The 64848-nt window shown below is 45.5% G+C and overlaps 3 protein-coding genes and 1 long non-coding RNA gene across 4 annotated transcripts; 2 read left to right on the plus strand and 2 right to left on the minus strand.

The window, feature by feature from the left end:
• Positions 1-454: 454 nt before the first annotated feature.
• On the minus strand, positions 455-1351 carry LOC132655216 (uncharacterized). Its single transcript, XR_009592926.1, has 2 exons — positions 1108-1351; positions 455-949 (listed from the first exon to the last, which is right to left on the minus strand). It is a non-coding gene; the product is annotated as an uncharacterized LOC132655216 (long non-coding RNA).
• Positions 1352-3828: 2477 nt separating this feature from the next.
• LOC110561803 (zinc finger protein 564-like) lies at positions 3829-17119 on the plus strand. The gene is made up of 4 exons (XM_060387351.1): positions 3829-3961; positions 10458-10584; positions 10709-10769; positions 13005-17119. Exons 1-4 carry the CDS (start codon positions 3959-3961, stop codon positions 14104-14106), a joined length of 1293 nt encoding a protein of 430 aa, XP_060243334.1. The 5' UTR covers positions 3829-3958; the 3' UTR covers positions 14107-17119.
• Positions 17120-17122: 3 nt separating this feature from the next.
• LOC132655215 (uncharacterized) lies at positions 17123-25033 on the plus strand. Its single transcript, XM_060387352.1, has 2 exons — positions 17123-17251; positions 22231-25033. Exon 2 carries the CDS (start codon positions 22232-22234, stop codon positions 23249-23251), a length of 1020 nt encoding a protein of 339 aa, XP_060243335.1. The 5' UTR covers positions 17123-17251; position 22231; the 3' UTR covers positions 23252-25033.
• A 14860-nt stretch (positions 25034-39893) lies between these two features.
• Positions 39894-57203, minus strand: LOC110558734 (cytochrome P450 4F3). The gene is made up of 13 exons (XM_021653823.2): positions 57067-57203; positions 56578-56776; positions 53703-53847; positions 52411-52464; positions 52196-52323; positions 48114-48235; positions 44583-44847; positions 43635-43701; positions 43299-43428; positions 41042-41175; positions 40891-40955; positions 40455-40537; positions 39894-40136 (listed from the first exon to the last, which is right to left on the minus strand). Exons 2-13 carry the CDS (start codon positions 56773-56775, stop codon positions 39962-39964), a joined length of 1566 nt encoding a protein of 521 aa, XP_021509498.1. The 5' UTR covers position 56776; positions 57067-57203; the 3' UTR covers positions 39894-39961.
• Between the last annotated feature and the right edge of the window lie 7645 nt (positions 57204-64848).

Consider the following 64848-nt stretch of genomic DNA (forward strand, 5'->3'; position numbering starts at 1 on the left):
CTGGGAAATAAGGAAGTTGACTATTCTGTGAGCCTTACGATGTAAGCATTTCTTAGGTATGTAAGTGAGCCTGTAAAAAATAAACTCGCTTCAGTCTTTGCTGAAGTCCTGCTAACGTTTTCTCACCTTGTCTTTTCTTTTCAATCCTCACTCCTCTCTTGCAGCCTCACAGCACAGGTACCTGGCTGGGCGGCTCGGTCACGTCAACTGATAGTGGCCCCAGCAGGAAATAGCATAAAGAACTCCAACCCCTTTCCCGCTAACCTTCTTTTCCTCCTACCTGGTGTTGGGGGGAGGGGTTGGAAGGGAGGTAGAAGTGTTTAAGAACCCTAAGTAAAGTAGGTTTGTTTTAAAAAAAAAAAAATATCAAGGCTAAAACTGCCACCCCTCCCCCCATCAATCACCAATTAAGAAAATGCCTTACAGGCTGGATACAGCCAGATCTTACAGAGGATTTTTCTTTTTTTTTTTTTTTAATTCTTTTTCTTCACAATTTATTCATTATATGTCATTATATATCCAGATTGAAGATCCCTCCCTCAACTCTCATCCTCTGTCCCTCTTCCCCCCACCCCTTCCCCTAGTCCACTGAAAGGGGAGTTCTCCCCTATTGCCATCTACCCATAGCTTGTTAAGTCTCATCAGGGTACTGCCTCTTCCTCTGTGGCTTGGCAATCCACATCACCAGGGGTGAATGATCAGAGAGCAGTCAACTGAGTTCATGGTAGAGAGAGTCCCTGCTCCCCTCACTCAGAGATCCACATGGAGCTGCCAATTGGCCACATCTGAGCAGGAGTCCTAGGTCTTCTCCATGCATAGTCCTCCGCTGGTGCATCAGTCTCTGCAGGATCCCTGGGCTCAGATCTTTTAGTTTTGTTGGTTTCCTTGTGGGACTACTGTCCCCTCCATGTCCCTCTATTTCCATCCCTTTCTTCCTCCATAAGATTCCCTGCGAAGGAATTTTCTTAATTGAGGTTCCCTCCTCTCAGAGGACTCGAGCCAGCACAACTAGCATCCTTCTCCTCATCAACTCATCCCAGCCAAAAGCCCATAGCCCTTAGAGACACAATACAGTCCTTCCTGCTCCCTGTATGGGCCTCCATCTACCTCCTCTCACCAGCTCCTCTGTGTGTCTCTTCCACTCCTCCCCCTCCACTTCCTGAGCAATCTCTGAGTTTCACTCTGTAACCAAATCATGTGTCCAGTCTCCTAGCGATCATTGCCCGGACCGGCGGGACCTAGTTATTCGTGGGGGCGAAGGGGGTCAATCCTGGAAAAGATGGGCAAGAGAGAGAGAGAGAGAGAGAGAGAGAGAGAGAGAGAGAGAGAGAGAGAAAGGACACAAGCAGACGGTTGCCGGTCAAGTGTCAGCTTTATTGAGCTTTGGTATTTCTTTTAAAGCACGGCTCTGGCAGGGCGGGGGAGAGGGGCGAGAAACGGGGAGTAGTAGTGGAAAAATACCAAGGCCCTTGGTGGGGAGGTGGGAAGTTCCCAAGGCTAAGAAGGTGGGTTAAAGAGTTACAAGGCCCAAAGATAACATCTGTGGTCAGGGATGTGTCCCAAAGCAAACAGTTTTGGGAACAATGGGTCGTAAGAAACTATGGCCTGCTGATGTCTGGTGCTTATTTGGCGGGCCAGGCTCTTAGGGAGGGTCCCAGGGCTTAGTTCCCAACAGATCATTTTTCAGAAGTTTCTCTAGAAGAACATGATGGCAAATGCCGGATCCTCCATAGCCTATCAAGTTAAAGCTCTCCTCTTTCTACATGAAGTCAGCCCAACCTATGGCCCCTTAGATCCTAGAGACAACCCTCTGCATTGTTCTACTTCGAGAGGAAGAGGCCTTGGGGAGAATACATCACCCCCATCTGTTTACCTGTCAGCATGGTGTGGAATGAGGGTTGTACACCTAAAAGCCCCAGGTGGACTTAGAGGCAGAAGGCAGTAAAGTTGTCTTGATTGATGATGCCTGTGGGAGCTTCTGATAAGAGGAGCTGCAAAGGAAAACCTCCTGGTTTGTACCTCTTCCAGACTGTAGGGGAACTGGTAGACTCTTCCAGCCCTAAGTTTCCTCCTTTTCCACCGTATAAAATTCCAAGACAACACACACACACTTGTAAGGTCTCGAACTCAGGACAAATGGCTGAAGTGCATGTAATATAAGCAGTCTCCACTCCTCAGAGAGACTGCTGCCCTTCAGATATTCTTATAACAGGCCCCAGACCTTAGCACAACTGACTCCATGGTAGGAGTGCCATTTTGGCTATAAATCACAGCCTGTAAGGGCCATCTGTCAAAACTAACAAAGGGCTAATCCATCAAAGCCTGAGAAAGTCTCTAAATGTACAAACCTTGCTTTGGGCTTCTATAGTGTCGTTTCTGGCTAATTGGTCTTGCTAACTGAAGCATATCATCCCTGGACATGTTTTGTTTTGCTTTGTTGTGCTTAAAAGCTAACCCTGAGAAAGGTTCAGGGTTACACCAGGGTCCCAAACACCCTATCAAACAGGGAACTTTATCTAGCAATACTGTGTTAAGTCCAGGGAGAGCCTAACTGCCAGAGAGGCACTGAGGGAAACTCGGAAATGGACCAATACAAAAGCAAGAGGTTTATTCAGACCATCGTGCAATGGGGCCTCCTTGAAAGTCAGCAAGGAACAGCACTGGGAGCAAAAGCCTTGGGTTTTTAAATGAAAAGGCATGGGGAGGCGTGGGGTTGCAAGCTTGTCAGTACAGAATTGGTTCACTTTAGGCACCCAAGTCCCCGGACATCTAAAGGATATCTGATCTTTAAGTTACACCAGGGATGTCTTATGACGTGCAGATTCGGTCTTAGTTGGGGAGGGGGGTGACCATCACATCCTGTGACTTCTCCGAAAAGTAAAGAGCTGTCTGGTGAGGGAGTTGTGACCTTTTGGACTGGTTGCCAGGAAACCCTATCTTGTACTGCCCGTTTGGACGTTCCTTGGCAATAGGGAGGAGCAATCTTTTGCAACAGAGAGAAGACCTCGGGCACTGCCGGCCTAGTTTAATTTTTTACAGCAGGGTGGATCTTGTCCCAATTCATCCGCTTCTTCTTTTGTCTGCGTCCTTCTGCTTTCTGGAAAAGTACTGAGAGAACTTAGTTTAGCATGGGGTATAACATTCTTATAAAGAGACCTGTAAAGTTAACTTGTTCCTCTCAGCTGCTACAAACAAAACAAAACAAAACACGGGATATCTCCAGTAGGCCACAGACTAAGTATACAGTGACCTTGGTAATGATAACCACATGGGGGGACGGGGAGGATGGTCCTCCAAAACTTTGAATCCCTTCGAAGCTCTGGCCACAGCCCGGACCTTGCTAAGTCTGCCCCTGGATAAGGACACAGAACTAGAGTTTTCTTTGTGCTCGCATCAGGGCCTCTGAGAAAGCCTTACAGTGGCCTGGCCCCCAACAGCTCTCATGGTAGCCCTGGCTGGCCTTGAACTCCTAATCCTACTTCCACCTCCCGGTGCTGAGTTCCCCTGGTGCAATCCAATTTTCCGCGAATAAATCTGGCTTTTCTTGTGTCCTTTTTGGAGACAAGTTCTCCGGCAGCCAGGCTGATCTTTCACCATTCAGCCGAAAACAGCCCTCAATTCCAAATCCTCCCGCCTCTTACAGCCAGGTACGCAGGCCCAATCAGGTCTGAGCCAGCTGGAATGCCTGGGGAAGCAAGCAGCCAGGCCTGGGCACGGGTTTCCGGACTGTGCAGGAGGCGATAGGTCGCTGTCGCTGTCCATCAGCGAGCAGGGCCCCAGAGCCAATCGGGGTTGCGTGCAGCGGAGTCGTCCAATCAGTGGCGGACAGCCGCTCTTCCGCAGGGCGCCGGCGGGGTAGGCCGCCCTTTGGCAGCGGGTAGGCCTCCCTTTGGCGGCTCGGCAGCAAACACGGTCAGTGGCGAAACCCGGCCGAGTGCGGGCTGGATGAGAGCGCGCCATGGTGAGTGCTGTGCGGAGGCGCGGATGGGAAGCACAGGGCGTAGGAGGCGCAGGCTCTGCGCAGTCGGCAGCCCGGAAATTCCGGCAACTTGCCCAAAGCTTGCAAACCAACTTCGGGGCCCCTTCCCATCCTGTATGTGTGTGCTCAGGGTTCAGGTAGAAAGGGGCCTCACCGAGTTAATTGCTCTTGGGGCGCTTTCTGGATGTAGTGGGATTTATCTTGTGCGCCTGGCCCTTTGGACGATCCCTTGTTGCTAGTCGACTGACCCTTTGGGAATGCTTAGCCATTAGAGCCGCTTGACCCTGTGACCTTGAGTGTCGGTTGCCTCTTGGGTTTCTGGGAACAGGAGAGGATATAAAAGCCAGCAGAGGCTGGGAGTGATTGATAGGGCTGGAGAAGAGAAGGCAGCTGGTGTACATACAAAACACCCATACATATAAAATTTGTTAAAGAAAAAAAGCACATTGGAAAAAAGCAAATTTGGAGAAGGAGGGGGCACCCTTGGGATGTAAAGTAAATAAACTCGTCAAAACAACAAAAACAGGGGGAAAAAAAACTTATTTCCAGTAAGCCAGGCATGGTTCTGTGTCTCTGCGACCCCAATCTTTGGGAAGCAGAGGCCCGAGAATCAAGTTCAAGGGCAGCCTGGGCTACATGAGACCTTGTCCCCGAAACAGGGAAAAGGCAAGTTATTCATGGCCTATGCCTGTGATCTCACTACTAGGGAAGTAGAAGCAAGAGGATCAGGAGTTCAAGGCCACCCTTTGGCTGCTTAGGAACTATGAGACCAGCCTGACCTACCTTGAAATTGTTTCAGCAACAACAGTAACAACAAAATAAGGAAATAAAATGAGTAAGTTGTCACCTTATTTGGAAGGAGTGCAGGAATAGCAGGGGTCAGCTAGACAATGAGATCACGCGTGCACCGTGTGTACTCACAGAGGCCAAAAGAGGACATTGGGTCCCCTGGAAGTGGAGTTTCTCCTGGTTGTGAGCCACCACGTGGGTACTGGGAACCAAACCCAAGTCCTCTGAAAGAACAAGTGCTCCTAACTGCTGAGCCATGTCCTGACCCCTCCCCCCCATTACACTGATTTGTTATGTGGGGTATCACAGTGGCAAGCACCTTCATCTCCGAGCCTGCTCACCAACCTCCCCTGGCTCACTGTCATGACTTTCCAGTGGGGTTTCAGGTACCACTGAGGCCAGGTCAGAAATTCATCTGCCTCCAGAATAAGGGGTCCTCTGTTAACTGGCCACTTTCCTGTGTGGATTTGTTCTGTAGAATCTTGCTATCATGAAAGTGTTTTAGTCAGGCAAGTGAGAATTTGTTGTCCTAGTCAGGCACTGTGTGTGGCACATGCCTGTAATTCCAGCATTCTAGAAGCGGGAGATAGAAGGATTGGGAGTGTAAGGCCAGCCTGGGCTATATACATAGTATGTTCTAGGACAGCTTGGATTATATAATGAAACCTTGTCTCTAAAATTAAAATTCTAATTCATGGTATGATATAAGATTTTGGTTTTATTGGCTGGACTGGAAGAATATTAAGGACTGGAATGAACAGGGGCCTCTTACAGCTCAGGCTGGCCTTGGGCCTTCATGCTATCAAAATTACCTCTACTGATAATCAATTTTAGTATATTATTTCTTTCTAGGAATTGGTTAATTACAACCAAGTTATTAAATATTTCTTTGTGGTCCCTTTAATTTCCACTAGCTCATTTTCACTGAGTTGTCTTTTGTCATTGGTGATTTCTAGATTGTCTTATTTCTGTGCATTTTATTTATTTTTTGTGCATATATTTTTTAGGTATATATATATATATAATATATACATGTATTAGGTATATTTTTAGATATGTATACTAGATATGTATGTATATATGTGTATTTTTAGGTTTTGTGTGTGTGTGTGTGTGTGCGCGCCATGGAGTGCATGTGGAGATCAGAAGACATTCAGAAGTCAGCTCTCACTTTCTGCTGTGGGTCCCAGGGATTGAACCTGGGTCATCAGGCTTGGCTGCATGCCCCGACCCACGGGACCTAGTAATTCGTGGGGTCTGAGAAGAACCAAGCCTGAAAGAAAAATGGGCGAGAGACAAGGAACGAGACCAGGCAATGAGTTGTCGAGGTCTGTTTATTGCTCGCTGGAGCTATACTTTTATATTTTTGAAATAAGGAAGCGACTACCCTCCCAAGCGGGAAAAGGGGGCAAATTATCTCTTGCATAAGTGGCATATTCCGTGGCTCTTCCTGGGATTGATAAAATCAGTCAGGGCAGGGGTGGTTTTGCAACTTCTCGGGAAGTCCCCTCCTGGTGGTTGAAGTTGATTATATACCCAGGCATCAGTAATTTTCCAGTTACCAGAACTAGATCCCTGGGGCTCTTGGTCCCCGGCAGCTGCAAATGCTATTACCTGCTGAGCCTTGTCTCATTTTTTAGTTTGACTAGTTGAATTTCATTTCTCCAGTCATCCTGTTTTTGCAACTGTCATGGTCTTTTTCTAGTTTATAGAGTTTGAGAGTATTTTAAAGATTTATTTTACTTTTAATTTTCTGTGTGTTTGTACATGAGTGCGTTGCCTGGGAATGCCAGAAGAGAGCACTGGATACCCTGGAGCTGGAGTCAAAGTGCTGTGATCTACCCAGTCTGGATGCTGGGAACTGGCTTGGGTCCTCTGGAAGAACAGCCAGTGCTTTCAGGAGGGGAGTGTTAGCCAGCTGCTGCCACCCACTCTACTCCTGTGTGAGTCCATACTCTGCTTAGAAACAGACCCGTAAGGGTTTGTGGCAATTTCTTGGACAGATCAGCTGTGTTAGCATTGTTTGATCCCAGTATTCCTTGTAGCTTGAATCTTGAAGACAAGATTCTGCAGTTAGTCTGCAGTTAGGCTGGGTGCTCCGCCCTCCTTTCAGATAGTCAGGACATGTGTCTCCCAACATTTAACATTTTTAAGGGAGAAGGGGTTTACATCAACTCAGTTCGTTTACAATTCCTCATACTGGGGGGTCACAGCTACGGGCTATTGAAGAGCTGCTAGACTCTGAAATGATTGGCTTTTATTTATAGCTGTATGCTGTGTGTGTGCAGGTGTCCTTGGAGGCTAGATGAGGGCATTGAATCCTCTGGAACTGGAGTCACGGTGGCTGTGAGCTGCCTAGGATGGATGCTGGGGACTGTACTTCAGTCCTCCGCCAGAGGAACAGGTTTTCTTCATCAGGAGCCCCCTCTCTTTCCCCACATTTATTCTTGTTTTGAAGTATTCATATAATTTTGAGATCAAGTGTGTTCAGGGTAGTATGTTCAATGGATAGGGACTATTTGTATAATTTTGAACTGACATTTGAATATAAGTTAAAGCATGATACTTGAATACAATTTATACATTGTGAAATAATTAACGTACATGATTTCACATACAATTTTCCATGGTGACAATAGTTACAGCCTAATCCCATATTGGTTGTCTAGAGTCTTAATACATTGTTATTTATTAATAAGTGCATTTGTTGGGGGAGGGGTTATGCCATGCCATTGGTGTGGAGGTCAGAGAACAACCTGCAGGAGTCAGTTCTCTCCTACCCTGTGGCTTCTAGGGCTTGAACTCGGGTCAGCAGACTTGCAGCATCACCTGTACCCGCTGAGCCAGCTCACCAGGTCCCCTTTCCTGAGTAAGCTGTCTCTAGTTCTCTTTCTAAGCATGTGTCCCTGGTGCAATCCTTTGCCTTGGGACAAGAGCATAGAATGGAGAACCTGCTGATCTGTGTCCCTGCACTAGGCTGAAAGGTCTGTCTCTTGTCCAGATATTAGCCTGGAGCCTGAACCTGATTTCCCTTGTGTACCAGACGCCCTCTCACCACTCTTCCAACCTCTGTGCCGCATTTCTCTCCACCTCTCGCCTCCCCATGGCCACTGCCAGAATTTTGTCTGCCTGCACTTGGTTTTCTCTCAAACTCTGGGTCAATTTTAAGTTCTGGTACTAAATGAGAGTAGGAATCTAAAAGGAAACCTTGGTTTTCCCTGGGAGCAGTGGGATTGCTTGGGATGTGCCCCACTGACGTGTATTTCTTAGCCAGTTGCTTGATTTTTGTTGCTTTACAACTTTTAAATTTTGTGTGAGAGAGAACAATGTTCAGGAGTCTGTTCTGTCCTTCCACGGTGTCGGCAGCATCTTGGCCCAGTGAGCCGTCTCCTACCACCTGGTTACTGTGGCTCAGGGTCAACACCTGAAACCATGCAAATAGAAACACCGTGAAACTGCACGGGCCAGGGCTTTCATTGCCGAGAGGATGGTTGATGGCTGTAGCCAGCGCTTGTTTTGCTTTTCTGCCACTGGGGCGGGGACCAAAGGTCTCTTCCATGTTGACATGTGCCATTCAGCTACATCCAAACCCTCTTTTGCCTTTGAGACACAGTTCTAAATTGTTCATGCTCAAGTCGACAATGCCCAGGTTGTCCTTGAACTTGTCATCCTCTTGCCTCAGCTAGGATGACAGGCTGTGCCGCCACGCCTGGCTTCTACTTCTGACCGTCTCTGTTGATTGTGTGCGGTTTTTTTAAGATTGTGTATGTGTGTGTGGTTGTTTTGTCTGCATGTGTGTGTGCACCGTATATATGCAGTGCCCACAAAGGTCAGAAGAGGGCATCGATCCTGTGGAAATGGACTTACAGATTGTCATGAGCCACTGTGTGGGTGCTGGGAACTGAGCCTGGGGTGGCTGCCAAAGCATTTATCCAGCCCCAGTAATGTTTCTTTTATTGACGATGATTACTGTTGGGTGTGGGGTGCACAAGTGCCATGGCACACAGGAACATGAAAGAATAACTTACACCATGGGTTTCAGGGTTCAAACTCGGGTCATTGGATTTTCACAGCAAGCACTTTCACCTTGCAAACCATCTGACCAGGTGCCTGGTGTGGTTCTCCCACTAAAGCTGGTAGGATCCCTTTCTAAATCCAGATCCTAGATGCTCTCAGAGGATGAACACTGAACTGGCTGCTTGGGGACAGTCTTGGGAAATCTTATTAATCCCTTCAGCTCTCCAGTAGCATTGTATTAGGTGAATGCTGCAGACCGGGTGGGAGACATTAAGAGCCAGGTGGGTGGCTCAGTGGGTAAAGGTGCTTGCTCCCAAGCCTTTCAGTCTCAGTCTGATCCCTGAGATCACAAGGACAGAGCTGTTTCCTGTGAGCTGTCCTCTTGTAAGCAACCTGTGCTTACTTACAGACTCAAGGTCACTTGGAATGGTCTTGAGGAATTCAACCAACCTGGTTGGAAGGGGTCACTGCAAGCTTGAGGCAGTGACCTCAAGATTGAGGCTGTGTTTTATTGAGGGTCATCAGACTTTCTGTACCTTGGCTTTCAGGAGAAACACCAAGTGGCCTGAATGCTTCACTGACTGAGGGAGTGTGTCTGTCTTTGAGGAACTAGAAGGCACGTTGACCAGGAGCCATCGACTAGAACCTGAAAAAAATCTGTGATACGTTTTTCTCAAGGCAGCTAGGCCAGACCCACTCCACAGTTCCCTGTCTCCTCTGACCACTGCTTATGTGTCACAAATACATACTACACACAAAAATTTTTTTAATGTTTAGAGTGGTCTAACTGCACACACTGCCTGTGCTCTCCAGTGAATGGCTGCTCCTTCTGTGTGTCTGTCCTAGCCAGCTTTAACTGTCAAGTTGACACAGCCTAGAGATATCTAAGAGGGCGTCTCAATTGAGGGACTGCCCAGATCAGGCTGGCGTGTGCTCGTGTCTGTGAGCGATTGTCTTGATTGTTAATTGCCCTAGGATGGCCCAGCGCACATAAAAAAGCTAGCTGAGTGTTAGCTTTCAAGTGAGGCAGCAGTGGGCCTCCGTGGCTTCTGCTCCAAATTCCTGCTGTAGTCCATGGCCTGGTTTCCTTCAGTGATGGACTGTGACCTGGAAGAGTAAGCTGAATAAGCTCTTTGTTGCTTCTCTGCTGGTATGAAGAGGCATGAGCAAGGCAACTTAGTGGAGCCCATGACCATCGTTGTATGGTGCAGGCAAGCAGCCTGGAGTAGTAGCTACTGCCTGAAGGATGAGGCAGAGCAGACTAGGAATGGCATGGGCTTTTCCAGTGATAGCCATGGACTCCCCCTCTGACACTGTAAGCAAGCCCCCAGATACATGCTTTCCTAGCGACTCACCTCCAACAAAGCCACGCCTCCCAATCTTTCCTGTGAGGTCCCACCAACTGGGAACCAAACGCTGAAGTAGAGGAGCCGTTGTGGACCATTTTCCCTCAGACCACCACACATTCTTTCCTCGCCGAAGCTGCTTTGGGTCAGTTTTTAGAACACTATTTGTTGCACGGAATCACAGTTGCAGTGTGGGAGAGAGTGTAGACAGCAAGTCTGATTCCAAAGTCCTGGAACTGCTTGGAGTCGGCCTTGCCCCCGAAGCCTGGTGTCAGTGCGATAGATATCCAAGGGTCTCCTTACTTGGAATAACATGACTGTTTCAGGACTTGGTGACCTTTGAGGATGTGGCTCTGCACTTCACCCAGGAAGAGTGGGCATTGCTGGATGCTTCCCAGAAGATTCTCTACAGAGATGTGATGCTGGAGACTTGCAGGAATCTGACTTCTGTAGGTAAGTCGGATGTCCTGCTTCACTCGCTGTTGCTAAGTGCTGATGTGGCAGCCCACATCTAATGATCACTTCTTTTTTTTTTTTTTTCTTGTTCATTGATGTTTTGTTTTTGTTTATATTTTAGGCATAAAACGGGAATGTTGGGATTTGGAAGCTTATTACAGAAATCTAGAGAGAAATCTGAGGTAATGGATACCCACAAAGAAATAGCTGTGTCCCTCAAGAGAATCACTGGATGTCAGGGAAATGTTAAAAAACAGCACAAATGCAAGCTGCTGCTGCTTTTTATTCTTTTTCTTCTTCTTCCTCCTCCTTCTCCTCCTCCTTCTTCTTCTCCTCTCTGTCTGAAAATGAGTGAGTTGTATTGTACTATAGATATTTGAGGTCTGCAGAATAGTTTCTATAAAGCCAGTATTAAGATATTCCAGGAAAATTCCTACCAGGATGTAAAGTTGGTTGGTTAGTTAGTTAGTTACAATTTTAAAAGTCATTCCAGCTGGGGTCAGGGTACTGTGCAAGCCTGGTAACCCAGGTTTGATGCGTGACACCTACGTAAAGATGGTGCAGGAGCAATTTCACAAAGTTGTCCTGTGACGTCCACATGGACTCTTGACACGGGCCCAATTTACAGCACACACATGTACATGAGTAATAAAATAAGTGTAAAAGAGCATTTTCAAGATAGTCCAGATAAATACTGCTTCAATACTAGCCATGGGGCTAGAGAGAGATGGCTCATTGGTGAAGGGTACTTGCTGCTCTTAAAGAGTACCCAAGTTTGCTCCCCAGCACCCACATCAAGCAGCTCACAACTGCCCACAGCTCGAGTTCCAGGGCGCCCAGCTTTTGTGGCTTTTTGTGTGTATTGATGATTATTAATATTTTATATTGATTATCTTTTAAACAGTGGTTATTCCTAAACCAGCTATATAGCCAAATCACCACACAGACACTAGGATTTACTTAATTAACCTAGAGCACAATACTGGGCAATATTTACTCCATCCTAAACCTTCATGCCCACATAGCTTCCTCCCATTCAAATTTCCCACATTATACTTGCTTTTTAGTCATATCTTAGGTCCGGTTCATCTCTTCTAGTGTTTCCAGATCCTCTCCTCTCAGATCTCTCTTTCCACCACTCCTTTATCCTCCCCTCCGGACCAGGATGCCCCCCCCATCCTCTCCATTGTTTAGCATTGGCTGGTTGTTTTTATTGTCAATACAGAGAACAAATGGTAGCACATTTATACAAATTTGAGACAGGTGGTGCTTATAATAAACATCACAATGCAATGTCCGGGTTGAAACTAGGTAGTGGGGTAGAGAGAAATCAGCATTTGAATGAAAAGGGTAAATTGTATGCATTCCACAAGAACATTATACCAACGTGTGTGCATGTGACTTTTGTGTACATGCACAGATACACATGCACACTGACTTACTTTTTAATTACTGTAAAGAGACACATTCCTTGCCAAATCTCACAAGAATGGTCTCTGGCCCAATTGCTAATATTGTTTTGTCTGAAACTTTGAGCTGGTCCTCTGTAGTAGTCCACTTTCTCTCAGCTGTCTTCTGATCTCTTACTAAGATGGCCCATAAGCTGTAAGCTCTGCTTTCTCCATCCAAAGTCTCAAAAAGCAGCAAGGGCCTGTCATGGCAATGACTGATCCCTGGTCATCTTCTGCCCTCATATTTATTGCCATGAAAAGACACCATGATCAAAAGCAAGTGACTAAACAAGAAAGCATTTCCTTGGGGCCATGCATCAGTTTCAGAGGGTGAGGTTTCAAAGCCCGTACCCCTTCCCCAGTAACACGCCTCCAACAATGCCACAGTAAGGCCTTCCTAAGCAGTGTACCAACTAGTGACCAAGCATTCAAACTACCACATTCACATCATTTGAGAAAATAACTAAGTCTTTAAAAGTAATAATAGTAGCTATGGTCCAGACATCTTACAGACGCTTGACTCTACTCATGTCAAACTTCTCATCAGTACCATGCCCTGCATGGCTTGGCCTTGGAACTCTGGCTGGGGCCACAGGGAGTGAGGAAAGGGCAAACACATGGAAAGGAGAGCTGGAGTCTGGCGGGCCACATGCACTTGCTGGAGAGGCAGCAGCTAGGCAACAGCCAGAATGTAATAAACACTTGTACTTACTTGCCAAACAGACTGGCAACATTTGCATTCAAACTGGAGGAAGTCTTTGCTATTCTATTAGTCTGAGACATAGCCATGCCTGTGTCGGCAATATACAGTCACTCAGGATTTTATCTCCTCTTCACACATTCACTCTTTGCTTCCTTGCTTGCCCACACTTCAAATTGTGAATGTTCCCAATGTAAACTTAATATCTACTAATATAAAATCATTAGAAAGCAAACTCTTAAGATTGTATTTCTCAATTTTTACAGACTTAAAGTTGTAAAGATAAACTGTGAACCTACCGACAATGGCCAATGTAGAGAAGCTGTTACCCGAAATCAAGTTAGTGTCACAAACAAGAAAATGCTTGAACCAAAGCTTCCTTCATGTGACATCATCAGTCAATCATCCCTGAAGAGGCATAAACACAAACCGTGCGACTATCGGAAATACGTAAAGAAATACTATGAATGTGAAAAATGTGGTAAGGCCTTTACGTGCCCCAGCTCCCTTAAAAAACATAAGAAAGTCCACACTGGAGAGAAGCCATACAAATGTGAGTATTGTGAGAGAGCCTTCAGTTACCGGTACTGTGTTGAAAGGCATATGCTTACTCACAGTGCAGACAGGCATAAATGCATGGTGTGTAAAAAAACATTTCCTAATTCTGTTGCCCTTAGGGAACATAAAACATTTCACTCTGGAGAGATCCCTGAATGTAAGGAATGTGGGAGAATGTTCTGGACTTCCAGTTCTCTAGATATGCATAAAAGGCTTCATACAGCAGAAAAACTCTATGAATGTAAAGACTGTGGGAAAGCCTTCATGAGTTACTGTTCCTTTAAACTCCATCAAAGGACTCACACTGGGGAGAAGCCTTATGAGTGTAAGCAGTGTGGGAAAACCTTCAGACATTCCAGCCATGTGCAAGCACATAAGAGAATTCATACTGGAGAGAAACCTTATGAATGTATGCAGTGTGGAAAGACATTCACTTCCGGCCACTGTGCAAGAAGACATTTAGGGACACACAGTGGAGCCTGGCCTTACAAATGTGAGGTGTGTGGGAAAGCTTTTCCCTATGTCTATTCCCTTCGAAACCACAAAAAATGCCACGCCAAAGAAAAACTTTATAAATGTAAACAGTGTGGCAAAACCTTTAAATATGCTGCTTCCTTGCGAAACCATGAGACCACTCACACCGGAGAGAAGCCCTATGAGTGTAAGGAGTGTGGGAAAGCCTTCAGTTGTTCCAGTTACATTCAGAATCACATGAGAACACACAATGGACAGCCCTATGTATGCAAAGAATGTGGTAAGATGTTCTCATATTCCAAAAGTCTTCGAAGACACATGAATATCCACAATTAATGGGAGATGGATAGTTTTAAGTGTAAACTATATAGATCTCCATACATTACAGCTCCTTATTTAAAAAAAAAAAAAAATCACAGTGGAAAATGAGCCTAGAATGCGGTATGCGTGCCAAAGTCTCAGTACGTGCCACAGTTTGATGTGCCAAAACCCTGCAGGCTGAAAGATCATTGGTAAGCACTTCAGCACTGAGGATCTCCTGACGATGAACACTCAGAACTTGGGAAAGCTTTTGACCGTCCTTGCTAGCACACACGGGAAGACACAGTGAAGAGAAAATTGTTTTGCTGTTAGCAGTATGGAGAAAATTTTGTCTCTCCTACTTTACCTTGAACTTCAGTAGTATGGGAAAGTCTTAAATAACATATAGCCTTATGACATTTACAAACCTCCATAGATCCAATCTTTAAATGGAAGAAATACTTGGTCTCTTGCAAAGTTAGCAAATGTTTTCAGATCCATGAAGTGAGTCCCCAAATTTTGTAAACCTAAGAAGTACAAAACCTGTTGTTCTGGAGCCTGCCAGTAAAGTCGAACAGTACCTGAATGGGGAGTGAGTATTGAAAGAAAGAAAGCAAGACACAAGATCAGCTTGAGAAGGACTGTCAGCGAATACTGCAGCCCCGAGTTTACTCAGCAGCTCCTTTTTATAGGCAAAGCAAAACAGGTCACATCAACACAAGGAAGGGGTTCATGGAGCCATCAAACTTCTTAAACCACTTCCCTGTAGCAGATATGGTCCAAGGTCACAGAACAAGGTAAAGGAACTTGGCAAAACACCTTGCTTATCTCTGTTCCAGGGTGAAAACATGTTTTTCGCTGAAAATAGTGTATTAGCTTGCCAAACAAGCAGCTTACCACAGGCGCCTCCCTTTTTTATTTTCTAGGAAAGACCATAGCTTAAGAGCTATGGAGCAGAAGATTGTGCTTGCCGCTCTTGAAAGATATATTCTTACTTGTACTGGTAATGAATTCCATCATTCATGCCCTCTCTTAGGTTGAATATTCCTCGGTGAGATCTTACTCAGTGAGATCTTTGTGTCTACCAGCCACTGCTAGGGTAGATGCTGGAGTTTAATCTTATGCAGATCAGCTTTAACATTCCAGAAGGCCTAATAAGAGTAACAAGCCAAGTCCTGTAACAGTCCATAAAAGTGACATTAAAAAGAAGGATTACTCTAAAAGAGGTCCTGAATGGATTTCCTTGCTGAGGGATGAAGTTCTGTAGCACCCCATGACATTGTTGGGGTGCCTGGGCTGGCCCCTCTTTCCATTTCCCTTCATTAAAGGGTCTCCTGTGGCATCTTTTTAGAGCTACATTCAGTAGCCCAATGCTTTCCTCTTACGTATTGGGCATAGACCAGGTTCCTTTTGATTCCCTTCTTACTAGCATTAGGACAATTCTTTTTCTATGGCAAATTTTCCATTTGCCATAACCACTTCCTGGAGGTCCCAGTACTCTATTCTTTGAGCCTTTCACTGAAATAATACCTCTTTAATAGGCTTCCCTTGTAGAGCAGCAGCCATAGCCACTTCTTGAGTATAAGACAGCCCAATGTCAGAACATAACATAATACAGTCAGAAGTATTTCCTTTCTTCCTAAAGGGTCTCAAAACTGCTTGGCAAGCACTGCTAACATTTTCATAGGCCAATTGTTTTACTAATAATAATCCAGAGTCTTCATCACCTATAAGTAGGCTTGCTGTTTGCATGAATCTACAAAGTCTTGAAATAATTCATCAGGTCCCTGACAGATTTTAGACAAATCCTCCACCTGTCTGTTTGCACAAGTTTATTCCAGGCCCTTCTGGCAGCAGCATTTACTTGAGCATAAATGGCCACATCGAAATCCAACTGCTGTCAGTTTCTCTGTGATTCCTTCTCCAGCAAGCATGTTATAAGTTTTAGGAACTCCTTTAGCTCAATTGATTTTACCTGTAGTTTGACACTGCTCAGCAAATTCAAACTTCCATAATATATTATCTCCTCCAGATAAACATGCTCTTGCCAATTGCTTCCAGTTCCCTGGGCAGAGGGCCTCACAGACAAGGACTCTTAACAGCTTGAGTAAAGGGTGCTGTAGGACCATTTTGGGCACATGCAGTTTTTAATTGCTTAAAAGGTATAGGAGCATTGCCACGTCCGTCTCGCCAGCTGCGCAGGCTGCAACAGCCCTGTGACAAGCTTGGTGAAACCTGTAGGAGCATGAAGTTCTCCAAGGGGATGGATAAGGCTCTGAAGCCTGGACATTTGTTTAGGCGAAGACTCGGGCCTCCTGGGATGAGGAAATGGCTGGGGTAACTCGGATGGCTTGGTTTCACTTTTGAATTTCTGCTTTGTCTCATAGCGATTGCACACACTTCTTGGAAAGAAATGGGGGCATCTTTGAAAGCCCTGCTTTCCCAGAAATTATGTCTCAATAGAGGAAATTCAATTCATTGAGACTGGGCTTGAATCAACTCTTAGAAATGCTATATGTAACAATTCTGATAATATTTTCAAGTAATCAGTTGCAAAATAATTCTAGTTTACCACTAAATTTAGCTTTACTTTATCTTCCCAGGATAGGAACGTATTCTGTTCCAAGTAGCTGATGCAGTTAGTGAACCTTATGATAGTACATGGAGTAAAAGGAACAGGGGATGGAAAGCAGAGGCAGATGTCTGTAAAAGTTATGAAGCCTGAAAAGAACATTTTGAGAACGTTTGGAATCAAAGGCAAGATTAGCATAAGAATGTCTATACTGAGCCTAACGATCTGGAACTTGTCCCTGCTATGGTCTTGATCAGGGGTTAAGCAAGGTTAATTGATCACGCTTGTTATGATAATATCAGCCTTTTTTAGTTGAACCTTTGACCTTTTTATGGTCTTTTTTTAGAAGTTATGTTTGATGACTATCTGTACTACGTGGCCACCTATCTTGGCACTCTTACAAATTCCTCTTAATGGTTTTTTTCTGACTGTATAAATTGACTACTAAAACAGTAAAGTTTTGCAGCAGCATAAGAACTCACTGAGTCTGTGTTGTGTTGCGCCGAATCCTTCCCTCCTGAGATCTTCCAAGGACCCTGAGTCAGACTTTGCCCTGACCTCCCGGGCCGGTCGGTGGCAGGTGGCGCCCGAACAGGGACTTGAAGACAGGTAAGCACAAAAAGGCAATCAGGGAAGGATCGGATCCTGCCGCAGGGTGCTGCAGACCCGCCACAGATAAGCTTGTGGTTAAGGGCAGGGAATCAAGAATATCATGGGGATTTCTGGCTCAAAGGGCAAGCGTATGTTCCTGTCCATTCTGAGGCATATGCTCTCAGAAAAGGGGTTACGAATTTCAGATGAAACTGCTTCTCAGTTTTATGAGTATATGTTGAGGGCAGCACCTTGGTATCCCCTGGAAGGTTCCCTGACTCTACCAGATTGGAAAAGGTTAGGTAAAGATTTGAAAAAGTATGCTGTTGATCATCCTGAGGAACCAATACCTAGGCAAATGTTTCCTATCTGGTTACAGATCAGAGATGCATTAACAAAAAAATCTGATTTAGAATTATTAACAGAGGAAATATGCTCTAATTTTGAGAAACAACCTTTAATTTTGACTGAGAAAGATTGTAAATATGGAGCTACAATAAAGCCGCCTATTAAAGAGCCTCTAGGTCTAGAATTGGGAGATTCTGATGATTTGTTTGATGAAGAGCAAGCTTATAAGGATGAGATGTATCCAGAGGACAGAGATCATGACTTTTTTACAGCCATGGCTGCTTCGCCTAAAGCATCTCCATTTGCTCCTCCTGTTCCTAAACTAAGGAGAAAGCCTCATCCTCCAATTGGTTTTCAAGCCGTATTACAGGAAGCTAAGCAAACTGGAGATATAACATTTGGCTTCCCAGTTATTAATGCAGGGCAGGATGATGATAAACCAAAATGGGAGCCTTTATCTCTAAAAACTTTGAAAGAATTACAAGCGGCAGTTAAGACTGCTGGACCATCGGCTCTTTTTACTCTTCAGGTATTGGACCTGATTGCAAGTCAATGGTTAACTCCTAGTGACTGGCATCAGACGGCTAAGTCAGTACTGTCTCCCGGAGATTATGTATTGTGGAGAACGGATTATGAGGATAGATGCAGAAGATCTATGGCTACTACCTTGGCACCATTAGGGAAAAAAGGAAAAACAGCTAACCTGGATATGTTATTAGGAACTGAAATATATATTACTCCCGAAAGCCAGACTAAACTATCCAAGGAAGTTCTTAAGGAGGTTATGGCCAATGCTGTTTCGGCATGGAGAGCTATTCCTCCTGCTGAAGGATCAGGTACTGTGCTGGCAGGAATTAAACAAACGTTGGAAGAACCATATCAGGCCTTTATAGCTAGGCTTGAAGAAGCTATTAATAGGATGTTGCCTCCTAGTGAAGGGACTTCCCTCCTTTTAAAACAACTGGCATGGGAAAATGCAAATGCTCTGTGTAAAGACTTGATTAGGCCCATTAGGAAAACGGGGAACCTTCGGGATTATATCAAGGCTTGTGCTGATGCCACACCAGCAGTAATACAAGGAATGGCATATGCAGCTGCCATGCATCGAACCCCTATTTCTAAATTTATCAAGGCCACCTATGGGGGTGGAAAGAATGAAAGGAGTTTTACCTGCTATAATTGCGGGAAACCAGGTCATAGGAAAAACGCTTGCCCTAAAGATGACCAGAATAAGGGAACAAAAAAAGGAACTACAGCCCCAAAAATATGTCCTAGATGTGAAAAAGGAAAACATTGAAAAAATGAATGTAAATCCAAGTTCCACAAAGATGGAACTCCTCTGACTGAAAAGGAATCAAAAAACTAGGAGAGGGGCAACCTCTTAGCCCCACTCCAAGAGAGGAAAAAAAGAACTCTTTAATAGATAAGAGTTTACTTAATCCAGATGCTCCTTGTTTTAATATAAGAAATTTACCCCGTGCGACACCAGGAAGTGCAGGGCTAGACTTAATAGCTCAAAAAGACTACATGATCTCATCCTTAGATGGGGTGAATGTTTTGGATACAAGTGTTAAAGGAGAGCTTCCTATGGGAATCTTTGGACTTATAATAGAAAGAAGTTCTAATTTTAACAAGGGAATAGAAATAATCCCTGGAATTGTGGACTCTGATACTAAAGAGACCATTAAGGTACTTTACAAAGCTAATAAAGAAACAATTATAATAAAAAAAGGTCAAAGAATAGCTCAAATAATCCTGATACCTTATTATTATACTCCTAATCCAAATTTAATGAAAAAAAGAACTGAACAATTGGGATCCTCAGATGTGGTAGCTTGGACTCAGGGAATCACTTCTGATAGGCCTTTCCTGACCATATTAGTACAAGGAAAAGCTATTAAGGGACTCCTGGATACTGGTGCTGACAAAACTTGCATAGCAGGCAAAGACTGGCCATCTACGTGGCCTGTCACTAAAACAGTCTACCTTAATAGGACTGGAAATGGCTTCCAATGTGGCAAAAAGCACAGAATTTATTCCTTGGGCATTTGAAAATAATCAGGGACATATTCAGCCTTATGTGATACCTTCTCTACCTTTTACTTTATGGGGAAGAGATTTGATGCAAAATTTAAATTTAAGCCTAACTACTGTTCCTATTGATGAACAATATTTTCCTTAGGGGCCATTGATGAAAACTTATATGCAGACAAAATACCTTAAAAAGGTAAAAATCCTGTTTGGCAAAATCAATGGCCCCTTACTAAAGAAAAAATTAGGGCCATTCAAAAAATAGTTAAAGAACAATTAAATAAAAAACATTTAAAGGAAAGCAATAGTCCATGAAATACTCCAATCTTTGTGGTTAAGAAGAAATCTGGAAAATGGAGATTATTGCAAGACCTAAGGGCAGTTAATGCGGTCATAGAAGACATGGGAGCATTACAATTAGGATTACCATCTCCGGTAGCAATCCCAAAAGAATGTCATCTTATAGTAATTGACTTGCAAGATTGCTTCTTTACAATAAAACTGCATCCTGAAGATTGCAAAAAATTTGCTTTTACTATCCCTTCTATTAATCACAGGGAACCCTGCAAACGCTATGAATGGCAAGTACTTCCACAAGGAATGAAAAATAGTCCTACTTTATGCCAAAAATTTGTAAATATGGCAGTAAGCCCTATTAAAAAAAATATATGAATGCATATATTATTCATTATATGGACGATATACTAATGGGGCATAAAGATAAAGAAATAGTAAAAAAAATACTTGTGGACTTGATAAAGTCTTTGGAAGATTTTGGACTGATCATTGCCCCTGATAAGATTCAAAAGGAAAGGCCAATTAGATATTTAGGGCATGAAATTCATGATCAGCATTTAGCATCCCAACATATACAGATTAGGAGAGATAATTTATGTACATTAAATGATTTTCAAAAACTGCTAGGAAATATTAATTGGATTAGGCCATACTTAAAAATTACCACAGGAGAGTTAAGTCCTCTCTTTAATTTGTTACATGGTGACTCATATCCTAAATCAAAAAGAGTCCTAAGTAAGGAAGCTATAGAGGCTTTGCAATTAGTAGAGAAAAAATTAAATGGAGCAAGATTGCACCAAATAACTTATACCTTGCCTTGGTCTCTTCTCATTATTAAAACATCTTATACTCCAACAGGATGTTTATGGCAGTCTGGGATATTGGAATGGTTACATTTACCCCATACTCAAGCAAAAATTTTAACATCTTATGCTGATTTGGTAGCTCAATTAATTATAAAAGGAAAAAATAGATCAAAAGAAATTTTTAAAAAAGACATGCAAGAAATAATAGTTCCATATTCCAAAACTCAATTTGAGTACTTGTTACAGGAAAATGAGAATTGGGGATTAGCTCTAACAGGATATGCAGGACAAATTAAATATCATTTGCCAAAACATCCAGTATTAAAATTTGTTAAAGAGACTAAAATACTGTTCCCCGAGAAATGCTCCATAACGCCCTTGGAAACAGCTTTTACTATTTTTACTGATGGGTCAAATAATGGTACTACAGCTGTCTGGGTAGAAGAAAAACCACCTATAGTTTCTCATACTGATAAGACACTGCTCAGCAGACTAAACTAGTTGCGGTTACTTTGGCTTTTCAACATTTTCCACAAAGGTTTAACCTTTATACAGATTCTAAATATATAGTCAGCCTGTTTCCTACTATTGAAACAGCTTTAATAACGGGCACTACAAAAATTAAGAAACAATTGAGCAATATGCAACATTTAATTCATAAAAAAAAAGAAAAATTTTTTATAGGACACATCCGGGGACACATGTCTTTACCTGGACCTTTAACTTATGGTAACTATATGGCAGATTATTTTACAAGACCTGTCCAAATTAATAATGTATTGGAAGCTAAACAAAATCATGCCTTACATCATCAAAATGCTAATGCTTTAAGGTACCAATTTAAAATTACCAGGAAACAGGCTAGACAAATTGTAAAAAATTGTAATACATGTCCACCTGCTAGACAGGTACAAAAGATGGGAGTTAATCCTAGAGGATTAAAACCAGGACATTTATGGCAAATGGATGTAACACATTGTCCTCAATTTGAAAAACTCTGTTTTATTCATGTATGTGTGGATACTTACTCACATGCAATCACTGCCTCAGCGAGGACTGGAGAAGCGGTAAAAGATGTCTTACAGCATTTAATTATGTCTTTTAATCTATTGGAAAAACCAATAAAAATTAAAACAGACAATGGACCTGCCTATTGTTCAAAAGCTTTTAAGCAATATTGTAAAACTTGGGGAATATTGCATGTAACGGGTATCCCCCATAATCCTCAAGGGCAGGCTATAATAGAAAGAGCTCATCAAGATTTAAAAGGACAAATACACAAGTTGAGGAAAGCTCATAAATACTTCTCTCCGCATCATCTTTTAAGTCATGCATTATTCACATTAAATCGTGAATGTTAATGACCAAGGAATATCTAAAATGGAATTGCATTGAAATCCTAAAATGGAAACTGTAAAACCTTTAGTAAAATAAAAAGATTTATTAACTGGTGCCTGGAGAGGCCCAGATCCCCTTATAACTTCAGGGAGAGGGTATGCTTGTGTATTTCCACAGGATGAGGACTCTCCCATCTGGATCCCAGACCGCCTCATCAGACACTCCTCGCCGTCGAAATCGCAACCAAAAAAAGATGAAGAGACTGCAGCAAAAAATGAGAAGGCTTGCTATGATGACAACGAACAAGTCAACACTCCTTCCTACACTGCAACAGATGACAGTCCTCTTGGAAAAGGGGAAAGATATAGTACTAGCAGTGAAAAAAACACCCTCTCTAGCTAATATTTTTCTTGCATGTATACTTTTACTCTCAGCTGCTCCTACTCACGGTGATTCATATTGGGCATATGTCCCTAAACCTCCCATGGTTCACCCAGTAACCTGGACTAAACCAAAACATATTAAAGTTATGACTACTGTGACAAAAATTTTGGGGGAAACTCCAGTTTTAACTACTAAAAAAAAATATTCCTCTGTATTTTCCTATGAGGGCAAATCAGACTCCGCCCCAATCTGCCTTGGCCTTTCAGGGATCTCAGTGCCTGGATGTTTACCAGTTTCCTATAGAACATTTGTGACTGACACACTAGATCCTAATGATCAGGCAAGGAGGTTAGTATGGGAACTACAAATTAAGACTCTGGGATGGTATACAGTAAATAAAACATTTAGTTGGTACGAAGAGCTTCCTTTACCCGATTGTACGAAAATTTATTATAATCCAGATATCCCATGGGTTTATAATGAGCAATATCCTAATTGGCTTTCTTGCGGATTTAAAGTAAGAGGAATGCCCTTTAAGATCACAGATACAAAAAAAATTATTTGGGATTTCTCTGCATCATCCCCGTTTAGGGATAGTTCTATTTATTTTAAAAAGTATGCTTATAGATATAATAATTATAAACCCAATAGTGTTATTTATAGATATTTTTCACCTGGATTTGTAGAACCAATATGGGTATCAAAACATCAAAATAAAACTAGGATTCAACCTAAATTATTTAGATTAGCTGCAGCCATAGACATGGTATTATTAAAAAACCTAAGGCTACTACTTCTAAAGCTATTTCTATGAGAGCATGCGTCCCATACCCTTATGAAATTTTTTTAAAAAGCCAAGACCGTTTCTCTATAATAAAAATTTCTGAGGTTTCTTATCATATTACCTGTACTGCATGTATATTGACTAATTGTATAAAAAGTTCCTTAAAAAAAAAATATAATATTATGTTTTTAGTAAAACGGCCAGCTTATGTTTTGCTCCCTGTAAGGTTAAAAAAATCCTGGTATAAAGATACCGGGTTAATGGTTATAAAAAACTTTAGTGCCTTGCTTAGACCAAAAAGATTTGTGGCTGCTTTGATTTTAAAAATTACAGCTTTAATTGCCATTTTGACCTCCTTTGCTGTTTCTACTACAGCCTTGGTAAAAAATATACAAACGGCTCATTATGTCAATAATATGCATAAAAATATATCTACCATCTTAGCTAAACAATATATTATAGATAAAAAAATAGAAACAAGAGTAAATGCTTTAAAAAAAGTGGTTTTAGCTATGGGACAAGATATAACTAATATTAAGATAAAAATGTCATGCAACTTATAAATATATCTGCGTGACTCCAGCGAGATATAATATTTCTGATAATTAAAACAAGACAAGGGCTCATTTATTAGGAGTTTAAAAAGATAATGATCTGACACATGATTTTGAGAAAATTCAAAAACAAATCTCAAAAGTTAGTCAAGCCCATCTAAATAAATATGGTTTTAAAAATCTGGTTTTAAAAGAGTTGTATAATAATGTAAAAACTCTTAATCCCTTACATTGGTGGCATTATATAATTATTGCTGCCGTTGCATTCGTGGTAATCTTTGTAGTATTCATGGTGTTTCCTTGCCTTTTTAGAGTCATTCTCTCAGCCATTAAAACCACTCAGAGAGATATCGAGAAATTTCGTCTTAAAAACAAAAAACCGGAAACTGCCACGTCCGTCTCGCCAGCTGCGCAGGCTGCAACAGCCCTGTGACAAGCTTGGTAAAACCTATAGGAGCATAAAGTTCTCCAAGGGGATGGATAAGGCTCTAAAGCCTGGACATTTGTTTAGGCAAAGACTCGGGCCTCCTGGAATGAGAAAATGGCTGGGGTAACTCGGATGGCTTGGTTTCACTTTTAAATTTCTGCTTTGTCTCATAGCGATTACACACACTTCTTGGAAAGAAATGGGGGCATCTTTGACAGCCCTACTTTCCCAAAAATTATGTCTCAATAAAAAAAATTCAATTCATTGAGACTGGGCTTAAATCAACTCTTAAAAATGCTATATGTAACAATTCTGATAATATTTTCAAGTAATCAGTTACAAAATAATTCTAGTTTACCACTAAATTTAGCTTTACTTTATCTTCCCAGGATAGAAACGTATTCTGTTCCAAATAGCTGATGCAGTTAGTAAACCTTATGATAGTACATGGCGTAAAAAAAACGGGATAAAAAGCAGAGACAAATGTCTGTAAAAGTTATAAAGCCTAAAGAAAACATTTTAAAAACGTTTAAAATCAAAGACAAAATTAACATAAAAATGTCTATACTGAGCCTAACGATCTAAAACTTGTCCTGCTATGGTCTTGATCAGGGGTTAAGCAAGGTTAATTGATCACGCTTGTTATGATAATATCAGCCTTTTTTAGTTAAACCTTTGACCTTTTTATGGTCTTTTTTTAAAAGTTATGTTTGATGACTATCTGTACTACGTGGCCACCTATCTTGGCACTCTTACAAATTCCTCTTAATGGTTTTTTCTGACTGTATAAATTGACTACTAAAACAGTAAAGTTTTACAACAGCATAAGAACTCACTGAGTCTGTGTTGTCTGTTGCGCCGAATCCTTCCCTCCTGAGATCTTCCAAGGACCCTGAGTCAGACTTTGCCCTGACCTCCCGGGCCGGTCGGTGGCAGAGCATGAACTCTCACCATATTACTCTGTCCATCAGGTTGCTTTAGAACTGGAAAACGGTAAAACTCAGTTATATCCTCTCCTTTCTGCCTAGCTTGTAAGGAACTTGTAAAGAGGATACAGTTGTTCGTGCAGTAAAGAAAAAGGCCCCCTTTTTTGAGCTGTAGCAACTGTAGCTGCCCCGGAAAGGGGGGGGGGTCTAAACTTGCAGTCAATGAGGGAGTTGGAGTGGGGCATTGAGCCTCATTTTCCCTAGTAGTTAATTTTCCAAATTTTCTGTTTATTTCCTCCAAGCCCCCTTCCAACTTTTCTATTTCTTTTTGCCAAAGCTTAAGGTTTTTTACCACTCATAGCCTGAATTGGAGGGTATTTCTCAGAATGATATTTTGCTGCTTCTTCCTCCAACTCTGCAACCTCATCAGGATCTAAGTTACCATCAAAGTCTTTTCCTAAATTGGAATTATTGTCGTCAGGAGAGCCATGGAACTCTTCAGGAGGAGCCGATGGTTTAGTCTCATTTTTTCCCAAAGCCTTTTTCCTCTCTAACTCGCTTTTTCTGTAACATGCCGCAGATTCAGACTGTCTCTAATTAAAGTCCGTACAAAAAGTGTGCGGCTACTGCCTTGTCCCAGGCTTACTCTCGAACTCTACTCACTGAGCCTGTTTTTCTTTAGTTTCTGGTCCGAGCTCACCAACGCCTCGGTGTCCTTCACTGCCACCCCTGTATTTCAGGTCCCTGTGGGGGCGCCTCCTGCCAGAGCCCGCCAGCAGAGCTGCACAGGAGTAGCTCCCACACTGCTGATTGCAGTGCTGCCTGGAGGCCACAGTGGCAAACATCTGACTGGTGTGCGGTCTCAGCAACTCACTGCCAGATCCGTCAGTAAGCTATGGAGTTACGAATCTTGGTCCTAATTCCGTTAGTATTTTTGGGTTTAGTTTTGTTTTTAGGTGTCTTGTTTATTCTTCTATAATTTCAAAGCTATGCATACTATCTTGATTATGTCTATTCCAAGTCACCCCTGACATTCTCCAACATGCCCCTTTCCACCTTCATGTCCGTTCCCCACCCCCTCTTTTGTAGCCCATTACCTGATGCAGGTAACTGTAGCTTCAGTGAGCCGCTGAATGCGGGGGCACACTCCATTTGGGAGGCAGACCTCTCCCAGCCCACAGCTCTTAACATGTTCCTGTCCCCTTTGCAGGTTTTAAGCAGTCATCCCTGAGTGTTTTTAATGCTTCTTGGGGGCAGGGTGAGTCATGCTGTAACACCCAAGTTGCATCTAAACCTTCCTGTTTCCTTCTCCAGTGGGCCTTAGCCATCTCCCAAGATCCCTGGGCCATGTGTGGGTGTAATGGGAGTGGTTTTATTTTTTCATGTCAGCAAAATTTTGTTTATTTCATCTTAACAAAGTTAAATCCTACAAGTAAATTGAGACATAGTTCAAGGGCTGGCAAGAGGACTCTGGATTAAGGTACTTCCAACTCTGATAGCTTAAATTCAAGTCCTAGAAAAGGTGCAGAGGACCGTCTTCTCTACCAGCTGCCTTTTGACCTCCACACCAGGTCATGGTGAATGTGCACACGGTCATGAGTGTAGGAATATAGTTCAGGTATACGCACATGAATCAGTATAACCTAAGTCTGTGGTGTGTATATCAATAAAAGCTGACTTCCTAAATTGTCCCCATCATTTGTTCTATATATTCCACGTTTTCTAATAAAAATGATTTTTTTTCCAGCACAAAGTTTATTCAATCATTCATACTAAAATAGTACCAGTTTGTTATAATGGAGACGGTGCACATGTGCGTTCAGGTGCCTACAGAGTCCAGAAGAGGGCATTGGGTCCCCCCAAGCTGAACTTAGTAGGTACTGTGTGCCACCAGACACAGGTGCTGGGCACCAAAAGTGGGCACTCCCTCAAGTGCCGTTGGCAGCCATCTGGGGGAATGTGTTCACTTAGCTGTAATGTCTCCGCCCCAGCACTGTGGATGTTGCTTTGAAAATTGAGACTTTCCCTGGAGAGTCATTCTGTAGTTTAGTGTCCTCGGGTTCAGTTCCCCATCGCTCCCTTCCATCCTTGCTTAGAGGTGGCCTCTTGTGTCCCCAACTTGCCGATAAATCTCCAAGTCTGCTACTTGGTATGATTTTTGCAGCATTACTTGGCCCCAAACATTGAGATATTCTTTGGACATAAAACCATTCCAGAGGGTCCTGGAAAGGGGCCCTGTTGGAGAAAACATAAATGGGCTAGTGTTTATTACTAAAGGCCTATAATTATCACATTGGTATTATCTAACCTGCTGTCCTAATCAATAGATGACACAGATATCTTGTATTTTAGAATAAGCCTTATTTTCCCTGGGGCTGGGCAGATTTTTCCACCTAAGCTGTCTCATCTCCCAGCCCCCATCTGATGCCATCTGCCCTAATCATTTCTGTCTGGGCTGCCTCCCATCCGTGAGGCCATGAATACTTATGGTTTTCGTCTCGGCTACTTCAAGCAGAACTTCAGAGTTCCTCCTCCTGGCCACAAGGTTCTTTTTCTATCCCATGGCGACTCTGTTCCTCCTTTCTCCTCTGATTCTTCCATCCCCCTAACCCATGAGCCTTATCTCTGCTCCTCATCTCTGCCCTGCCCAGGAGCAGGCCTTTTATTCAGCCAATTAGGAATAATTTCAAGGTTACAAACATCAATTTGGGGTCAGGCAGACCGCAGGGAATAAATTAAATACAAAGTACCAGCCCTTGCTGTCCCAGGCCCACCAGAGGAGGGGGAATGACTTTGAACAAAAAAAGACCTTTTGGCTATTAAGTCAGCGTTAGACAAGCCATATTTAAAACCTGAGAAGTCCTGATTTACTGGGTTAGCGTCTGACTGCTTAGAGATTCTAAATTAGTGCCTGGGTTTGGTAAATGCACTTGCTGCCAAGCCTGAAGACCCATTTCCCAGGACCTATGTGGTAGAAGAGCCCTGGCTCCTGCGGGTTCTCCACACACGAGGTGGCACATGCATGCAAGCACAGAGCCAATAAGTAAATTAATGTGTTAAATTTCCTCATTCTGTGCTATTAGGAACTGCTATTCAGATTCCTCCAGATGTTTTCCTGATCAGCAGTGGTGCTGGCAGTGTGATTTTCCTTCGCTACTCATGTCCATGTAGTTGACTATTTTCATCAAATTTTTTTTTTTATTTTGGTTCCTTTCGTCTTTCATTAGTTATTTTGTAAATTTATGTATTATAATAGAAATGTGTGGGAGTGGGAAGATGGTCTCGTAGGTGAGGAGTGTGCTGTGCGAGCATGAGGACCTGAATTCAGATTCTCAGCATCCAGCAAAGATCAGGAATGGCCACAGACATCTAAATCTGTCTCTGCAGATTACAGTTGTTTGTAATCTGTTCCTAATGGAACATAACTGGGAAATGTAAGAAGCTACCTTTGTTTTTGCACAGAAAAGGGGAGCCCTGGCACTCACTGATACTAAACAATCTAATCAGGCAGCTCACATCTCATGATCTAGTTAGACTTGGAGTTTGTGCCTCAGGCTGGGGTGTGGATGTGGGGGATTTGGGGTCCACCTATGTTCTGTAGGCAACTTAGCCGTGAGCTCTGCCATCAAAGCACAGCTGCTGACAGAGCGCTGGAAAGGAACTGGGGGGGGCAGCTGTTCATGTTACTGCTTAGAGCACAGAACCATGGCAGCACTTCAGCTCAGTTCCTGGAGCATCTTTTCTTTCCCTCTTCTTTCTTTCTCACAAGGCTGGAAAGATGTCTCAGTGGTTAAGAGCACTCACATTCCATCCCTGGACCTGCAAAGTGGGGGAACACACTCCACAAAGCTGTCCTGACCTCCATTCGCACAAATAATTAAACGTACATTAAAAAAAAATTGAAAACTCAAGAAGCCATCGGTGTGGGGGACTTTTGTGGCCCCTGCTGCTGGGAGATCCCTGAAGCCCACCAGGAAGGAAGCGGGCCCTTCGCCTTCCCAGACATTTTCTCTCTCCCCACCCCTTACCATTCCTCTGCCTCCAGTTGTAGGAACACTCCCAGTGTGAAATCGGGTAATGTTGAGCCTCCGACAGTCCCTGCGTCACTGGCTCAACCAGAGAGGTGATGTGGTGGAAGGCTTCTTCCCCATCTGGGGTGTTGGAATGAGGAATGGCCCCACAGACTCATTTGTTTGAGTGATTAGGGAGGTGTAGCCTGTTGGAGGAGGTGTGTCACTGTGGGGCGGGCTTTGAGGTCTCCTACACTTAGCTTTGCAGTCTCCTGCTGCCTGGGGATCAAGATGTAGAACTCTTGGCTCCTTCTCCAGCACTATGCCTGCCTGCACAATACCATGCTTCCCGCCTTGATAATGGACTAAAAACCTCTGAGACTGTGAGCCAGCCCCAATTAAATGTTTCTCTATTAGAGTTGCTGTGGTCGTGGTGTCTCTTCACAGCAATAAAATACTGAGACACTCTTCCTTTCACCTTCCTTCTGCTGAATAAAGCCCTCCTGTACCTCGTGCCTCATCTTTAAAGGTGGAGTAAGACACAGCAGCATGTTTTGGCGTTTCCAGAAAAGCCTAAGGTTCTCCTTTGTCTTCTTCCTGACCTGGGCCAAGGCTTTCTCCTGCACTAGTGGAAGGTACCTTGTGAAGGAAAATCTGCCCACCCATTTTTCCCATGAGAAAAACTGAGTTCCAGAAAAAAAAAAAAAAAATGCCTTGCCTTAAGACAAAAGAGCTAGAACCCAAGAAGGAGACAACTTTTGTTTGTTTTGGTTTGGTTTTTTGAGGCAGGGTTTCTCTGTGCAGCCCTGACTGTTCTGGAACTCACTCTGTAGAGCAGGCTGGCCTCAGACTCAGAGATCCACCTGCCTTTGCCTCCCGAGTGCTGAAGACAACTTGATTCAGGAGCCAGCAAGATGGCTTACTGCTAAAGGTACTTGCTGCCAAGAGTTCAATTCTGAACCCACAAAATGAAAGAACTGAAGCCGGGCGTGGTGGCACATACCTGTAATCCCAGCACTTGGGAGTCAGGGGCAGGCAGATTGTTCTAAGTTTGAGGCCAGCCTGGTCTACAAAGCAAGTTGGACAGCCAAGTCTACACAGAGAAACTCAGTCTCAAAAAAATGAACAAAATAGATAGATAAATACATAGATAAAGGAAAGAAAGAAAGACAAGAACTGATACAGAAAGCTGTCCTCTAACCTCCACACATGCAATGGAGGCCATACACACGCGCGCGCGCACACACACACACACAGACACAAATATACACTCAGAAACATACATACACACAATACACAGACACATGCAAAAAAAAAATCAAACAGCTAATTTAAGAAAAATAAGCAAAAGAAGATATGTTCATATGCAATGAAGTACCACATTTATGGCTCGATTTACCGGCCCTCTAGTGGTCAGTGTTGGAATCGCACTGGCTGGATTCCCAGAAGCTGTAACGAGACTGACACAGCAGCTCCTGAGTCCAGTGTCAAGTCGTGAGCCGGGGAGATTTCGTTCTCCCGACACAGCTCAGTCTCCCTGACAGCATGGTGACATCTACTTTTTAAAAGCTTATTTTGAGACTTTCATACATGAAGTGATGGCATCTACCTCTTTCCCATTCCCTCCCTTCCGATCCTGTTATATTCCTGTAACCCCTCCCCTTCCAACTTCATTCTTTCCTTTCTTTTTAAATAACCCACCAACTCCAGTCAGTGGAGAGCCACACGTTCACGGGCGTGCGGACATCCACTTGGTCATGAGGAACCTGCCAGTGGCCACATCCTCAAGAAAGAACAATTGTCCCTTCCAGTAGCTCCTCAGCGAGGAGTGGGACCTGAAGACCGCCACCAGATGCTGTTGGGATTTTGACTGGCTTAGTCTTGTGCAGGTGAAAACAGCTGCTGTGAATAATGATCACGATGGCCAGGGCCTGCCCAGAATATGGCATTTCACGGCTCTCTTCTCCACTCTGGCTCTTGCATTCATTCTGTATCCTGTTCTGAGATGGGCCCTGGGCCTCGCGGGTGGACGTCTGACTACAGACGTGCTGTTTCGGGGGAGCCTTCGGTTCTAGCCTCCGCACTCTGGCCAGCTGTCCATCTCTATTGACTACTCCCTGTAAAAGCAGCTTCTAGGTCCAAGACATAGCAGCCCAGACAGTGGGCATGGGGAGGCTACCCCACAGCAAGTCATGGTTGGAGGGCCAGCTGTGGGCAGGTTGTAGATCTGGCTACAGCTGGGAACAGAACAAGAATGAAGGAAACAGGCAGGCCCCTGTGTCATGGAGCTCGTGTCGTGGTTAAAGGAGACAAAGTAGGAAACATAACGTCTGCTGAGCACCAAATGGAGTGAGAAAAATGGATTTTGGTGACTGGGGCTAGGGATCATTTGGTAGAGTGCTCACCTACCATGCAAAAAGCCCTGGGTTCAATCCCCAGCACTGCATAAACAGGACATGGTAAAGCAGATTTTTCAATCAGCCCTTCGGAGGTGGAGACAGGGAGGTCAGGACGTCAGTGTCCGTCCTAGGCTGTAACATGAGACCAGGCTAGTGGGATATACCAGACCCTGTCTCAGAGACGGGAGTGCCACACGCCGTGAATGGGGAACAGCAAGTGGGAAAGCCCTGACCAGAGCGAGTCTATCAGAAGGAGAGAAAGAAACAGAACTGATTTTACAAAAAAACCAAAACTGCTATTACATATTTCCCTTTTTGTTTAAAAAACTGCTTTTTTTCTAACATTAATAAACTATATATATATAGTAAGAATAATTATGAGAATTATCAGGTAAGAATTACATTTACAATGTCCATCCGTTCATATTTTGCATCCTTAGAAAAAGTATTCCATTATCTCTTCTATCCTGGCGAGTCCTAAATTCTGTACCTAAATCACTTTCTTATCGTATTTTGTATCTATCTAGACCTTAAAACATCCTTTTAGGCCTAAAGCTGCCTCGGGCCGGCCCCTTCGGGTGCCCCGAGTCCGAGGGAGAATCAGGGAATTCGGATATCAGGAAGGCACAGATAGGCGAAATGACAGTCAGACCCACACCAGGTGGTATTGGTTTGGATCTTCTGCATTTTACTGAAGTCAAGCCAACACTTTTATAGTAATTTTACAAAGAAGCACCTTAAAGTTGACATATCCCCCAGAACATTTACAAAGTTTATATTTTAACTGAAAGAGTAACCTGGTAGAAGCAGTGTCTACAAAAAATCTTGGCCTAACAGCCTCTTAAGCAGAGCAAACAGAACTAGTGACTTGTTTGCCAGTTTAGTGAGTAGAAGGCCAGGGGCTTGTAAAACTTGTGGTCTGTTTACGTAGTTTATTTTAGGTTAATTAAGGGTTGTTAATAACCCTCCAAACTAGGTCAGCTAAAGATTTACAATCGTTCCTTAGACAAGATGCTTGAGCTAGCCTGTCCGTAAAACATAGTACAATACAAAACTTTTTGACCTCCTATGTTTGCCCATCTTCTTTCTGCCTCATCATAAATACCTGTGTTAGGTATTGGTTTTGTAGTAGCTTTACTGCAGTGGGAATATCCAGAGCATTTATCCTATCAGATCCTGATTAAACATTTTCTTTAGAAAGCCCTAAAACTCTTGTCCTTTTACTACCTACAATGTTTGGTTTTTCCACAAGCAATTCCTGATACTGAATCTGATTTATTACCTCTCCTAAATTTTTATTTTCCTTCTACTCTTATTTGCTAAAGCTTTTAGTGATCTATTAGAAATGTTTCCTTGAATAGTTAATTGTACTGTTTCAAGAATCATAGAGAAACAGCAAGAAAGGAGCTCATCAATTCCAGACTCGTAACCAAATAAGCATGGGACTTAAAATACGTCTTTTGACTTAGATGGCCATGTTAGGGTTCTTGCTAGGGACTTTCAGGACGCTACAGCATCCTGAAACGTGTCTTCTCATCTGTTTGCATAATTTTATGCTTGCATAACACATGTTTATGCTATACAGACTTTCTGGAGTTAGTGTAGCATAAAGCATTGTCTTAGTACCTAAACAATTACACTTAATTATAGTAAGAATATGACTGTCCAGTCTTCAACCCCATCAGAGACCTTAGAAGGAGATATTATCTAAATATACAGGAAGCATAGAGCAAGCAGCTTCCAGAAGTATAAAAATGACAAAGACAGCCGACTTCCTGGACAGTCAGCAGAGGTTTCTGTGTGACTAGTCTTCGGCCTACCAGCCCAGAATGTATGACAGGCTTTTCTGTGAAGCAGGAATTTTGAAGGACAACCATACATTCTCTGCAAACTTGGACAGTCAGTTTTCCAGTGTCCTGCTTGTTCACAGTTTGCTCAGACAGCCTGCTATCAGCAGTTGAAGGACAGTTTTTTCTCCAGGGGCTACCTTGCCACATTTGTTCCTGTGATGCCTATCTTCTTCTTTGAAATAGATTAGAGGTGCTGCCCGGAGATGTCTCTGTCAGAAAAGCCTTTTATTATTAAAATATCTTTAAATGCCATAATCAATACATCTCTGAAATGATTGAAGACCCCATATTTATCTACCATTATATAGTGTGCAATTATATCTATCATTTGTCTATTTATCTATCTGTGTGTATATATATCTATATCAGTAATGTGCTTTATTTTATAATATGCAAAGAACTGCTTCACCTTACTGGACACATATGCAGGAGCATTATCAATCCTAATTTGTGCAGGTGGCTGCATAATTGCCATTATTTCCAACAGATGTGTAATTACAGAATCAGCCTTTTCAAAACTTAAAGCAGTTGCCCATTGGAACCCTGAATATGTACCTATGGTATGGTGTACATAACTGTTTTCCAAATTCTGCAAAATGAAACACATCCATCTGCCAGGTTTCATTTTCTTTGGTACCCTTAGGTTACTCCCAGCTGGTAGTGGAGTTGAGTTATACAGAGAACATGTAGGACACTTTTCAAAAATTATTTCTTTGGCTTGTTGCCAAGTGATAGAAAAATTTTTCTTTAAACCTTAACTGTTAACATGGTGTTTTCATAAAAATTTAAAGCTTCTAACACATTTCCTATTAGTAATTGGTCAATTTTCTTATTTCCTCATGCTAATGGACCTGGCAAGCCTGTATGAGACCGAATATGAGTAATATATAATAATAGATAGTTTCTACTTCTGATGGCCTGTTGCAATTGCATAAATAACAAAGTCAATTCTGAGTTATCAGAAATAAATTCAGCAGGTTTCTGTATACAAAATAAACTTTCTGCATATTGAGAGTGAGTAATTATACTAAGAGTTTCAGGAAAATCCAGTAATACCATAAGGATCGCATATAATTCTGATGTCTGAACTGAAGAATGTGGCTTTTGATCACCTTGCTTATTTTGTCTGATTTATAACCTGCCAGTCCCACCTTGTTTGCATCGGTATAGAATGTTGGTGCCTCTGGGATTGCTGTTCCCTTTACAATAGTGTAAGAATCCAACTAGTTCTTTTTATAAATTGTATACATTTGCTTTAGGAATATTGGTTATTAATTTCTCCCAAGTAGTTACTGCAAGCTCTTTGCCAATCTTCATTGATTACCCACAATGACATAATCTCAGTATTAGTAAGAGGTATACAATTTCAACTGGATCTGTTCCTGATAATTGATGTAGTCTTATTCTATCTTTTATAATTAATTCAGAAATCTTTCCTATGTATGTCTCCAATTTTTTACTTTATGTGCTAAGAAAATCTATTACATAATGCTATCCTTTCTTTGCATAATGAGCCCAGTAGGAAAATTAGTTGAAGGCAAAATGACCAAAATGCTATCAAGTTTAGGATTAGAATCAATTAATAAAAACACTGCATCTTTCAGTCTTTATTCTGCTAGAATTAACTCTTTTTCTGCTTCATCTGTTAGACATTTGGAGCTCTTTAAATCTGACTCTACTTGTAATGTCTGAAACAAATTACTTAACTATTAAGTATTTAATCCAATTATAGGCCTCAGGCAGTTAATATCTCCCATTATTATTTAACAATTTTTTAAATCGTTAAGAGTTCACAGTTGGTTCCTATGGATCTGTACCTTTTGTGACTGAATTTTTTTTTGTGTGATTGACTTTTTTGTTGATTTATTTTATAACCCAGATAACCAATAGAATCTCCTCTCTGTATTTTTCTGAATCAATCTATAATCCTCAGCATGGCAGAATTCTTTGTGTTTCCTTAAACATTTTCTCTAAAGTATCTTCATCAGAATCAGCCAACAAAATACCATCTTTGTAATGATAAATGATAGATTGAGGAAATTGCTTATGAATTATTTCTAGTGGTTGTTGCACAAAATATTGACATAAAATTGGACTATTTAGCATTCCCTGTGGAAGCACCCTGTGGAAGTGGTATCTTTTTATCGGACCACTATTGTTAAAAGTAGGTACTGAGAAAGCAAACCTTTCCCTGTCCTGCTCATGCAAGGATATTGTGAAAAAAGCAATCCTTTAAATCAATTATTATTATAGGCCAAGCTCTAGGTAACAAAGAAGGTAAAGGAATTCCAGGTTCTAAAAAACCCATTGGTTGAATGACTATTCACTGCTCTTAAGTCTGTTATCATCCTCCATTTTCCCGATTTCTTTTTTTATGACAAACACGGGCTGGTAGACTCTTCTATATGTTGAGCCTCCAGCTGCTCCTGTACCAGTTGTTGAAGTGCCTGCAGTTTTTCTTTTGTTATGGGCCACTGCTCTTGCCACACAGGTCTATTTGATAGCCACTTTAAGGACAAGGCTGTTGGTATTTCAGCAGCGGCCCCTCTTATAAATTTGGAAACTCAGTCCCAGGGATGTTCTGTTTGGCCAGTGGACACAGCTTGTGATTGTTCTTGATTACACATATCGAAACCAGGAACATCTACCATTTCACCCCTAATTTCATCATTGGCTGTTTCTGGGATCGTGGGAATATTTGAGTGCCCCATTGTTGTAAAAGATCCCTTCCCCATAAATTCATGGGTATGTCAGCCACATAGGGTCTCAGCTTCCCTGTTTGTCCTTCTGGTCCCACACATTTAATTCACCATACACTTTGTCTTACTTGAGATAATTTACCAATTCCTATAAACTGTGTATAAACCTTCTGAAGTGGCCATTTTGGATTCCAAGACTTTTGGGAGAGGATGCTGATGTCAGCTCCTGTATCTACCAAGCCTTGTATTTCAACACAATTCATTTGTACTGTTAATTTGGGTCTCTGATCATTAACCACTGTCTGCCAGAACACAGGTTTTCCAGTACTCTCAAATGAGCCTGTTCTTTCTACCAGAGCGGCTTTGCCCTTGATGTGGGGCAACAGTAACAGCTGAGCAATTCTATCCCCATGTTAATTTGCATCTCCTTTTACATAGGCCATGATTTTAATTTCTTCCTTGCCATCCCCATCTAGAATACCTGGATAAACAATAAATCCTTGAGAAGTTAATCCACTTCTTCCTAAGGTCATCCCTACTGTCCCTGAAGGCAAAGGACCATAAACACAGTGGTTATTTTGTAATATTTAACTTTGAGGGATAGAGTAAGAGATTTATTTGCAGCCAGATCCAAAGCAGCGGTGCCTTCTGTTGCATGTGTGAGATCACCAAGCTTTAGTTTTGCTCTTCCTGCCTGCTTGTCACCTCCTGGCTGACCAAAGGAGAATGGCTCATATTTTTTGCTTCAGAGCCTCGAGCTGACAGGCCCCTTCGTTTGTTTAATGGTGCCAAGAGGTTGCCTTCTAAGTCCCATTTAGATATACACCTGTCACTCCCTTGCTTTCCTTTCTTACAACCTCTACAATTTTTGGAGAATCTGGGCATTCTAGTTCAGCCAGAACCTGCTTGTAAATGTACCGTATTCCTCAGAGTTAACACACCTTCTATTTTGTGCTCTAACACGTTGAACCTTACAGTTTCTTTGGAAATGGACAAATTCACCACAATTAAATCACTAGGAATTTTGATTTCTGAGGTTTCTAGCTATGGCTTGTCCTATGATATTGGCATGATGCTCCTGAGAGCCAGCATCAGTTGTCTCTCTTATCCATTCATCTATTGGGGCTGCTCATGCTTTTAATGAATGGTCTAAGTGCTTTCTTATTTCAATATTTTCATTCTCATACGCCGAGATCGCTATCAACGCCTGTCTGGTCTCAGGGTCTGGTATGGCTCTATTTAGAGCTGAACCCAATCTCTGTAAAAAATCGGTAAAGGCTTCTCCAGGGCCCTGAATTACCCTAGTAAACGAAGTGAATGTTTTGCCAAGCTTCTTAACCCAATTCTTAAGGCATTGTGTTACTACAATTACCACATCATATCAGACTTGCTCTCGTAAGCCAGCATAACGCCCCTCACCGAGCGATTGATCTTTAACAGCATTTATTCCCCTTGTTATATTTTGTTGTTTTATTTTTGTGTTCCTGCACCATAACCACAGTAGCTGTTGACTAACTTCTAGCACAGCTGACACCAATCCCTTCAATCTTGGGAAATAAGTCTATTTTTTTTTCGTAACCCTGTTACTTAGCATTTGTTTAATAAAAATGAGTGGATTCCATACCATACAGCAGACTCTTTAGATCTAGCCTGCCTGTCGGACGCCATGTCCTCTCATCAGGAGCCTCTCCACCAGCAGTGGCAGGCATATGTTGCACAAACACTGGGGAAGCTGATGATGCCCATGTCCCTAGGCAACTCCTCTGGCGCTGCACTTGTTCCAGAGCCCTCTTGGCCTGTATGGCTTCCTGTTCTTCCCCACCCTGCAGCACACAGGTGCTCATGGAGCAGGGCAGGGCAGCAAGGCTGGAGAAACTCCCCTTTTTAGTTCCCAGGTCTGAACACTTTTTTTCCTCTGTTTAGCAGCAGCACTGTTTGCTTCTCAAGTTCTTTCATTTCTGCTCGAAAACTGTCTTGTTGTACTACCGACTCTGCAATCCTTTCCAAAACAGGAGAATTGAGGGACACTTCCGGTGCTCGTAACTGTTCAGGCATCCTTCCATCTTTTTTTTTTACAACGAAATATAGAAAGAAGACAAAGCAAAACCAGAAAATCTTCTCTAGGAGCAACTTGGGAGAGAGCCCACAGCAGCTGCTATAAACCTTTTTTTTTTTTTTAAGATTTATTTATTTATACACATGAGCACTCTATTTGCATGTATGCCTTCATGACAGGAGACAGCATCAGATCCCATTATAGATGGTTGTGAGCCACCATGTGGTTGCTGGGAATTGAACTCAGGACCTCTAGAAGAGCAGACAGTGCTCTTAACCACTGAGCCATCTCTCCAGCCCGCTATAAACCTTTTGCTGACATCTTGAAACGGCACATTAGTTCCTTCGTAAACTGCCAGGCTCCCATTATTCCTAAGCCACGTCTAGGTGTTACTTATAGCTCTTTTATCTTACCAATCACTTTGGGTGCCACCTGTAGCGCTGGTTTTTAAACTCTGTTTTATTGGGGTTCCTTAAAGTCTCTCCCTTCCAACGCCTCAACCCTTGGTAGGAGAGGGAAGGTTAGTAGGGAGTGGGGCTCAGACCCTTGACTTCGTCCTAGCTGTTAGGGTTGGTGGGTTCTTGTAGGGCTGTACCAATCCATCAACAGCAGATGCAGCCAGCAGGCTCCTCCAAGCCGCTGCTCGTCCTGCCCCATGCGTTTCCCTCTGTTCCTCTGCTCCACAGCGCTACACTGTCCCTCTCCGGTCTCTCCCCACTGCCACTCGACACACTTTCTCTCTCTCCCTCTCTGGACTCTGGTACTTATATCTTCAGGGCCCTAAACCACGCCCCTCTCCATGCTGCATGCACAGGCCATTACCAGCTGTCAAAGGCCACAAGACAGCTATCAGCTGTGGACAAATTAAAGCTTAACTAAAATCCCACACTTGGGATTAAAACAACAATTTACATAATATAACTGAGTTTACAAAGAAACCAAAACCTCCCTTCCAGAGGTGTGTCACTGGGTGTGTGTGTGTGTGTGTGTGAAGTTTTAAAAGCCCAGGCTGCTCCCAGGTAGCGCTCTGCCTGTGCTTGAGGAGGATGAGAAGCCAGCTCTCAGCCCCTGCCCCAGCGCCTGCCGCCCCGCCACGACACTCACCAGCTCGCTCCAGAACTGCGAGCCCACAATCTCGTGTAAGATGTATTCAACGCTACATTGCCTTGGTCACAGTACCTCTTCACAGCAGTGGAGCAGTGACGATAGGGAGAGCTGATTCTGCGTCTCCCTGTAAGGTCACAGACAACACGGTGGGAAAGGCACAGGAGGCAGCTGGCCACATGGCACTCAGCATCAAGCAGCAGAGAGGAACGTTGGTGCGAAGCCTGTCTCCTTTCCGCTTGTTTAGGATTTATTTTATTTCAAGGGCACGGGTGTTTCGCGTGCACTACATGCGTGTCTGCTGACTGCAGCAATCAGAAGAGGACGTGGGACCCCTGGAGCTGGACCTTTGAAGCCTAGCGGTGGGCTCCGGGAGCCCTTAACCACGGAGCCATCTCAGAAGCTTCACTTTTCCTTTTCAGTTAACCCGGAAGCCATCCCGGTAATGAAGCCACCTACACCTAGGACAGATGTTCCGCCTCAGCTGATCTAGCCAGATAATCCTCCCAGTGTGCCCGGAACCTTGCCTCCTGGGTAACACTATTACACTCCCTCTACTGCTCCAACGCCTTCCTTCACGGTCCCCTGTGGCTCACAGGGGGGCGCAACCTGGATCCCCGCGCCCCCTGACGTGAAGAGGCTCAGAGGCGAGTGACAAAGACTTTTATTCCTGAGGATGCCAGGCGGCTGGGGCGGTCCCTGGCCAGGTGTGGGGTCACTGCACGCCTGTGCTCAGCGGCTCCACACGCAGCCACAGCCCGCCCTCTGCGCGCAGGATCAGCTCCGGCTTCCGGCGCGGCTCCCTGTCCGGCAGGACGCGGAAGCGCAGCAGCGTCAGCGCCAGCGCCACCTTCATCTCGCTCAGGGCGAAAGTTTGTCCTATGCAGTTCCTGAGGGAGGGGGAAGGAGGGAACTCTATGTCCTAGACCCTAAGGAGGATCAACAGGGCACTAGACCCTGGCCCGGGCCTGAGGTATCTGGGACCATGATGGGCGTCACCATCCTCAGAGCCTGGCCCAGACCAACATCCAAACGGGCCAGGCAGAGATTCTGAGAACAGAGAAGGGCTCTTCACCTTCTTCTCTCTTCCCCAAACCCTTACACAATTTCTGTACAGAGGGGCAAGAGGGAAATGCTGACCCCAACCCACCCAACTCCCCCTGCCCTCACTTTTAGCCCTAGACCCGTTCAGTCACTCCTGGCCTCACCTGGGCCCAGCCGAGAAGGGAATAAAAGCCAGGGATGACCTGTCCTTGGCCTTGTCTGCATCAAAGCGGAAGGGGTCATAGACCTGCAGGAACCACGGAGCCATGGTGGGTGAGGGCCATCTGCCGGCACAGCAGCAGTCCTCCACATGCGGTGCAAGGGAAGAACTGATTTTCCTGCCTCCTGGGATGCAGCTAGGAGCAGTTGGGAGCCCCAGATTCCAACCCAGCACCAGCATAAAGCCGATGGCTGCACCCCTGTGGAACTCTCCGGAGGGGGAAGCAGGAGAATCAGAAGTTTATGGTTATCCTTGGCTACACAGTGAGATCTAAGTTACATGAGACCTTATCCAAAACAAAAACCAAAACCAAGCAAACAAAAAGTCCTTCCCCTCAAGTACCCCAGCCCACAGCATAGGATAATTAAGAGGAACAGCACCTCTGGGTCCGGCCACACAGCTGGATTGTGATGTGTCCCGAAGATACTTATTCGGCAGATGACACCTGTGGGAAGTAAAGTGATCAAGACAAACTGCTGCACGCTGGACCTGCCGTCTGCCCAGGCCCCTCCTCCCTGCTGCTGCGGCCACCTTTAGGGATGACCCGGCCATCTGGAAGCACAATGTCCTGAGTGCAGCAGCGGGAGATTGCAGTGACCGGAGGATGCAGCCGCAGGCTCTCCTTGAGGCACATGGTCAAGAAGGGCAGCTGGGCCAGGTCGTCCCTGAGGAAAACCCACCCACAGTTAACCAGATCACAAGAGAGAACTCTGGCTCTTGGTTCTCCTGCAGTAAGTCCTGAGATGGAGGAAGTATGTGAGAATTGGAAAACAGGCTGACTAGATGGCTCATGGAGACAAAGTGCCTGCCAGGAAGTCTGGAGACAGTTCCATCCCCAAGAGCATGTAATTTAAAAAGAAAAAACAGAATTCTAACAATGGGAAGGCTGAGACAGGAGGTTTACAAGTTCAAGGGCAGCTATGGCACACAATGACATTCTGTCTCAAATGTCATTATTAATTAACAGTTGATTAGCTTACTAATTAATTAGTTTAATTGTGTCTTTATCAGTGATTAACTTATTAATTAATCAAAAGGCTTTTTAATCAGAGAATTAGGAAAATACCAAAGAAAGGTTAGCCAGGTAGCTTTGGAATCCTGTTCCGAGAGTATGCAGTGTCTAAATGCCAAGGGTATAAACAGTTAACAGATGGGAAGGAGAGCTGGCTCAGTATTTAAGAAGACCTGAGTTCAGTTCCCAGCACCTACATCAGACAGCTCACAACTGCCCCATAACTCCAACTCCAGAGGCTGTGACACATTCTTCTGGCCTCTGCAGACAGTGCACACACACACAGATGATGGACAGACAGATAGATAGAATTTTAAAATAAAAATAATTTTAAGTTAACAAGTTTGCATTAAATTATTCTTTCTGGAAAAAAGAGAAAAACTGATTTTAAGGTAACAAGTTTACATCAAAGTTATTCTTTCTGGAAAAAAAAAAAGAGAAAAAAACAAAATACAAAACAGTAGAAAGTAAAAGAAATAGATCTAATGCTTTTGTTTTTTATCATCACTGTCCTAGAGACATTAGCAAATGCAATTATCCAAGAAAAAAAGAAAGAACTGTAGTTTGCCATGTAAAGCTAAGCATGTTGTTTTAGCAGAGGTGTTGCAGGAGGTTGTTTTGGGGTTTGGTCTGTTTGTTTGTTTAGCTCTGGTTCCGTGGTGCTGAGGATCTAGCCAGTGCTTTGCACATTGTAGGCAAATGGTCTACCACCAAGCCATACCCACAGTCCTGGACAGTGATTTTATGTTTAGAAAAGATAGCAGAATCCACGGAAAATCTTTAGCAACCAATGATGTGACTGAAATCTCTACTCTGTCTTCTTTGTGTGTGTGGTGTGCTGTGGTTATTTAAACTTTTAGGACCTGATGCAGCCCACTGGCTCAAAGCCTGAAGTCGGCAGCCCCTCACCGTGTAGCCTAGCGCTGTGCTCTCTCCTCCTGCAGGCCGTCCTCTCACTAGCTCTCTGTTTGCTTGTTTATGTACCTTTTTTTATGGGTGCCTTTTTGTTTGTTTTGTTTTTTTTAAAGAGTTTTAAATTGTGTGTGTATGTGTGTGCTCACTTGAACACCTGCTCACACATTAGCATGCAAGTGCCCAAGGAGACTGGTGGCACCAGATGGTCTCAAGCTGGAGTTATAGGCAACTGTGAGCAACTCAGCCCAGCTTCCGGGTCCTCGGCAAGAGCAGTGTGCACACCTATGCAGGGAGCCTTTTCTCCAGCTCTGTTTTGGGTTTTGAGATCAACAGGGTCTTGCTCTGCTGCCCAAACTTATCTCCAACTCTTTCCTCAAAGGATCCCAAAAGTGGGACTAAAGGTACCCAGCTCAACTGATCTTTAAAGGAACTCCACGAAACTAAGCTAAAATTTTTCTGGAAGATTAAAGAACTGTACAGTTAGGTAAATCTGAGAAGGAAAGATTAAGAAGAGGGAAGCTTGGAAGAATCCAGTACAGAGCTGACCTGCCTCTCTTCTGCTCAAACCCTTCCCCTGGCTGCCTACTATCTTCAGGTTAAAATCAAAGTCACTAACGTGGCTTCCCCAGTCTTATGATACTGGCCTCAGTTGTTGCCATTTTCATTCAACACACACACACACACACACACACACACACCTTCTTCCTGTCTCCCATTTCCTCATTCCTCTTCTCCTCTTTTACCTCCATTTCTCAAAGCCTCTTTCCTCCATCTGAATGCAGACCTCTTCTCTCTTTTCCTCTCCATCTTTTCTTTTCTCTAGAGAAAAGAGGCTCAGAAGCACACCAGCACCTGACTCACCATTCAATCTCCTCAGGCTCACGGTCCCTCAAGAGCTCCCGCACCTCCTGCCGGCAGCGCTCCTGGTACTCTGGGTGCCTCGCCAGGTTGTACAGGACCCAGGAGAGACCACTGGCTGTGGTGTCATGGCCTGAAGGGCAGACAGGTAGCCTGGGCTCTCTGGGCTGCTTCAGCACCACCAAGGGGACAGCACAAAGGTAGCCCATCCCACTTTCATCTTGACAGTAAGGACAAGGAAGGGGAAGGAATAGAAGGATCCAGGGTCGGCCTGCCATGCGGCCAGGACCCCCAGATCCCTGGCCCCTCGGTAACAGTTCCCGGGGAATGCTCATTCACCTCCAAACATGAAGGTGTCGGCCTCTGCTCGGATGTCTTCATCAGACAGCGCCTTTCCGTGGTCATCCTGAAGACAAGGCAAGACAACAAATGGCAGCAGCTTTGAGGGCTTCTGCATCTAACCTGGGACAGTCTCTGAAGACCCCTGGTCCATCTGTACACCTGTACCGTGTGCTGGTGTTCATCAGGGTCCCCGCACCAGTGACACCATCATCTCCTGTCCTGACCCTGGTTGGAGGAAATGGCACCATCAATGTTCTCTATCCCTGTGCTACAAGTGTCTGGAGACATGGGTGGTAATGGGATGTAGAAGTTGAATGGGATTGCCTCTGAAATCAGAAGAGTGTGCTCCTGTGCTCCAGGAAAAGGCCAGGGAGAGGGTTCTGTGGATAAAAGCTCTTGCCACCAAGCAGCCCCAGAGGAGGGGGATCAGCTCTCAAAGTCCCCTCGTATGTGAAAGACTCTGCTCCTGGCTGTGCTGGAAAATCCCCCTCACCCAGCGTGGCTGGGTCTCTCCTGACCTAACAATATCAAAGGCAGGTCACCCCTGACCATTATTCCTCTTTCAGCCAGGCCCAGGTGAGTCCAGGGGTGATTAGTGGGCTCTGGGCCTGACAAACAGGGATGAGGAGAGTTGGCGTGGTTGGAACTCAGGATCTCCTTCCCACCCTCTCTCTGTGCAGGTTATGTGCAAAGACTTAGACCTGTAGCTTGGAAGTCAAGAACATCCCTGGGCTCGGAGCCTCTCCCTGGTCTGAGTTGGCTCAAAGGATCTAGAAGGCAGTTCAGGGTTCCAGACACCTTAGTCTGCCTGGTGGTGAAGGGCTCAGGGCCAGGTTCCAGTGAGTGGAGCCTGCACAGGGGCTAGGACACAGAAAGGGCAGAGCAGACTTGACTTTGTCAACCCAAGGCCAGTGCCCTCCTCTCCACTCCCCGCAGGAAGCCCACCTTGCTCAGCAGCAGCACATCAATGAGGTCCAAAGTCTTAGCCTTGGCCTTGAGAACGTCATCACCACCCTGATCAGGGAGGGTGCGGCGCCGCTCCCGTATGACTGCGTCGGTGAAGTCATGCACTAGGCGGCAGGCCTTCCTGAAGCGCATCCCATCATTGGTGAGGTGATAGAGCAGGTCCAAGTGCAGAAGCAGCTTCTGGTGTCTTCTGGCCACTAGGGCACTAAGTTCCAAGATGGCAGAAATGTATTCACTAGGCTTCCTGGAGGGTGTAGGCATAGAGTGGATGCTTTAAAACATACGTGAATATTCCCAGGAGCTGCTGCCCATGGGAAATGGAGAAGCTGGAAGCACTTGTTTACTCCCGACACCATTTTGGACTTTGCCCAGGAGCCATAGCAACTAGAGCAGAACAGTACAGTGTACCCAGGTCTATGGTGATGGTAACAGCCCTATGTGTACCCCTAAGCAGCTGGAGGGAAGGAGAATCCGGAGGCCCTCACATGAGACTCCAGCTGTTTCTCACTGTCCCCTCCCACTGCTGCAAGTGATCTACTAGATGCCAAAGTATATAGACAGCGAGACTCCATGCACACCATGAGATCACCATCCGCAATAGGTGGGACTTGGTGATAATGGAGCTGTTTGGGGATTCCCCAGGTTTCTGTAAGTAGCCCCTCCTCTGTGCTTTAAAGTAAGTCTAGTAAACCTGCGAGAAGGAAGCTCCTGGAAGAAATTTCAGTTGCCTTGAACCTTCTGCAAGGCTGATTCAATGACTAGAACGTCAATAACTGTGGAGAGCGGGAATGTGTCAGGTCCACAGTCTAATTTTAAGCTATCCTAGGCTGTCTTCAGCTTCCATAACAACTCTCATTCCTTGCCGTTGCTGTGCTGGCCTAACAACCTACAGCTAACAAGTGAAACCTTTTAGAACGCAGGCGCTTCACCGCAGTTTCCACCAGCTGTGCCATCAGGCACCACCTGCACCCAGCAGAAATCCCTCTTTACATTAACCCATCTGCCTGATGTCTCCATCAACATTTCCTAAAGCGCCTTGATTTCGGCCTGTTTTTCAGGTTAGACTTATTTATTTCATTCTATGTGATGAGTGTTTTGCCTGCATGTGTGCATGTGCGTCATGTGCCTGCCTGAAGCCCAGAGAGGCCAGAAAGGGGGTTGGGTCCCCTGGTACTGGAGCCTTGGGGTTAGGGGTGGGAACTGAACCTGGGTCCTTCACAAGTTCAGTGAGTGCCCTTAACCACTGAGCTGTCTCTCCACCATGCCCAGTTTATGACTTTCTTTGTTCTGCTACTATAAAAACTTAGTCAAACTGTTTCCATGTTGAAACATAAAGTTTGAGGAAACCTGACCCTGTTTCTGGGCCACGGTCACTCACACTTTGCTACAGAACAAAACAGTCTCTTCTCTTCTTTGGGCTGAGAGCTGTGTTTGCCTCACTGGTCTCCCAGAGGTGGACTTTAGGGGGCTCCAATTTTGGTCTGTTCTGAGTGCCTACCTTGGGGGAAGAGGTGTTGGTTGACTCTCCCAGGGAAAAGTCAACTCATCAGCCACAGGAAAGAGCCCCGAGACCCTCCAGGCTCCTGGCCTTTGCTGCCTCCACACCCGAGGGTACAGTGTGGACTCCTCCCCTTCCTCCTCCACCCAGGATCCAGAGAGCCCCACCTCCTTCCTCAAACTCCGTGCCCACAATGGACAGTTCTTTCCGACAGTTCTGGGCCTAAGTTCTACTGAACATGGGAACTCATTAGTGTCTTTAGAACAGTCAGTGTCTACAGAGCTCAGCTTAGATGCTGACCATCTCCTGCCCAGCTGTCCCCAGAGCTCTGGGTGTAGTGGTCAGCCTTGGGAGCCTTATGAAAGGAAATTGGTTTATAGGAAGAGTTATTTTATAGGATAAAAAAAAAAAAAACCGGATAGTTTTTAGGAAGGATATCTGTTTCCTATCTCTCTTTAAAAATATTTTTCTTAGCATCTATTGTATACAATGAGGGGTTTCATTGTAACACTTTTCACTCATTCATTTATTTTATGTATTTTGATCATGTTAACCCCATTACACTCTCTTGTCTCCTTCACACTCCTAATTTCCTTCTTCCCAAATTGTCTTCTTTCCACTTTCATGTTTATAATTAATTGTTATTACAAATGACTCAATGAGTTTAACTAGAGTTTGTTTACAGGAGTTGGAACATCTTACCAATGGCTACACCACTGAAGAAAATGTTTCTCCATCTCTAGCAACCATTAACTGCCTTACTGTATAGCAATTTCCTCTGAGTTGAAACGTTCCATCCTGGAACAATATTCATTAAGACTCAGGAGGTAAACAACTCTCACATCTCAGAAAAATCTCTGAAACTCACCAGGTTCACAAGGTCCCTCCTTCCCCAAAGTTACATAAGTAATAAGGACTGTTGGGAAGAGACAGTCTAACCCACAGAGCTGCAGCTTTGATGAGCCAGCTCTGTGAGCTGTTGCCAGCGCTGGGGTGGGCTACAGTGGCGCAGCTGTCATTTCTGCTTCTGTGAGTAACGTCAGTAAAACTCACTGGTTCGCCCAGTTGCGTTCAGGGTATTTGATTTCATTTCACAGTGGGATCAAGTATCCTGCAACAAAGCTGGGCCTTGGTGGCAGCCACACTTTGGTCTGGCACAGGATCCCTACCCAGGGTGAGGTTTGTTTACATCTCCCCAGGAACAGTGCCACACAGCATGCCCACAGATCCCCAGCACTATAGTCTCAGATGACAACAGATGAGCCCCTCCTCCATCTCTGTCTTTACTTTCAAAAACCCCACATCCCCATGTTCCAACTTTGAGGTATTATCTTATCACAGGAGACAGATGATCACTGACTGAAGCCTCTGAAACCCTGGGTTCAAACAAGTCTTTCTTTTCTTGATGTTGATTGTCTAAGATAATATGTTACAGTAAGAGAAATCTGACTATTACAAGTCCAAACACCTTCAGTGGTTTCCTTGAAATCTCATAATAATCTAGCTTTTCAGGGTCCTTAGAATTCAGCCATCATGCCCCCCTGAGGGAAGAGCAGCCTTGCGAGGCCACAGAGGAGGATGTTGCAGCTAGTCCTGATGAGACCTGGTAAACTAGGGTCAGATGGAAGGAGAGAAAGACCTCCCCTATCAGTAGACTTGGAGAGGGGAATGGGAGGAGATGAAGAAGGGAGGGTGGGATTGGGAGAAAATGAGGGAGGGGGTTACAGCTGGGATACAACTTGAATAAAATATAATTAATATAAAAAAATAAAAATTTAATAAAAATTCAGCAACCATATCCCTCAATACCCTAATCAGCAAGGTGCTTCTTACCACTAAATGCATCTCTATGCCATCATCTGAACAATTGCACCTCCTGGAGGGGCCACACCCTGTCTCCTCTCCCAGGTCCTTTAATGCTAGTTCTAAGCCACTTCCTCCAGGAAAGCCCTTCTCCTCCCTCTGTCCAGTCCTCCCTCCATGTGTCTGTGGTTCAGGTTCCCCAGACTCACTCCTGGCAATTGCTGTTGAAGCCGAAGACGCACTTCTGCAGACTGTCAAGGGTCATGAGGCTGATGTGTTCAAACATGTCCAGAAGGGAACTGCCCTTGGAGGCTAGGTGCTGCCACTTGGCCTAGCCAGAGAAAAAGACAGGAATGAGACTTGGCCTTGGCACTTTGAGTCTCTTCCCAACCCCAACCACCAGAAAGAAGCCCCTGAGACAGCCTCTGATTTGATCTGATTTGCTATGTGCCCAGCCAAAATGTAATCTGTATTCCTTTGTAGAGAAATGTTAACCCAGCAATATGGCTGCTCTGGCAAGGGATCACATCCAAAGACCTTCTAGGTCTATATGATCCAGCTGGACTACAGACACACCCTGTATTACAATATGGTCTGGCTGGACTACAGACACAACCTTAGTACACACCTTAATTCCTAACAATGAAGTTAAGGTTAGTTTATAAAAGGAAGCAGCCATGTTTGAAAGTGAGCAACCATGGTTGAAACTAACTGAAGGACTGACAAAGTGATGAATGAGAGAAAGATCTGACAGAATGATTCAGAGATAGGATACACCCAACTCTCACAAAACAGCACAGGAAAAAGTGGCTGCTTAAAAGCACCGCAAGGCAAGACAGTTTTTCAGTAGGACAGTTTTACAGATACAGGTTGCAGAGAGAACAGCTAAACTCCAGTGAAGACAGAATGAGCCAGGGAATGAAAAGGAGCCAAAAGATGGGAACATATTGCCAAAGCTAGCATGAGGCCAAACAGAACAATTCAGTCAGAAGCCAAAAGAAGCCAGATTGAATCAGTCAGCTTGGAGAGAAGTTTTGAGTTGAACCAGCCAACCAGAGTTCAGAAAGAACTAGAAAAGGTGAGTTTATTCAGCAGTAAATCTTGGAAGCTGAAACACTGTAGGCCCAGGTTAGCAGACCGAGGCTGGAAGCTGAAGTCTTCACAGTCCAGGTTTGTAGAAGATTAGGTTGTACAGAGACTAGAAGCTTCCAGGCCTAGGTGTATGGATAGTAAAAACAGAGAGCGAAACACTCTGAGCTCAGCCCAAGCCATGTATTCAAACAGCTCTCATCTCATCCCTTCACCTGTGGGGGGAAAAAAAGCAACATTTACACCTGGTACCCCAGGTAGCTGGAAGAAAAACCCAAAGTGATTGGAGAAGGTGAAAACCCATCAATGTTGCAGAGAGCAGAGGACATCTGACAGAAATGTCACAGAGGACAGGAGACATCTGACAGGAGAAATTCGCCAGGGGTCGTCTCCAGAGGAGGCATCGGTTCTTCAAGTTTGGCTGGACACCCAAAAAGACTTGGGAGACTCCAGAGTTGTAGGAGCCTCTGAGACAGTGAATCACAATAAACCACCCCAAAAGATAATTTTAATTATACAGACAGACTCTTCCTGCACTTAAAAATAACCGCATTTCAGATTCCTTTGAGAGCACGATTAGGACTTGAAAAAGCCATCATGGTACTTACTACAACTGAAACCACTAGAGTAAACTCCTCCCTACTTTCACTTTCAATCTTCACATGTTTCCTCTCAAAAAAATGTTGAAAAACCAACTGTACAACAAGAAAAATTAGCTATGATAGTATAAGGTTTGAGCTTTTACGCTCTACCACCCCTACATTGCTCCTTTACCTGGGTGGACTTGAACAAGGTCCTGCTGTGTCAGACCTTCAGGCTCACCCTTACTGGGCAGAAACAGCCCCTACTTGACAAGCTTGTGAAAGTTAAAGCAGACATTATAAAATCAGCATGATGACCTTCTCTGACATACAAGGTATTCACTCGGTGTTAACTTTCTTGATCATCACTGTTATAAATTTATTTCAAAAATAGCCCTGGGTACTGGTAAGATGACTGAGTCGAAAAAAAGTACAAGCCATCCAGGCTTGAGGATCTGAGTTCAATTCCCAGAACCCACGGGGTTTTTGGGTGGCACAGTGGCATCTGTAAGAGAGGGGGGACAGGAAGGCCCCGAGGGCTCAGAAGCCAGCTAGCTTAGCCTAACTGGAGAGCTCTCTGCAGTGAGAGACCCTGTGTCAGCAAGCAAGCTGAATGCGACTGAGGGAAGGTACTCAGAGTTGACCTCTGATCTCCACATGCACACACACATGTGGTGTGTGACAGGCTATTGCCCCTAATAATGAGAATCCTTCCTAGGACTACCACTAATTCCCTGTCCTATTATTCCTCAACTAGGCCATTTCTCAGATGTGTTTGCAGACTTCCTTGTGTTTCCTATCACAGAAGACCTCATCCTGGCATGACCACTCATGCCTTTAATCCCAGCATGGAGGGGGAAGAGCCTGAATTCCCACAGCAAGGTGGCTAGGAGACTAGCTGTATAATGCACTCTGGGTTTGATTGAGAGTCCCTATGTTAATGAGTAAAGCTGGGAGAAATGACAGAAGATTCCCACATCAAGCTTGGACCTACACACACACACCTGAACATACATACACACTGGTACATATGCCACACATACATGTGAAGAGAAGGGGGAAACGTAAACCTCTAGTGACTTTCCTCCTCTCCCATTCCTGTGAAACCCTATGCCATGGGAACATCCCAGGTGCCTTCTGGAGGGAAAGAGCCACAGAGACAAAATTCCAAGTGTCGCTTCTGGATCCACTCCGTCCACGTTTAAGGATTTTGTTGTCGTTATGTGTGAACATCTGTCTGTGTATATGCACATAGTTGCAGTGTTTTGGGAGGTCAGAAGAGGGCATCAGATCCCTTGGAGCTGACGTTTCAGAATCCAGCCACCTGATACCAGGGTATGGAACCCAACTTGGGTCCTGTGGCTACTCTGAATCAGCCTGAAGTTGACCAAGGCCTCAACCTGAAGGATCTGAGCTAGACGCAGGTGACATTCAAACCTGACCCTCTGTGATATCCCACGATTAGCTCAGGCCTTATACAGAAAAACCCGTCTTCCCACACACCAAAACCTTGTTGGCAGCAGCGAGCGTCCCTCATTGCCTCTAGCCAAGGGATTTACAATGATTTGCTCCTCGTCAGTATTTTCTATGACATTTTCACCATGACTGTTGAGTTTTCATGGTGACCATGTGGGAAACTAACAAACTTCTGAGTGCCCACTGTGTATGGGAACCTGACTCCATGGTACCATGATGGGCACAGAGGAGAGATTTTAACCCTATTTTGCAGATGTGGAAACTGAGGGTCAGAGATACTAGCAATGACCCACACAAACTTTCTGTGATGATCCATGTTGATTGTCAACCTCACAGATTCTGGAATTACATAGGAGACAGGCCTCCAGGCATGCCTGTGAGGGGTGATCTGCACTCGGCTGCCCTCTGGGCATGCCTGTAAGGGGTTACGTGAATGTGCTGGCTAGTTTTGAGACTGTCAACTTGACACAGTTAGAATCACCTAGGAAGATTTCTGTGAGGGGTTTCTAGATCAGGTTGGCCTGTGGGCACTCGTTAGGGGGATCATCATCCCACTGCGGAGGCTCCATTCCCATGGCAGCGGCTCCTCAGCTGCGCAGAGGGGAGAGAGCTGGCTGTGAGTGCCCATGCTCCACACATTTAGTCTCTGCCCTTGACTGTGGCTGGGATGCTTTCAGTTCCCTCTTTGACTTCCTTGCAAAGATGGACTTGACCAAACAAATCCTCTCTTCCCTCAGTCACTCATTGTCAGTGAATTTTATCACAGTAGGTAGAGAGCTGAACACAAGCTCATGCGCTGCACTTAGTTGGGTTAACTGAAGTGCAACAATCCATCTTAAAAGGGGGCAGCCGCACCCCGGGGCTGGGGTCCTGGGTTACAAACAGAGCAAAGCAAGAGGAGCACCAGCATTCAGCTGCTTCCTGGCTGTGGATGCAGTGGGACCAGCTGCCTCCACTTCCGCCACTGGGACTCCCCAGAGCAGTGGACTATAACCTTGAACGGAGAGCCAACTAAACCCTTCCTTCCTGAAATGCTTCTTTCAGGGTATTTGATCACAGCCTCCGTCTGAGGGCTGGAGACCAGATCTGTCTACCCGTGCTTCACTGCCCGGGCTCCCGCTAGGACTCAAGTTCCAGGGACTCACATGCATGATATTGGTGCTGTCATTAAAAATCTTCACATAGGCCTTCAGGATGTTGAAATGGAAGGCAGGGGTCAGCATGCGACGGTGGAGGCTCCACTTGTCACCAGCACTCAGCAAGAGGCCATCCCCTGACGGAGAAGCACGGCAGTAGGCATGCAGAGCACCGTCCCGTGGCCCTCACGCGTGCTCCCAGCCCCTCATCTGTAGACACTCACCCAGCCACGGCCTCAGGAAACTGTAGAAGACTGTGTCCTTGGGAGCAACTGAAGCTGGTGTGAACAAAGACCATTAAGAGCCATGGTGGACAGAGGGCATGAGAGAGACAGGCCTTCAGCCTGGGGTCTGCACACTCCCCTCCAAGTCCATGTGGGAGGGCTGAGGACAGGGACAGAGGGTGCAGGAAGGAGGGAGACAGGAGCTAGAGATGGCAGCACACCTTCACACGGCTTCTGCATGCTCTAGCTGCCTTTCCCTGCTGAGCACAGCATCATATAGGCTTTCCCAGAGACCCAAAGCTCGTGTCCACCCCAGCATGTGCTGACACTGTCTGGCACGGTCATATGACACAGACACACACAGGCTAACTGGACTGACACACACACACAGCATCTGCTATCTGTGACACAGACGGTTAAACACACCTCAGCACACACACCCCGGCAGGCTCCAAATGGGGTTTGAAAGTCTACTTGTGGGCCAGGCATGGCACAGGCCTTTAATCCCAGCATTCTGGAGAGGCAGATGGATCTCTGTAAGTTTAAGGCCAGCCCGGTCTACATTGTTAGTTCAAGGCAAGCCACGGCTACATAGTGAAAATGAAATATAGCGGTTAGGAAAATATATTTTTAGGGTGGGAAAAAGTTCATTTGGGGGGCAGCAAGATGGCGCAGCAGGGTGAAGGTACTTGCCACCAAACCTGATGCCCTGAGTTCAATTCCTGGGACCTACACAGTGGAAGACGAGAACTGACCCCTGCAAGTTGTCCGCTGACTTTCACCCTTGCTCTATAGTACACACATGTGCACACACTGAATAAATATATTAAATATATATCTTTTTAATATAAAAAATATATTTAAAATAACTTTCTTGATGTGACCTCAACATGTTTCACCATTACTCATATTTCTCTCAAATAAGGACTCAGTCATATCTGGAGAGTTCCTCATCTCAGACTTTAAACACTCCCAACAGGGTGGAGACACAGCCAAGAGAAAACAATTGTTTCTAACAACACCTCAGACAAGAGCCAGTCAGAACCCAACATGTCCCAAGTGTTTTCAGCCCCAGAGGGAACCAGGCCCAGCCAGGTAACAGCACACACCAGATGAAGGCCACCTAGAAAACCCCACTTGAAAAGCTGCAGACAGGAGCCGCACGCGCTCGGGTGAGTCAGATGGCTCTAGAGGAGGCAGCAGCAGGCACATTTCCACCACCGCCCTTCCTGACTGCACTGAGGTCACCTGAGGCGCAGGGGTGCGCCAGCTGGGACCAGCACGGTGCCTACCTGGAGCCAAGAGCACAGGCTTGATGAAGGCAGGGTGGAATATTCGGATGACCGGTTGCCACGGCCCCACCCACCAGCAGCACGCATCCCTGAAAGCTCCAACCAGGTTCTGGGTGTACAGGAGCCCCTCCTCCGAGCTCTGAATCTACAGAGGAAAAGAACCTGGCGTTTACCTCTCTGGGCTGCCAGAGGGAAGAACAAGCAGAATAGAAAGCCACAGGGAGTTTCAGGAATTCCACTCAGGACTTCATCCACATCACTGAGCCCTGCCTGCCCACACCACACACACACACACACACACACCTCGGGTGTTAGGATTTTGGAACAAAACCTGCTTCTGGGTTGCCTAGCAACTTAGGATGTCATTGTGTGTCGCTGGCCAGGTGGCCACACCTGGAAGGCGTGGTTACCTTGCCCCTTAAAGGGACTAGCAGGCCGTGTGGTCTCTTAGTCCTTTCTCTCTTGGCCTCTCTTGGTCCTTCCTCTCTATGGGGCGCCCCCTCTTTGTTCCCCCTTCTCGCGCTTTCCCTCTCTCTCTCTCTTTTCCCCCCCATGATGTCCTGCTCTCCCTTCTCTCTCTCTCTCTCCATATCCACCTAATAAACCTCTTTTATATATAAGATCTGTCGTATGCCTAATCATCTTTATTTAATTAGTTTGTTCCATAACCTTACATCGGGTATCCTCAGATGCCATTCAGTTTGCTTTTAAAAAATATTTCTATTACATTTTATTTATTTTATGGGCAGGTCATTTTCTATAGTGTACATTGTAGAGGTCAGAGGACAACTGGCAGGAGCTGGCTGTCTCCTTCCCCTATGTGGGTCCCAGGGATTGAACTCAGATCACCAGGCCTGGTTGAAAGCACTGTTGCCTGATAAGCCATCTCCCCAGCCCGCTGAATACCATATTAACCTGCTCTCCTCCAACATTTTTTACATGGTGCCTGGGGAGATCCCTGTGAGCTGCTCACAAGTCATGCAGCAAGCTCCTTGGCCACCGTCCTGCTTTGAGGTCCTTTGGGGATAATTCTCATCCGCATTCCTGTTAGTAACTCCAATAAACTCACCAGTACCCCAAATTAGACTCTGGTAAACACGGTCACATGGGTCTGACCTAGGCTCCCCATCTGGGCTTTGTTGTACCTGTGTGGTGTCTATCCAGGAAAAGGCTGTGCAGTTGTTCCCCTCTGGCAGGAGGAGGGATCGTGAGACTCAGTAAGCTAGTGAGCCTAGAATCCAGGAAGCGTACAGAATTAACGGGAACAGCTGCCGAGGTGCGGACACACTCTGTGGCGGAGCTGGCTGTGTGTCCTGCAGGCAGCTGCGGGGATACAGTCGTCACCCATGCTGGGGTTAGCTTGTCAGTGTTGCGGGTGCGGGGTCACCCACCCTCTGTGGCACACCAAGAAAGAGCTGAGGGAAGGTATTTTGTCACCCTGCCCTGGTCCCTTATCCTGGAGGAAGAGAAGGCAGCTGATGTCTCCCCAGGGAAAGTCCACCTTAGAATATGGGTGCTCTTATCCCGGGAGCATCACAGCATCAGGGCTACCACAGAGGAAACTTATTTGGGGCACAGTGGGAAGAGTGTGGTTGCAGGACTTGTATCCAAGGCCTCCCATACCCCTCCATGGTCTGGACCTATTTTTATATGGCACTTTTCCCTCTAGGCCTAATAGAATGCCGTTTTCAGCTTCTCCTGGTAGGCAGGGCACCTACATGACAGCAGAGTAGCAGTCATGCCAGTGGTGATGGAGCTGTCAGGACTGCTGCGGGTCTCCTGACCCTCTCTGGGACTCTCTCCCCCAACAGCAAGTGACTTTGGGATAGGGTAAAGTATACAGGGAAAGGGGGGTTTAAGTCAGAACTCCAGGGCGGAGCTTCCATGAGGTCATCACCCATCACAGGTGGGACCGTGCAATGATACCCATGATACAATAAGTCATCTCTCGCCTGTTTGCTGTGAAAACTCCTAACAAGCCCATTGTCCTCACCAAGCAGGACACTGATGGGCGCACTACATTGGCGCCTGCCTGGGGTGAATACACCGGGTTTACATCTCCCCAGGAAGGTTAACAAGACAGCCATGGACATCTGGTGGAGCCTGTGTGGAAGGGTCACGTGTGTGGAGCAGAGCGACCTCTACTCCCCGCTGTGTGGCTGCTCTGACCTCTCCGCTGCCGACACCAGGCTGTAGCAGAGCGGCCCTTTGTGGCCAGCTGAACTTGGCACCAGCCCACTTACAAGGAAAGCAAATCACACAGAGGGGAAAACAGAGCTAAGCTGAGGTTCAAGGTCTGTGGTGGAGGATGGGTTCTGGGAAGGGTTCTGAAAGGGGAAGCAAGCGGCCAGCTCTTCTCTAGATTGAGCAACAGGCCTCATTGGCACATCTCAGTGGAGAAGCTAGACATAAGAGGGAGGTGCTGAAGGCCAGGGGTGGGGCGGAAATCAGCCCCTAGAGCTCTCCTGAGCCAGTTATGGCCTGGGTGTGCCTGGGTAGGGATTGCAGCTCATTTTTGTGTCCAGTGGGAGGCCAGAGATGGACTGAAAAAAAAAAAAAATAGGTATAGAGGACTGGTCCTGGTCTCCCTTTAGGAGGCCTCAAGTCCAGCACAGAAAACTTGGGCACACCAGGGTCCTCGCTCCATAAAGCCCATGCTGGGAACCCTGCAGCATGCCCATCCACAGCGAAGACAGGTGGAGATGGACCCAGAGAAGACTCAGGGTAGGAAAGGCTCAGAACAGTGCATCTGTGTAACGATGTCATTCTGCTGTCCTAGGCCCCGGCACAGCCCTGTCCCCAGCTCCCTGAGCCCCATTCCAGGCACCTCACAATTCCACCCTGACACCTCAGACCACCTCACTGCCACACTCACCAGGCCCAGGTGGCCAAAGAACCAGTTTCGTTTGGGGGGCTGAGGGAAACGGCGGAGGTGATGAGAGTTTTCATAGGCAGCGTAAGCCTGGGTCAGGGTGTAAGCTAGGAGCCAGGAGGCCCCAGCCGCCAGCAGGAACAGCAATAGGGAGACTGCTGCAGACCCCAGGTCCAGCCAGGACAGGCTCAGCTGTGGCATCCTGCAGGGAAAAGCATTCAGGATGAGAATCCTGGGGCATGTAAGAGGAAGAGCAGGGCAGGGAGAGAGTCCCAGAGCAACGCAGGGAGGGGCAAGGAGGAGAAAGAGGGAGAAATGGAATGGGGAGGGAGGAGATAGAAGAGAAGTAGATGAAGGAAGAGGGGGAGAGAAGGAGGAGGAAAGAGATTAAACAGTCTGAGCCCTATAACGGTGGCAGGGACCATTAGCCCGAAACCAACAGCAGCTGCTGACTTCCTGTCCCGCCCCAGCCTGGGACGGCACCCTGCCCACCTCTCAGGCAGCTCACAGGAGGGCTATGCTCCCCGCGTCCTTCTCTCCCCTTTCTGGCTCCTGACCAGGGGAGGCTAGAGGAGTCTGGGCTGGGCCAGCCAATCCTTGACCGGCCTCCCCCTTCCTGGGTAGGTGGCCAACATATTGGGGGCGGAGCCAGCCTGAAGTAGATGGGAACCAATTCCGGGCACTACTCAGGGTCACACAACATGTGTCCCAGGTCCTCGTGACTTCACGCCTCTTGTGTAGGGGAAGAAGCCATAGACGGTTCCATAGACATAGAGCCACAAAAGAGGGTGTGAGGAAATAGGCTGGTCACCACCGATGCTTGTGAACTAGGACTCTGTAAGAGTGTGAGGAAAGTTCTCCCACCATGCCTTGGCTCCGCCCCCTAAATCACGCCTCCTGTGCCCTAGTTGGTCTACATAAACTATCTGCTTTCTTCAAAGGCCCAGCATCCACACAAGGCCCGATGTTTCCCTCCACACTCTAAGGAGTCCCGGGTGTCAACAGAAACGCAGCTGAAGCGCAGAGAGGGCAAGCATGGAGCCCCAGCTGCACAGCTGGAAACAATCGCAGGTTTTCCCCTCTACAGTGTTTTCCCCTCTACACTCTCACTTACTGAGAGCAATGCAGGGGCATGCACAGCACTGAGCTCTCCGGCCATGAGGCCACCCCCACCAGAAGCCTTTCAGTGGCCTCTGGCTCCTCCTCCCATCCCCAGCAGGTTCTGCCCAGCAGACTGCCTGCTCCATCCTGGAAGCTCCAGAGACTGTCTCAAACAAAAGGTGGAGCACACATGACCTCTGACCTCCACAGGAGTAATGGGGGCACCTTCACCCAGAATGTGCACATACGTGTACATACACAAACCCAAAAGCAGGCACACATGCACCCACCGAGGGAGCCTGGTCTGCAGGAGAGGACCTGCTTAACCAGGAAGCCCAGCGAACTTCCCGGATGGAGGGAGCGTTCTTGTATCAAATTTTATTTTTAATTATTATGTACATGTGTATCTGTTTGTGGACTTGTGTAGGTAAGTGCAGGTGTTAAAAGAGGTCAGAAATAGGTGCTCAATAGCTACAGCTCGAGTTTCAGGCAGTTGGGAGCACCTGGCATGGGTGCTGGAAACCCAACTCTGCTCCTCTGCAAAAGCGTCCAGCACTCCTAGCCGCAAGCCACTGTAGGCCTAGATGTGACGCAAAGAGCCCAGAGATGCAAAGTGATCTCTGTTTTGGGGCTATTTTACACCCCGCCCCCAAAGTCCACACAGTATATTTTTCAGTGGAGAAAAACCACACCCTCCCAGGAGGCAGTTCCCAGCCAACAAACCTTTTCACGGGGCTGTTTTTGGGAGGGGATAGAGGAATACCAAAAATATTTCCACATCCCACTCTTGGGATCAGAACAAAAACATGTTTACAACCACTGCAAGCCAGCTCTTCAGCCCAGGGGGTGACTTTTCCACAGAGACACAGGAAGTTTCCCAGGACCGGTGCGTGGTGCAGCACTGCGCAGCTCAAAAGCCACTTTCATCCTTGTGTCCCTGGCACGTGCTGAGGTCATCAACATGTGCATTGGGAAGACCAGGGTGGGAAGCCTTGAGTGGCTGTGGCTGTGACTGAGGACCCCCTTGGGCAGCGTCCGTCAGCTGTGGCTGCAGATTCCAGGGCCCAATGGCAGAAGTGGACAAGGAAGTAGGAAGTAGGCCTGTCCTTATGGTAAGACCTCAGTCCCCAGAGTTTTCTGCCAGGGTGGCTCCTCATCCCACAGGGAAGTCATCAGGCAAATGGCACAAGCCAGGCTTAAGGGGGACATCCCCCAGAGAGAAACAGGGTCAGGGGGAAGGACAGGAGCTCTCCTCCTTTCCATCTGCCCAGCAGACAAAGGCATTAACAGTTAGAGTCAGCCCCAGGAGATCTGACCTGTCACTCCTGAGCCTCAGTCTTCATAGCTGAAATAGGGGTCTCCTAAAGCTTCCTAGGGCTTTGAAAAAAATGCTACCAGGCAAAACCAGGCACAGGGTTGGGACACAGCTCAGTAGATTAAGGGTCACCTTGCAATCATCTTCATGAGTTCAATTCATATAACACACATTAAAAATATATGTATATATATTTAAAAATATGTGTATATGTTTAAAATATATGTATCTATTTTTAAAGCAACAACAACCAAAAAATGGTTTGGTGGGAAGAGTGCTTATTCAACAAGCTTGAGGACCTACCTGAATCCTTGACTCCCAGGACCCCTGGAAAAAGCTGGGCGTGGGCCAGTGAGATGGTTGAGTAGGTAAAGCCACTTTCCCTCAAGCCTGACTTCAAGCCTGGGACCGAGAAGGGCCAGAACAGACTCCTGCTAGCTGTCTTCTGAGCTCCACATGTTCACAGCACACACACACACACGCACACACACGCACACGCACAGCACACGCGCACACGCACACGCACGCGCACGCGCACGCACACGCACACGCACACACACCACAAATTGTAACTAAAAAAACAGAAACAGGCATGGCTGCCTGTGCCTGTAACCCCAGCATTGGGGCATAAAGGCAGATGGGTCCTTGAGACTCCTGCGAGCCCCCACGCCTGGCTCCTGGGGTCCCTTTAGACCCGCATGTGTGCTGTCTGCCTCTGGCCCCTCACCTACCCCTTCCTCCGTGCTCAGAAAGAGGTGGCTTTCAAATTCACTGGAGCCGAGTCCAGGCTGGCTGTGCAAACTCAAGCAAATAGCTACCCTCTGTGAGCCTCTTCTCTTCCTTAAAATGGAGAGGTGGAGTTATGTCCCTTCGGTGAGCCACTTGGTCTGCAGCTTTGGACTCGGGACACAGAATCATAATACATACAAGGCCCCTGTCATCATGTTGCTCACATCTGACGGGGGAAGCCATGGCTTTGGAAGGAGTTAGCAAAGACCTGCTAGGATGAGGGGCTGTGCAGGACACAGTGGTCAGAGGGCCATTCACAGGAGGAGAGCTCAGCGCAGAAAGCTGAGTGACACAGAGCACTGGGCCCCAGGTGAAGCTGCGGGCTCCCTGTCAGGGCTGTAGGCAGAGCGCCTGCAGCACACACCTGCCTTCTGCACGCCCCCTGCAGAGAGAAACACCGAAGCAACTTCCCCTCCATGCTGGGGGAAGGAGAAGCAGCCCGAAGCAACCCACACTGCCGTGCTGAAGCGTTGCCCTGGCTAAGACCAGAACGTCTTGCTGCACTCTGCAGTGAGGTGGGCTGGTCCAGGGAGCCCAGGGCCAGACGGCGGCAGGAAGCGCCCAGCATCTTGCCAGAGACGCCAGGCGTTCATATGAACTGCCTTATCAGTCTCTTTGTTCTTTTTTCCTCGTGAAACAAAGCCATCATCTAGGGCTGACAAGATGACTCAGTGGATAAAGGTGCTTCCCGCCAAACCTGACGGCCTGGGTTCAGTCCCGGAGGCCCACATGGTAGAGGGGAGAACTGACTCCCACAAGTTGTCCTCTGACTTCCACATGTGTGATATGGCATGTGTGCACACAGACATGCATGTACGTGGTTAAGTTTTTAAATCAGTCTTGTTTGTGTGAGCATTCTGTGGCCTTTTTGCACCCAAACAGTCCATGACTGTGACTTTCATTTCTATGTGCTTCCATTTACTTCTCGAAAAGACAGAAGCTTTCTACATAGCACACAGGCCTCTTTAAGTTTTTTATTATTGCATTATTTGTTTATTCTGTGCGTAGACAGGTGGGCGTGGGGTGGCAGGCTTGATCCTGCCCAGTGGCCGCATGGGCTATGAGGACGTGAGTGTGAGACCATGTCAAGTTCAGAAGACAATTTTACAGCTCTCTTCACCAGCTCGGGCTCTTACAGCCTTCCTGCCCACCAGTTCCTGGGGTTTATGTCTGAGCAGCACTTTGTCCAGCTATGGGTCTCTATGTTACCTGCTGACCATGGAAGAAAGTGTCTTCTCTGGGCAAGGCTGTGAGTAGCAATAATCTATGGGGTACTTCACGTGTCTTATGTGATGGATTAGATTTTTCCTCCTTTGTTCTGTTAACACTATAAATTACATTGGTTGCTTTTTAAATTTTTATTGCACTTACTTATCATGTGGAGGCTGATTAGCCAGAGAGCAACGTACACAAGTCTTCTCTCTCCTTGCCGTGGGGGTCTCAGGGATCGAACTCAGGCTGTCACACTTGGTGGCAAGCACCTTGAGCTATCTCACCAGTCCAAATTGGTTGGTTTCTAAATGATAAAGATGTCTGGAGTAAGTCATGATGTCTGCCCTGTTGGTGTGTTACTGGGTTCCATTTGCTGATGTTTTGCTTGTGATTTTCACACCTTTTTCTTCTTTATTTCTGTTGGAGTTATTGCCTTTGAGATAGGGTCTCATGAAACGCGACTGCCTTGAACTCTTGAATCTCTTATCTCAGCCTCACAATTTGCAGCACAGCAGATGTGCATGGCCACACCTGACGGAGTCTCTGTTCTGTCTGTGGTGGAGACAGGTCTGTGGCTTATCAGGGTACTCATCTTGTCAAAGCTGTTACAGGCCTCCTAGAGTGAATATTGAAGCCTTCCATCTTTTTCTTCACTCTGATACCCTCATTCCCCACTTGAGGAGCTCTTGGCAGTTAACAGCAACCTGGGAAGGGAGGAACATTGTCTTCAGTGCTTTGGCTCATGCCCGTGCTCCTCTAAGCAACCCTAATACAACTCCCTGGCTTTCCAAAGGCCAGACAGTGGTGTTGCCTGCCTTTAGTCCCGGTGCTCTGAAGACAGACACAGATGGATCAAGGTTAGCCTGGTCTGCAGAGTGAGTCCAGAACATCTGGGGCTACACAGAGGAACCCTGTCTCAAAAAACAAAAGTAAAAAAGGGACAGGACAGTAGAAAGTGGGACTGGGAAGAGGAAGGAAGGAGGTTATTGGTAATGGGAGGGGACAAAGGAGGGTTGATGGAACCAGTGAAATGGCTCAGTTGATTAGGTTGCCACCAAGCTTGAAACCTGAGTTTGATCACTGGAACTCACATCGCTGGAAGAAAAGTAATGGGGGTAGATATGACCAAATACATCCATTAGGTGTACAAAAGTGTCAAAACCATATTATTACATATAATTCATATGTATAGCCTAGTAAAATATCCTTTCAAAAACTTAAACATGGTACCAGAGAGATGACTCAGTGGTTAAGAGCACTGGCTACTCTTCCAGGGGATCCAAGCCTTCTCCTGGCTGTCATGGGTACTGTGTATCTGTAGAAAACTAAAGACACTTTTTTAAAGCATGTCTCCTTTTCCCTATAAATTAAGTCAGCAAATGAGCCCATCAGATCCTGGGGTTCTCATTTTGTAGGCTCCATATAATTTATAGCTCTGTGGTCATCTTTCATTTCCTGTTATAAATGATTTTGAGGGGGCTGGAGAGATGGCTCAGTGGTTAAGAGCACTGTCTGCTCTTCCAAAGGACCCGGGTTCAATTCTCAGCACCCATATGGCAGCTAACAACTGTCTATACCACCAATTCCAAGGGATCTGACACCTTCACACTAATACACACAAAATAAAATAAATTATTAAAAAAAAATAAAAAAATAAATGATTTTGAAATGCCAGCAAAGTGGCTCAGAGTGTAAGGGCGCTGTCAAGCTGGCAACTCAAGTTCAACCCCTGAGACTAATGGTAGAAGGAAGGAATGCCTCCCAGAAGTTGGCCTCTCAGGTGCACACCCACATTCACACGCACACCAATAAATATAAGCAAAATTTTTTAAAATTTAAATACTTGTGTGTGTGTATTTGTACATTTTGCTGTTTCACTTTGGGAAAGCTGATTACATTCAGAGTTTTTCCATTACAAAGACTGGAGTGATGGCTCTTGCAGAAGACCTGAGTCTGTTTTGGCACCCACCTCAGGTGCTGACAACCACTTGGAACTCCAGTCCCAGCTCTGACATCCTCTTTCGACATCCAAGAGAACCTGCCACAGGTGCTGTGTACTCACACAGACAAAGAATGTGCACAAACATAAAATAAAACCTCAGCTGGGCACGGTGCTTTATTCCCAGCACTCAGAAGGCAGAGGCAAGCAGATTGCTTCCCATTCAAGGCTAGCCTAGACTACACAGAGAACTCCAGACCTGATACACTGTGATACACTAAGATACACTGAGACCCTATCTTAAATTTTTTTTTTTTTGCTAAGAAGTAATTGTCCATGTCATCTATACTTCCACACTTGCTTGTCCAACTTTCCGTCTTTTTTCCACTGTCTGTGGGCGAGTGTCCCTATGTAAGACTTGGAGTCTCACTGCTCAGGAGCTCAGGATCGCGCCCTTCCCAGGAACTCTCACAGACCACAACTCGATGCAAAAGCAAGAGGTTTTATTGCTATCGAGATAGGGTCGCCCCTCCAAAGACAGGAGACGACCCCAAACATGCAAAGCACAGGGTTTTTACACCTGAAAATCAGATCACTTTTGCTCTATAGTTTACAGCTGGTTGTAGATAGTTTACAGCTGGCTGTTTCTCAGAACAGTTCACCCCTTCAAGAGCTATCTGCACCTGGCTTCAATTCAAAGAATCACAGTTGTTTCTCATTCCCAGGTGGCCCCTCATTCCCAGGTGGCCCTCATTCCCAGGTGGCTCCTCATTCCCAGGTGGCCCCTCATCCCCAGGTGGTCCCTCACCTGTACCATTCTGATAGGGGCCAGTTGTGATGTCTCATTTTCGTTCTTGTCAGGGATTATGTAAATTATATTAATCTTTTTAAATATTAAAATATTGACATGTTAGATGTCATTGTTTATCACAAGTATTTTACCTTTTTAAATTTTATCTCTATTTTCTTTCTGTACTAGGAATAAAATACAGGGTCTCACTGTGCTAGGCAAGCACCATTCCATTAAGCTTGGTTCCCAAATTTCCTTTGACTTTCTATTTCCCTTTTTACTTAAGACAGGGTCTTTCTTAGTTATGGTTTCTATTGCTGTAACAAAAACAGCATGACCAAAAATCAAGTTGGAGAGGAAAGGGTTTATTCAGCTAACACTTCCAGATTATGATCTATCATTGGAGGACACCAAGACAGGAACTCAAGAGCAGGAGCCTGGAGGCAGGAGCTGATGCAGAGGCCATGGACCAGTGCTGCTTACTGGCTTGCTCAGCCTGCAAGGATTTTTTTGTTTTCTAATTTTACATTCTAACCACAGTTTCCCCACCATCTCTCCTCCCATGCCACCACCTTTCCTTTTATCACTACCCCCTACTTCCTCCCCCTCCAGTTCTCTTCAGAAAAGGGCAGGCCTCCCATGGATCTCAATCAGCCATGACATACCAAGTTGCAGGAAGACTAGGCTCCTCCTCTCCCATTAAGGATAGAAGGGGCAGCCCAGTAGGAAGAAAAGGTCCCAAAGGCAGGCAACAGAGTCACAGATGGTCCCTGTTCCCACTGTTAAGAGTCCCACATGAACACCAAGCTACACAAATGTAAGATACATGCAGAGGGCCTAGGTCAGTACCATGCAGGTTTCCTGGTTGGCAGTTCAGTCTCTGAGCCCTTAAGGGACCCAAATAATTGATTCTGTGTTTTTTCTTGTGCTGCCCTTGATCCTTTGGCTCCTTCAATTCTTCCTCCCCCTCTTCCACAGGATTCCCCAAGCTCTGCCTAAAGTTCGGCTGTGGGTCTTTGCATCTGTTTCTATCAGTTGCTGGGTGAAGTCTCTGTGATGAAAATTGGGCTGGATGCCAGTACTCATAAGTACAAAAGAATATCATTAGGAATCATTTCATTGACTTTG

This window comes from Meriones unguiculatus, chromosome 7 (genome assembly GCF_030254825.1).
Source record: "Meriones unguiculatus strain TT.TT164.6M chromosome 7, Bangor_MerUng_6.1, whole genome shotgun sequence".
In the NCBI taxonomy this organism is placed as follows: Eukaryota; Metazoa; Chordata; class Mammalia; order Rodentia; family Muridae; genus Meriones; species Meriones unguiculatus.

Coding starts and splice junctions, on each gene's coding strand:
- LOC110558734 (XM_021653823.2), bottom strand. CDS start 56,775: ATGCCACAGCTGAGCCTGTCCTGGCTGGACCTGGGGTCTGCAGCAGTC. Junction 40,538..40,890: donor CTGTGTGGCCGGACCCAGAG/GTGCTGTTCCTC, acceptor TGGTTCCTGCAG/GTCTATGACCCCTTCCGCTT. Junction 40,137..40,454: donor CCCTTCTCGGCTGGGCCCAG/GTGAGGCCAGGA, acceptor CCCCTCCCTCAG/GAACTGCATAGGACAAACTT.
- LOC110561803 (XM_060387351.1), top strand. Junction 10,585..10,708: donor CAGGAATCTGACTTCTGTAG/GTAAGTCGGATG, acceptor TTTATATTTTAG/GCATAAAACGGGAATGTTGG. Junction 10,770..13,004: donor AATCTAGAGAGAAATCTGAG/GTAATGGATACC, acceptor CAATTTTTACAG/ACTTAAAGTTGTAAAGATAA.
- LOC132655215 (XM_060387352.1), top strand. CDS start 22,232: ATGAGGACTCTCCCATCTGGATCCCAGACCGCCTCATCAGACACTCCT.